Source organism: Thalia democratica, chromosome 4, assembly GCF_965202585.1.
Source record: "Thalia democratica chromosome 4, ktThaDemo2.hap1.1, whole genome shotgun sequence".
Taxonomy (NCBI): Eukaryota; Metazoa; Chordata; class Thaliacea; order Salpida; family Salpidae; genus Thalia; species Thalia democratica.
The window spans coordinates 60,404,364-60,476,452 of NC_139168.1; the positions used below are offsets into that span (position 1 = coordinate 60,404,364).

Sequence of the window (72,089 nt, forward strand, 5' to 3'; positions counted from 1 at the left end):
AAATAGTATAAAAAGTATATACAATCTCTTGACAGAATAAAATACCACCTGAACTACGGTTTGAATAGAATTTTTGTAACAATACCAATACAAGTCTTTTTAATACAACTTTATTTCATAATAATAGTACTAGATATTGTAAACTTACTTAAAAATTAATCAAGTAAATCAAAATAATTACTTTGTTTAATTTTAAACTCATGTAAACTATTTCTTAAAAAATGCTTGGTAAGTAAAAACTATTTCCTAGAACAGTGGAATTTATCAAAGTGTGTAATTGTGTTAGCGCAAAAAAGATAACAAAAATTAGCAGTAAAGTGTAAGCACAGATACTGTGCAAAATAGCATGCAAAGTTGTTCAGTAGTAAGTTTTTAAGTTTTGGCGCAATCAAAGAGCTTTAAATAAAGCCAGTAGACTGTTTATTAAAAAAAAGCTTTGACTATTTGAGAGCATGATTATGATTCACTTTAAGATGAGACTGATTTAAGTCGTAATGTTAATAATAAAGAGTTTGATGCTAGAAGTACACAGACGCAATTTGAAATCGACGGTTTTAGTTTGAAAGGAAAGAACACGTAGTTACTTTAGAGTGCAGATTTCACACTATGATTTGTTCGTTTTCTTCTATACTGACTTCTGAACTTGAACTCTTTTTTCCAGATTCAATGTCTTGCTGTTCATTAAATAAAAACTATAAGTTTTCATGGTCAAAAATATAAAGTAGGTATTTGTTTTATAAACTCTAAACTATTTTACTTATCAACATGTAGTTTAAAAATATAAGTTAATTTATTTATTTTTTATAAACAAAAATTAGCCCTAAAATATCATTTAATTAAGGTAAAAAAAACTTTTATTTACGACCAAGTTTTTTTTGTCTAATGAATTTCAAAAAAATAACTTTCTTAATCATTTTACTACAAAAAATAAAAAGTACTTTATTTTCATTAAAAAAATTGTTAGTGGTGGAAAAGTATCACATGTATAATTTATTATGTAAACATATACGATGCGTTATATTTATACATATACTAATTTCATTGTTGCCACAGATCAAGCTGAGAAAAATTTCCTGACTTTTTACCGAAATTTCCTGACTTTTCTAAATAAAACTCTTAAATTAAACTTGTTCTAAAATACATAATCTAACACTTGAAACTATATAAAGCTTTCAATTTAATTTTAATACAGTTTAAAAAAACAGTTTTTTGCTGAATTCAATCATCAAACTTCCAGTACATCACTTGAACCATCTGTGTATGAACGATGTATTTCTAATAAACAGCTCTATCAGCAAAATACTGGTATTATTACTTTATAAACACTGCTTGTCCGAAAAAAGACACCATTTTTTAGCATTTCCTAGCAGAAATGTATCTAAATAAACGAAACGACATACTATTATAAAGAACTTTTACAATTAAAACCTTAAAACAATAAAGAACTTAATCAAACACTGTTTTTTTTAAATATATGCACTATAATTATTTTCTCCGTTTTTTTATTAGCACTTCAACCTCTTCATCTAATGAAGTTTTGGTTTCCTTCCTCTGGTCTGCATCCCGCTTCATTTTCTTGGCAATTAAAATCATTTGCCTCATTTTAATATGTTAATAGAAAAATTTTGCAGTTTTATAAAAGATATTTTACTAATTTATACCAGATGAAAGCATTGGAAATTAAATAACTTTGTAAATTTTTAGGAAAATTTCGCAATTTATTTTGGACTTTTTTAATTTATTTTTAATTATTAATTTTTACCATTTGAAGGCTTTGGAAAATAAGGTATTTTGTAAATTAAAACTGACAAAATCTGACTTTTTTTTTTTTATTTTATCAAATTTCTTGACTTTTCCTGATGTTTTTTCAAAACCCCCTATTTTTTCCTGACTTTGGTCATTTTTTTTTAATTTTTCCTGACTTTTCCTGATTTCCTGACCATGTGGCAACCCTGTAATTTAGAGTAATTGTCAAATTTGCACGAGCGTAAACTGCACGAAGGGTCACTTTAGCACAAGCAGACAATTTTGCACGGTTTTATTTTTTTTAATTCTTTTATTATTTTTTTTTAATTTCACTATTAACCCTAACCCATACACTCGGTCGGTAGCTTTTTTCTTATTTTTTTTTATTAATTTAATCTTTTTTAATAATTCTTATTATTATTTTTTCACTATCACTGTTACCCCTAATACTTACCTTCGGTCGGTAGCTTTTTTCTTTTTTTTTAAATAATTTTTAATTCTTTTTTTTTTTTGAATATTTTTTTATTTGTACTACCACTGTTAAGCCTAATCCTTACCCTCGGTCAATAACTTAATTCTTGTTTTTTATTAATTTATCTTTTAGTTTTTTTTTTCTGTTTTTCTTTATATTTATTTTTTTTCTGTTTTTTTACTCTTGTGCAAAAATGTAACTCGTGCAAAGTATTTTCGTGCAATTTTTCCCCTCGTGCAAGTTTGTTTTCGTGCAATTTTGACCCGTTCCCGATAATTTACCATACTGCACATTTTAAACTTAAGCTGTGTTGTAGTAAACTTTCTTTAAAATAAAAATCAGTACAAATATCTGAATTTTTACTAAAAGCTAATCTTAGTTTGTAAATATCAATTATGATTTTGCATACTACTTATTTTATAAAATACATCAAGAACTTATAAATGTAGCAACTCGTTCTTTATTCAAAAATATTGATTCAATTTAACTGTTTTGGAAGAACTTAAATTTTACCATTTTTAAAAGAAAACTTTGATCTATAAGGTTAAAAAGGGTACGAAAATATTTGTACTTGATTAAAGTTTTGCATTATATCGTTCTTAAATAAAACAAAAAGCAATATATAGCTTTAGTCATGATAAAATTTGGGGGTATTTTGCAGAACTTTAAAATGTTCAAGTTTTTTAATTTGCAACTTCTAAAAAATATGCTAAACTTCTGAGCTTTGTTTTAATTACGCTTTATTTGTATAATCGCAGTAAAAAGCTTGTTCATTAGCCTAGTTTTAAGACCTCTTTCACAATTCATTATCTCGTTTGAACTAGTTTTGTAACTATTTTTAGCAATTTAGGCAATATATTTTAAAATGGTAATTTGTTTTAAATCAAACAATTCAAAGTTCTCGACTTAAACATCTTAAAGGTGATTTTTATCTATTATTTATTTTCACAGTTTATTATCAACGAAACAAGTTTTCACTCCTATATTAGCATATAGGAGATCATAAGTTGTAATATAAATCTGAAAAGAATTTTTGAACAAAATAAATAAAAGTTATGTAAAAATATTAAATAAAACAAAATTAAAAACAAAGTATTGGACTTTTGGTTTAACAACAAAAAATAAAACTTAATGGTGCTAAACTTATTTAAAAATTTAATGCTTATTTTACATTTTTAAGAATTTTATTGGTAATATAGACTAGAAAAAAAAATTATGATAATTAATAAGTTAATATAGTAATAAAACAGGACTCACATTGAAATTAGTTGCGAAAAAAATTGAAATATAGTAATAAACACAAAATTTGCAATTGATAAGGTTTTACATTGACTGTTGAAAATTAAAGCTCAAAATTTTTAACTTAAATTCATGACGTAACTATATTGTTGTATAAATTAGTGTACAAGTTGAAGTAATATGTTTTTGCTACAAATTTAGTTTTTTTTTTGTTAAATTGTATTGGATAAGGTATATATAATCAAATGTTTTAATTTGGGATTGTATATTAATGTAAAATATTTCCTATTGGCGATAAAAACTCCTTACAATTACAAATAGTTTAACTTACTAATTAACAGGTGCTAGTTAAAGTTTTAAAGATGAGTTTCTTAAAATATGGACAGATTGCAAACAGCTCGTACCTCTTATTTAAGTTGACTTTTTTGTTAGCATTGGCTATTTTTATTTTTTCTAAAAGACAAGTTTTGCAGGTGCTGTATATACTTTTAATTTCCCCAATATGGTGGAGGATGCTCTATATTATGTCGCAAATGATTTTGTTATGTTTCAAATGCCAAATGTATTTTGCTAGTTCTGTCCCGTTGTCTTTATAATTTTTGAAACTGTTATTGTGACTGTACCATCTACTTTTAAAAGTGTTTCCGGTAGAACCTATATAATATTTTATTTCCTGTGCAGATGTTATCGTAGCTTTGCAAATTACATTTTTTATTAAACAATTGTTATCCAGGGGGCATAAATTCTTTGATCGGCAGCTACAGGATGGGGTATTAGTGGTGATGATTTGTTCTTCGGTTTTGTTGGTTTTATTTAAAGTTTTCTTGATATATTTTTGTATTATTACCTTAATATTGTTCATATAACTGTAAGACAGTTTGAAGCTATTTTGTTAAATATTTTATTTAGAATATCGTTTTGTTTACAGTGTTGTTTAGTAATTTCGAAAAATGTTTTAGCCGATATTAGATTTTACGGACTGGCAGAAAGGGGTGTTAAAGTAGATGGTTTTCTTTGGTCTGTTTGTTGTCTTTTTAGTTTGAGTCTTTATATTTTTTATATATCTTAGCTTTTGTTTAAATTTGGGATTATCTAAAAAGTTTTGGTACGTGGCTGTTAAATATTTGTTCATTTTTGAAAAGTTTATTAATTCTCCTCTCAATCATCGCTGGGAGATTCCTGTTTATAACTATTGGATAGTTTGATTTGCTATTTATATATCTTACTTATAAATTTTCTTCACGGTATGGTTTGTATATATTGTTAGTCAGGTTTAAAGTTGTATCTAAGAAATTAAATACGGTTGTGCCAACGTCAATAGTTATTTTGAAGCCAATATCGTTAAATAATTAGATTGTTTTCTTTTAAATATTTATAGTGATTGATTGCTTTTCCGTTCTATAATTGCAAGGCCGTCATCTCTGTATAATCCGATCGTTATAAATAGACTTAAAGTGGTCTAAAACGTAGAGTCCCTGAAGGTCGCAGAGCTCAGCGCCGAAAAAAAGCCCATCGGTACATCGTATAACGCATTTTCATCCTTTTTGATCCAAATTTTGTTGTCATAGTTTAAAATTGGTTTGCACGTGTGTTCAATTAACTTCATGTCGTTATATTCTATATCTGTATACATTTTTGCAAAGTTTATGGCTTTTATTATGTGGTGATGTTTAATAGTCGGGTAGAAGTTAACAATGTCAAATGTTATAAAGCATTTTTTATTTTCATGTTCAATTTTTCAATCCATGTAATTACATCGTGAGATTTTTTCCATTGTATTAGGGGTTTTTTGTTGTTATATTTCTGACCGCTTTTTCTAGGATGATCTTACTAATGCAGCCTAGCTCATTTTTCCTGGGTTTAAAACTCTTCATTCAGTGTTAAAAGGGAAGTTTTCTTGTGGTCCTTAACCGTTATAAAAGCATCTGCAGCTGTAAACTTGGGTATTTTTTTATTTTTGTATTTATTTTCACGTATAATAAATAGATTGTGATTCTGAGTTTATTTGGTTGATAAGGTTTTCGTAAGATATTTTGTATGTTTTAGTTATATTATTGGTTATTAGCTTTTTATAATATTTTGGAGTTGTTTGGTTAAAACTTCTTGTCTTGTCGGCAAAGAGTATTATTTTATTTTAGATTAGCAGATTATTTAAGTCGTTTTTTTACTTTTTTTGACTTGTACGTGGTGAATTTTAAACTTTTTATTAAATTAAATAAGTCATTTTCAAATGCTTTTAGGTCGTCGTGGGCTGGTGCTGATTTCAGCTTTTAAATATATTTTCTTCTTTGTACTCATATGGGCTACTGGCTACTTGGTTATAAAAATGTAGTTTCCATCTTAATCAGTTTATAAACTTAGAGGTCGCATCATATAATTTTACCTGATAAAATTATATGATGCGACCTCTAAGTTTATAAACAAATTAAGATGAAAAATATTTTTTTAAATAGACCGCCTTAATTCTATTAAAACGCCAACGAGATCGGATTATACAGAGATGACGGCCTCGCAATTATAGAACAGAAAAGCAATCAATCACTTTATTACACACTATATCAAAAATTATAAAGACAACGGGACATAATACATTTGGCAATCGAAACATAACAAAATCATTTACCGACATGAAATGGAGCATCCTCCACCACTGCAAAACTTGTCTTTAAAAAAAAATAAAAAACAATGCTAACAAAAAAGTCAACTTAAATAAGAGGTACGAGCTGTTTGCAATCTGTTCATATTTTAAGAAACTCTTCTTTAAAACTTTAACTAGCACACGTTAATTAGTAAGTTAAACTATCTGTAATTGTAAGGAGTTTTTATCGCCAATAGGAAATATTTTACATTAATATACAATCCCAAATTAAAACTTTTGATTACATATACCTTATCCAAAATGACAACTTCACAAAAAAAATTAAATTTGTAGCAAAAACATATTACTTCAACTTGTACACTTATTTAAACAACAATATAGCTATGTCATAAATCTAAGTTGAAAATTTTGAGCTTTAATTTTCAACAGTCAATGTAAAACCTTATCAGTTGCAAATTTTGTGTTTATTACTATATTTCAACTTTTTTCGCAACTAATTTCAATGTGAGTCCTGTTTTATTACTATTTTAACTTAATAATTATCTTTTTTTTTCTAGTCTATATTACCAACAAAATCCTTAAAAATGTAACATAAGCATTAAATTTTTACTAAAGTTTAGCACCACAAAGTTTTATTTTTTGTTATTAAACCAAAAGTCCAATACTTTGTTTTTAATTTTGTTTTATTTAACATTTTTTCATAACTTCCATTTATTTATTTTTCCAAAAACTTTTTCAGATTTATATTACAACTGATGATCTCTTATACGCCAATATAGGAGTGAAACATTGTTTTGTTGACAATAAACTGTGAAAATAGATAATAGATACATTTTAAATTATCAATTAAAAATATGATTTTTATAACTTTTAAATTTCATACAACAAAAAGGGTATATAAAGATCATAGCTAAGTATTACGGGACACGTTCAAAATCCACCCAGTCAAATTCGAGGACCGCTTACCGATCGAGGGTAAGGGTTAGGGGTAACAGTGATAAATAATTGAATAAAAAAATGCAAAAATTATATAAAATAAATTAATAAAGAAAGAAAAAAAATTGGGTGGGTTTTGAACGCGGGTGGATTTTGATAGTATACCTTTACGGGATATTTATTTAATCTTTAATTTTTTTTAAGTATTACTTACTTTAAACTGAAAGTTTTTCTTTTAAAACCTTTAGTGTTTTTTTTTAAATCATGTTAATTCACTCTTAAAAGCTTGAACTTTTTTTCAAGCTTAAATTTAAAAACATAAAAACAAAAACCTCTACAGTATCGAAACTGGACACAGAAATGAGCCCGTCGGTTCCGTGGACGAAAATGTGATAGGCAATACCTATTGGGACGCACAACATGGACACGGAGGACATCAGCCACCCGATCATGGTGGCCCACCAGGGGTAAGTGTACCCGTTGACCGTCAGTTGGTGGCTGTTGACGCAGTGAAAAATGAAAATTGCCTGCAAAATTCGCTTGGTTACAACTTAGTTTATGTGTGGAACAAAATAAATAAGACAGAGAACAATTAAAATCAAGTATATTCAAATACTTGGTGGCGTTAATATAACAATTTAAACAGACACATTTGAAAAATGAAAAGGCACATCATCTCTAAACAATATTAAAGCATTTTAAAAATACTGTATAATGAGGTGATATAGGAAGAGTCGAATTTTTTTTTACGAAAAAACAAACGTTGGTCCTTATTGTAGAGCTTCAAAACTATAAGATACTTTTTATAGAAAACTAACTTTTATTTACTTTTAAGTAATAGTCTGTTTTGCCAGTATTTTCTGATAAAATTTATTAAAGGAATGCTATTTTATGCCAATTTTCATGTATATATTATATTCAAATTTACTTGACACGTCACATGAGTATTTTTGTGATTCTTTAAAAAAACTGCTGTTAACTTTATTGTTGTTCTGATAAACGCTTAATGCGTAGAAACTATAGTTCACAAATTGAACAGTATTTATGTTTTTTTAGTATTATCAATATATACATATACATATATATATATATATATATAATTTATTGAAATGGCGATTTTAAAAATTCTGGAACATATGTTTCATAAAGCTTTAATTTTTCATAAAGCTTTAATCATCAGCCAGTTAAATTCAAAAGCCCTTCAAGTGGGCTCAGTTGAAAGTGTTTAAGTTTAAACATTAACCTTATTTTATATATATATATATATATATATATATATTATTGTAAGGCAAGGTTTCCCAAATAGGCAATACCAGGGTAACCGGAGGCGTTAGTCAGGAGACGAAAAAATAAATGGGTAATTAAGGCCATAGGGGGTCCGACTTTTTTTTTACAAAAAATAACTTTGGCTTTTATATGAAAGCTTTAAATACAAACTAAAAGCCTGTTTTAATAGAATTCAAAAATATAATTTAACTTTTGAGATATTTTATTTTTTGTAAAAAGTTTCCGATACAAACGTATGGACCGCAAATTTTTCGGGGTCAATTTTCTCGGAAATTTAAAAATTCACTATAAACCTATCTCCTCCTTCATTTTTTGACCTAGAGACTTCAAATTTTCAGGAAATGTTCCTTTTAATATATTAAAGAATCTGAATGTTGGAATTTTTGAAATTTTGAAAAATAAAAATTTTATCCACAAAAAACTAAAAAAAGGGTAGTTTTTTGACAATAATTTTTTTTTTACTCAAAATTAAAAAAATTCCTACAATAGATCTCTTTAAAGTTTAATGATACACATTCTGTAAAAATTTGAGAAAGATTACTCAAAAAATGAAGGAGGAGATAGATTTTTAGTGAAATAGTCTTTTTTCGCATTTTTAGTTTTCGCCTTCCATAAGGAGCCTATTGAACGCCCTTTCTTTGATCGCTTATATCTCAAAAGTTACTTTGAGTGTTTTTAAGCGGTTAAAAGTGTCTGATAGCTCAGATTAAATTCTACAAAATAAGATCAAGTTGTAAAAAACAAAGTGGACCCCCCCTATGGCCTTAACTATTAATAGGGCATATCTAATATATAGAGCCGACCATTTTCAAATTTTTTCCCAAAGAGGCGTTTGTTTGGGAAACCATTTTCTAAGGCCAAAGGAGTTTCAAATAAATTTTACTAAAAAATAACATTGGCGTTTGTTTAAAAGCTCAAATTATATATTATAAAACAGTTTAAATAGAATATAAAGATTTACTTTTGAGAGCTAGTCAATTTAGTAAAAAGATTCCAATACAAACAAACTTATGGATATTTTTCATTTCCTACTTTTTTTCATTTCCTACTTTATTGCAATTGTGAAAAAATTTATAAACATCTCTCTTTTTATTTGTATATTAAACAATTAATTCAATATTCCAGGAAATGTTATTTGTATTTAAGAAAATCGTATTGTAACGCTGAAAAAAAAAATTATGTCCAGAACTTTAGAATAATTCTACAATGGGATTTTTTATAATTAAGTTAAAACTAAATTGAGAATGACTGCTTAAAAATTGAATAACATCAAATTTTAACAAAATTGTCTTTTTTGCACTTTTAATTTATGTTTTTCTTCCGTAAGGAGCCTATTAAACTTTTTAACTTTTTACCCTTATATCTCAAATCGTTATTAGAATTTTAAAAACGGTAGAAACAGGATTTCCACTGGTATTTGGCAAATTTTCAAAATTTCTCACAGGTTTTTGAAAGTACATGTTTTTGGGTCTATTTTTAGTTTAAAATTGAGTTTAAGGTAAAAATCTGTGCTAAATAGTTTAAAAACATTGAACAGATATTGTAAAGCTCCTTGAATTGTGTTTTTAAATAATAAAAAAATTGATGAAGACCAAAAAAAAAGTTTATATGATTGATTTTTTGTGTCAAACCAAAACTTTACTACGTAACACGTAAAAATTATTTAAAAATTCAGGTTTTCTTTTGTTAAAAATTCTAGTTTTTTTTGTTAAAAATTCTAGTTTTTTTTTTTTTGTGAATTTCGTTTAAAACTCAATTTTTATTTTTTTTTCAAATTTTCTCAAATTCTAGGTTTTGTTGTGACCCTGTAGAAAGTTATTGCTAGATAAACTTAAGATCTTTATAACAAAATTAACTAATGAAAAAGTGCCTTATCCCTTTTTGGCCTTAATGTTTATAGCTTTTCATGGTAAAGACCTCAAACATTCAGTAAATATTCTTAACAAGATTATAAAAAAATTATTATTTCTTTAGAAATTTTTTAACAGAACACGTTTTTACTAAAGATAAAACATCTACAATTAGACAGTTTATCCTATAACAAATGTTAGACTGAGCTTAATCCGCTATATCTCAAAATTTTACTTTCCAAAATTAATTTGAATTTTAAAAGCTGTAAAAGGCAACTTGTCGCTTTTTTAAAATGTTCAAGTTACAACCAAGTTGTAAAAAAAACTATCTTACCTTTGTACTGCCTTAATTACTATTTGAATGTAAGTTATATTATCATCAAAAAAAAAAACACTACATGTTGAAGGTATATTAAGATTATCTTAAAACTAAACAACTACTAATTGAGAAGAAGCATATTATAAATACACTTTTTCTTCATTATCGTTAAGTTTTCGATTCTATAATTATATAAAAAGTATTTGAGATAAAATTGTATTTAAACTGAAAATAATTTTGCATAATGACTTTTTTCACATATATATAATAGTATGTTTTTTTATTTTAAAAGTTTTATTTTTAAACCTCAAACTCTGATACTTTTTGTTGTAAATCTAACTTAAATAAACTAAAGTGAAAAACTAAAAACAAATATTTAAACTTGGAACTACATTAATTGATTATTACTTTATACACGATGATGAATACTATCTTTATTTTTAGAGTTAACAAATAATATTAATAACAAAATAATTTATAGGTAAAGTTATACTTTCGACAAACATTAAAATATTTAAAGAGAAAATGTTTATCAAGGATAAATAAACTTCTACCACAAACACTAAATTATTTATGCGCATTTAACGTAAAACATTATCTATAGAAACTATTTTCATTCAGTAAATACGGATATAAACAGATTAAAAAGCATAGCAAAATTTGACTTTTAGTTAAATACTTTTTAGTTGAAGAAAAACTTATATTAAATAAATATTTTAAACCAATTATTATTATAAAGTTTCTTACCGATACTTTTTTGTTTATTTCTACAGACCACTGTAAATATTTCTCCAAGTAATGACATTTTGACTAACTATATTTAGTGTTAAACAAATTTTTGACTAACTTATGACTATTTTTGACATACTTTGACTAACTTTTGAGTTTAAAAAAGTTTAAATAATTACTACCATTTTGTACTTAGTAAGTTAAACAAGGAAACTTTTATGGTATGTATAAATTTTCTTTTTACTTAAAAATCTGCAAATTTATATTATAGAAAACTTTAAGCTTAGTATTTTATGTGTACTTTCTTATGCAAAATTAAAATTGACTAAAACAAAAAAAATATGTTATATAATTTTAAGGTGATTGTAATGGTCTGAAAGTACACTTTAAAATGTTTAAATTACTTATAACATTTACTTAAACATATAACTGACAAAAAAAAAACAAGTTTTAACATATGTTAGTATGGGCAACCTACGGCCCGGATCGACTAAGCAACAATCTCTGGCCCTTCGATTGTTTTTTAGTTTGAAAAATAACCTTCTAAAAAATAAAGTTGGTAGTTTTTATAATAAATATTTTGAAGCATATAAGACTTTCATTACACCTAAACAGTAGTGTCTATTAGATTGTTATTTCTTTACAATTTCGCTTTAAAAAGTTTTTTATTAATACAGTGAATATTGAAATGAAGCGGGCGCAAAGGCTCATTTTTATGTGTCAGCTCACAAAAGAATTTTTCAGGTAAATCTGGAATACAAGAAAATCATCCACTCTCTTATTCTATGTAAACTTTAAGAAGTTTAATACATAATCAAACTAATAGTTTAATTAAAAACAAAAAATACTTTTACACAATAATTATTTTGGTTTATAAATATAAATTTATCAAGAGTACCATGAACTAGGCAAATATTTATCAAGCACAATAAACATAATGTAAAGCTATCAGTAAAAACACTGATGATATTCTGCATCAGAATGTTTCAATCTCATTAATTATTAAAAGTTAAATACTTGTTATGAATATTAAAACTAACGAAAGTAGAGATGGGGATTAGGTACTGGTAGCAGAGCCTGAAGTAGTTGTGGGGCGCGAAACCAAGCATGGAGCGCATGTCGTCATAGAAACGGTCAACCCCGTACACCCACCCGATAGCAATGCTCTCGCACAGGGCCATCCAGAGCAGGGTAACGCCACTGGCGGCGTAAGTGTTGTAGAGTTCGAACAAATAAATTCCCCCCTGTTATGTTTCAGGAAGACATTTTAAGTTTAGTCATTGGTCAAGTTATTTTATAGAAAATAATAATAAAAAACAACTTGTGATCTAATTCAAATAACATTTTTTTGAAGTTTTAAAAGTAAGTTAGACTAAAGTTTAAAATAAAAAGCTTGAAACCATACAACTACCTATACCAAATTGTTTAAAATAATTCAACTATACATTAAGTAACAAACTACATACTAATGTTAGAAACAACTAAAAATTAAGTCAATCTAGAACTAAAACACAGTTCATGAAAAATGTTTAAAACGATATAATGCTACAAAAATTATAATTTTTACAAATATCAAACAGGTGCTAAATGGGGCAGTTATAAATATACCTGGGACAACAGAGGCAAGCCAATAACCATAATCACAAAGCAGACCACCCCGGATAACAATTCCCTACCATATCTTCTCTTTCTGATCAGGTTCGGAAAGGTGTCGATGATGGTGGACACCAACGCTTCAATTCCTGAAAACTGTTTACAAAAAGAAGTGATGAAAAAATAAATATGAAAAAATCTTTTATTGTATTATTTTTTTTTATAATAATATAATTTACAGCCTAACATAACGGTTAAAATCAAGGTTTAGAAAAATTAACTACTACAGTTTAAAAATAAGCTTAGAGAAAAAAAATGCTTAAGTTCAAAAATAGTGGTTAATTTGGCAATAAAAAATCTACTTCGGGGAATTAAATTGATAAAAAATGATAATATTTTTATAAAGGAGTAAAATTTACGATAAAATAAAATTTCTCTTTTAAAACTTACGCTTGCTGACTTGACAGAAGTTATATAACAAAAAAAAATCACAAACTAATTTCTGATAAAAGTAGAACAAAAAAGCTTTTTATTGGGCTTTTGTTAATTGGTTTAATATTCTAAAATAAGTTATAAACATAAAATAAAACCTAAAAATAGCTTTTTAGTCATACAAATATCAAGAAAGTAGTATTAACTAAAACAAAAAACTTATGATTAAAAACTATTTTTATATAATACAGATGTTCACAACTTTTTAAGATCAATATCAGTATGTAAATAAAAACAAAATCAAAATATAATTTTGTTTAAAAATATAAAGTTTTAGTAACAAATATTCTATAACTAGTAAGCAATAAATATGGTTTTCAACAAAGTTTCAAAGCCTATTTTTAGCTCTATCGTTAACTAACCATCCAACCTAATGATAAACGATTACAAAATTTTCCAATAAAAGCTCATATTAAATCTTCAGGTTTTAAAAAACTCATTTTTGTTTAAAAACTAAAACAAAACCTTATTATTAAAAATTCAATTATAAAAAACGCAAAGCAAACAAAACTTTGCTTAATTTGCATACACTTCAATGCATTATTTTCAAGCTATCAACTTACAAGCTAAATAATTTAGTAAACGAACTATACACTACACAGACTCAAGCTCAATTTCGCAGTATAAAATTAGTCTATGTCAATTATATATTATATTTAAGAATCAAAGCTATGTGAAAATTTTAAATTTGAAAAAATATTTTTTAATTAACGACCCTGTATCTAAGTCAGAAAATAAAAACTATCTAAACAATAATAACTAACTTGGTATTGATAAAATATATCTTCACAAAAAAATAAATAGTTAAATTTTAGCTAATAACACTTGCTAAAAAAAAGACTTGTTTCTAAAAATTAAAACAATAAAATTAAAAATTAAAAACTTTGGGTCTACAATTCAAGAACAATAACATGTGCAGAGTTTTCGCAGGCAAAATGCAATATAAATTGAATTTTTTCAAACAATTTACAGTAAGTAAATATAGCAAAAATAAATTTTTCTTCTATATGCTACTAAAAAGTTAAACTTGAGCACTTGTAAGTAGTTTCATACCAATTTATCAACAAAAAACACTTAAGAAGCTGTTTGATCTTTGTTCAACAAAATAAAAACAAATCAATCGAAAAACTTAAGACTGTCAAAACAAAGCAAACAAAGCGAATTTTCAGAGAGTGTTAGTTTTTAAAAGTCCACAGAAAAGTAAACTCTGCCGTGCTGCCAATCTTTTAGTTTTTATTACTTTTCAATAAAAATCAAAAGCCGGCACACATTTTAATTTTTTAAGAGACTCACAACACACCTGAGTGTCAATGCCGACAAGCACCAGGGTGGCAAAGAACAAGAAGGACCACACTTTGGGTGCGGGCAGAAGGCTCAGTCCAACCGGGTACACGAAAAATGCCAAGCCGGGACCTTTTGAAAAAGTTGGTTATTTCGCGTTTTCCATTGGCAATCCTCAATCCATGTGACTTTTTTTTCGGCGGCGCGTTCAAAGCGGCCTTAATCGTTAAAATTCAAAAATGCGCTGTTAGCAAAAGCCGTCTTTTTTAGCGAAGTTTAGCTTAAAACATTTGGATTTTACTGTGGAAATTTTGAAATACTGCATTTTAAGTTGCAAGTTTCAACGTTTTATTTAAACTTTTTATTTTAATAATCTCATTTTATTTGTTCCCGGTGTTAACTTTCAGAAAGCGTTTTTTTTACGTTGGTTTTTGTTGAATAATAAAACTAATTTATTTTACCTTGTAAAAACATTTAAAAAGATTTTTTAAATAAGTTTTATGGTAACTGTAAGCTAAAAAACGTCTTAGAATTTTTTTAAACAAAATTCCGTTCACATGGTTCTCTATACCTGAATAATATATTGATTTAGAAATTTTGTGGTAAGGGCAATGCATCTTTTCCAATAAAAAATTATTTAAAAAGTAGCTTAATGAGTTAAGTTAAAAACATTGGTACTATCAAAGTAAATTGATAAATTTAACAATTGTAAAATAATCTTATGCGATTTGACAGTTTATATTAGAATAAAAAATAGAAAAATTTCTTTGGAAAAGCTTTATAAAATAGTTTACATGTATTTAGATAATTGATACTTTAAAATTAAGATTTTTCTTGTGTTAAAATCATCATTTGTACAGTGTTTTCAATACATTTTGTTTAATACTTTAGAGTTTTTAACTTGAAAAATAAAACTTTACACAATTTAATAACTTTAGAAATTTTAAATGTTAGTATCTTCACATTTATCTAGTATAAGATTTTTTAATTGAAATACTGTACAACTAATACATTTTAACTAACAGTACCAGAACTCTTTAAACTTAACTTCAGTTAAATTAGTTGAAAACATACTTATTGTTTTGCACGTGTTTTGAAAAACTAATAACTCAAAACTGCCTTTTTTTGTATTTTAACATATACACATATAACATATATAAAATTTACAGCTCGTTTTAGTTCGACTTTCTTAATGAACTTTTATAAAATACTTAAGTATTTGCATACAATTCCAAAATTTGTTCGTGTAATTTGATTGAGTAAAACATTTAAATACATCTAAAAATTAAACGTAGCGTAAACAAACGAAAACGAACTGTATACAAAAAGATGCAAAGCTCTCACCACACGAAGCAATGTACTGCATGGAAGGGTATTATTTAAAACTTTGATTTAACTGCATTAACAAAAAAAACTAATTCTAAAGAACTTTGGAGTAAAAATTAATCTTCTTAAATTAACTGAGATTGTATTGCAGTACATTACAAAATTTATTTAAATATTATTCTGAACTCTAGCTTAACCATTTCGACATGAAATCCAAGTACAAACTGTTTATTTTTAAGTATACAATCAGTATAGTTTGAAATAGTAGCTTTCGAATAAATTAATACTAGGAAGTTTTCTAATTGATAAAAGCTAACCTTTGAACAAGTTTTACAAAAAACTGTTATGTTTACTTTAAAAACTAAATTTAGTACAAAACTGGTAAAATTTTACTTGAAGTAAGTTAAATTTTACATATTTAAAAAAAGTGAGAAACGAACCTTGCGAAGCGACTTGGTCGATGGGCACTTGTTGGGAGTGGGCTAGGTGTCCGAGGATGCTGAAAATGACCAGGGACGCGAATATTGACGTGGCGCAACCGCACGCTACAAGCGTTATTGACTGCCTGTTGTGACGTCATAGTTACTAAGAGAAGCTAATTAGCTTGGCTTTTGCATTATTACATAAAAGCGCTGAGTGTAAAAGCTGCAGTTAAGAATGAGGAATTATGAAGTTAGACATTTTTTAACCAAAGCGAAAACTCTTAATTGATTTTATTTTATAAAATAATATATGTGAAAATGATATGTATCAATTTGTAAATTGTGGTTTTACAATTTTGAATTTATTTTTAGTAACAAAAAACTCTGCATTTTTTATTACCACAAAGAAAAATCAAACAGATAATATCTTATTTTCTGTAAATGTTGCTAAAAATGAACGATATTTTATAGACAAAGCAACAACCATTTAATTGAAAACTATTTTAAATAAATTTTCGAACTTGGTGCTTTATGCGTCAAGTTTTTCTAAGAATAAGTACATACAAGAAACAAATTAAAAATTAATTTAATAAGTATAAAAAAAAGATTTAAATGTGCTTATTTATAAGGTTTCACAATACTCGTTAATTTTCCAAAAACTTTCCATTCACGTTCTACAAAGTTTATAGAAGAACTGTTGGTTTACATAAAACATTATGCAGAAAGAAGCTTTAAACACTCAAGCAGCTTTAAACATAATTAGCTCTTAATTTTGTTCATATAGTGTGTCATACTGCAAACGCTACAATTTACTAAATCAGGTTATACAGCGTAAATAAAGTTAACTTTGTAAAAACTAATTGATTGAATTGATTTAATTTACTTAAGAATTTTATTTACTATTTACTTTAAAATTTAATTTTTTTAACTTATATTAATTGAGTAATTTAAAAACCTTGCTCTACAAAAACTACAAAGAAGTTTAAGTGGTTTAGATATTTAACTTACTAAAACTTTTTAGTTTAAAATTAACATAATTTAATGATGAAACGTTATAGTATTGACTAATAAGAACAATACGTATAAACTGTTTACAACGTATGTATGTGTTGAAAAACAGTAACTTTAAAGTACAAGTCAAAGTTTATAATTAGATTGACTTTTTGTATGAAAAGGTTACAGGATGCAGAAAAGAGAAAATAATTTTAAGTTAACAAAAGAAACCGTTACTATTCTGCTTCCTTTTGTAAGCACTTTTGTTTAGTAACCAATTTTAAAAGAACTTTCGTCCCTTTTTCAATATCCTTTTCAGAAGGTTTATAAAACAACTCAAAATCATTAACAGTGGGCAATTGACTTACTTGGTGACCAGAAAGTCAAACCAAGTATTCATATATAGTTAAATAAACCTTAACTTCTTGTTTACAAAACTATTTTTAATTCTTTTCAGTTTCAAGTATTTCAGTGGTTATTTTATATAAATTCAAATTAAATAAGCTTATGCTTTTTTTAAGCTACTGGAAATTCTTCATAGTTTTTGTGAAAAAATGACTTGCAAAAATTAAACTAAGTACTATTATATACACATACATAAATATTTATTAACTCTTTTTCAGAAATTATTTTCATTGTATATTAAGACAAGTTACTTGAATTAAATATTTGTTATATGTTTTGGTTTTAAGAAAACAAATAAAGAGATCTCAACTACTGGAAGAGAAGTAATGATGATTCTTGTAAGAATAAATTCATTAAATGTTTGTTTTAGTTTATTTAGTATTTTATACAAAAACATAAAAAGGGTTTTAAATATTTCTAAAAACATTTTTCTGTAAATTTATTTTAAGTTTCCCAACTATAAACGCCCTAGCCTTTAAAATAAAGATGATAATTTTTTACAGATATTTTAAGTAGTCTCAACTGTAAACTGCATTAAAACCATTAACAATTTTCCAAAATATAAAAAACTATTTTCAATTTTGAAAAAATATAAACATCCATTTTCTTAAGTTGTGGGAAAACTAAAGAAAATAGATGTACATGTTTTTTTGAAATTGAAAATAGTTTTTAATCTTTTGAAAAAGTGGTTTTAATACAGTTAACAGTTAGGCTACTTAAAATACCTAAAAAAAGTTATCATCTATTTACTTTAATTTTTTTACCACATTTTTTTATATGTTGTACAGTTCATAGAAAATAAGATAAGTTGTGGGAAAACTAATACAATTTTCTATAAACTCTACAACAAATAATAAATATGTGGTAAAAGAATTAAAGGATTATTATAGGTATTTCAAGTTCTTTTGTGTAATTTAGTCAGATCATGACTTTGATATAAAATTGAGAAACTATTTTTTTGTAATCTTTGATTAGAATAAACATAAAACTTGCTGTAACTGAACTTACCTAATTTAAATTACTTAAATCAAAAAAAATAAAAACAAAAAATTCAGCATTATTTCACTATGTATAGCAGTTAGTTTAATTTTCTGGTCACTTGCCACATACAGTTTAATTGTGAAAAATAAAAAAAACAAGTACAAATTGAAGCTTAATATAACTTTTTTATAACATAAGTTTACATACTTATAACAATTGTTAGATTTTGGATTGTAGCTACCAAAAGCAAACAAAACAGTAAAGCAAATTCCAAACGTGTAAAATATTTGACTTCCAGCGCTAATCCAAGTCTGCAAAAGTTAAAACTTGGAATTATAAAAAATCAGTTTTTATATATGGAATAAAACATTATATATTTTTAATCAATTCAATTTTACTTAAGTAAAGGATTGTAAAAAAAAGATATTACTTATAAAAAAGTATTAGGGTTTACAACAATAAAAAAATCCTAAAGTCATAAAAATCAGTTCTTGAATCAAAACAACGAAAATATCTATATACTTTAGTTATTCTTAGCGGTAATGACTTAATTCTAATTAGTTTAATTAATAACCTCAGACATAGCTAGTTTAGCAAAATCGGGTCTGAAAAGATAGGCAACTCCATCAAAAGCACCATCTAATGAAATTCCACGCACAAAAAGAACAAAAAGCATCAAGTAAGGAGCAGTGGCTGAAAAGTACACCACCTGAAACATTAATTTTGTCATAAAGTTGTTTGACATAGTTTTTTATAAAATTAAAGCGCAGATAACATTTCACTTTCACAAAATATTGTCACTTATGTGTGAATGAAGTTCATTAAAAAAAAACTTCAGTGAGCTTTTTAAAAAAAAAAGCTTATTTTAGTTTAAACAAGGTGTCGAAACTAAATTGACAACAATAAGCAGTATACTTCTAATCGGTAAGTCAAGAGACAAAACATAAATTGACTATCTTTTTAAAGTAATTAAAACACCCTTTCCAACCTTTCCGGAAGAAGTTACACCTTTGAAAATGCACAAGTAAATACAAATCCATGAAACGAGAAAGGCAACGAACATTGGCCAATTGTCGATTGCGCCCATTTCATGCAGTCCTGATGACTGCCTCAAAATGTAATACCTTAATACAAAAAATTACAACATTATAACACTAAAATAGTAGTTTCAAACTATTTTTAGAAACAATCTTTATGTTTTTTAGTACCATTCTATTGCCAGACGAAACACTTTTATCATTATTAGATTTAATGTAAGACTCAAGTTGTAATAAAATATTTTAATTTCTAATTTTAATTATTGCAAAATATTTTTTCAACAAGCATACTTCCAAAACTCAGCAGCTGACATAACTTCTTTTGCATCGATGATCACTTTTGTTGAAGAATTTGTGGAATTAGATACCAACCCAACAGCGGTCGTCGCAGCAGAAGCACCGACTTTCATTATGTTGTCAGTGCAATTGGGAGTATTCCACCAGTTATCTGAGTATTTGGCTTATTAATACTTTACGTCGGTCATTAGTTTATATTTATGGCAAGACTGTTATATTATATCAGAAGGTTGGCCGATTACATAAAGCAGGTACCAAACATGACTTGCCACGTGTGGCTGAATTACAGGCACTTGAAAAAGAAAGACTCAAGAAAGTCAACTTTGCCATTTTTTAAGGCCAAGATGTACTGTCACTACTCTTCATGCAAAGTTAAAATAATATGCAACTCATTTTCAAGTTAGTAAGAAAAACAATATTATATCGAGGTCATGGGAGGGTTAACAAGAAATTTTTACCGCTTTCTTTAATTCAAAATTACCTTATAAAAATATGTGATAACAAATTGAGAATTTTATAGGTTTCTTATCGAAGGCACAAACTAAAATAGCAAAAAACCACTATTTCAATAAAAATGTATCTCCTAGAACTTTTGACCAACTTTTTTTAAACTTACAGAGTGTAAAATTTAAAAGATTTACAAAATTATGTCAAATCAAATTTTAAACTTTTTTTTTGTTATAAATGATTAAAAAAGTCTTTTTTTAATTTTTGGTATTATAATTATTGCTTTTTAATTTTTGAAAATTTGTACTAACAGTATTGAAAGTAAAAATTCCTGTAAATTTAAATTTTTAGCTTAAAAAATTGTAAGTATATTTTAGGGAGTTTTTAAACTTTCAACGAATGTGACATTAAATAAATTGCATTTCGTAGATTTCTATCAATAAAATAAAAATTTGCAAATTAAATATTTTTAAGCACCATGTTTACTAAAACTAAAGTAAAATTAAAGTAATTAAAATATTACTATTTTATTATACTAAAAAAGGTTGTAATTTATTTGCCATCGAAACCTGGTAGTAAATAAATTATTTAATTTGCACATTTTTATTTAAATAAGCTCTTTACATTTCAGTAAATTGAGCACTCTTTTTAAGTTAAGACAAACAACTGTGTAGATTTGTATCCGAAACTTTTAAAATCTAAACTATATCTCAAAAACGTGTTAAATAACTTTCATACTCTATAAAATCGATAATAGTTTAAACTTTCATTTTTATAGCTAACAAAAATATTGGACCCACCTAATGCCATTAAAAATAGAAAAAGTTTGTCCACTTTATTTATTTATAACTAACCGTTTTTCTTAATTCAATAAACTTTTTACGTTCGGCTGAATTACAAAAAAAAATCAATTGTATCAAAACATATTGAAAAAGTTATGCTGTATAGCCATTTTGAGCTCAAAATAAAAAAACATGAACTTTCGTAAAATAAACTACAATAATAAAAAAGTTTTTTGCTAAAGGAGTTCGATTTTTCTCATAATTTACCAGTACTTTTCCATTACGCAGCTACTTCTCTTCACTCAAACATCATGCTGAATTCGAGTTGTGTGAAAATTACACATAATCTACATAAACACAATTGCAAGTTCGTTTATTCAAAAATATGCTGTTTGAAGTTTAAATAAGATAACTTTTAATATTGAAACTTATTTTAAAAGGTTTGAATTTTATTGCATCTTTTAAAATCTGAAATTTATGTTTTATATGTTTTTGAATTTCTATTATTATGCATAAATCTTACAAATGTTTATTCAAACAGTGTAACTTTACAGTTTTTTAATTCCCAACTATCTAAAATGGACATTTTAATAAAAGTACACCTGTTTCCTAAAACTAATTTGTTTATATAACTTATATATAATAGTAGTACAGGTTTTACAGAAAGTTATAGCACATAATAATTAAATTTTTGTTGTTGTTTAGTTATGTTTAAAAAAAAACAGTTAACTACAAAAAAATACATTAACACATACAAGATCACAATATTTGTACAAGAATTAATAAACCATAAGTATGAGATTGAGTAGAATATAAAAATCATCAACAAAAAAGCAAGGGAAAAAAACTTGCAAGTGTGTTTAATTATGTTTTCAAGCATACTTGAACAAGAAGTAAACTGCATTAAGAAAAGTATAAAATTAATGACCTCATACCAACACAGGACGTAGTACTTACTACATTTTTTTTATTACAAATTTGATCAAAATAAGTCAACAATATAATATTGATAAACATGACATTGCTTAAAACTTATTCATTCTTTATGGTAAATTTTAAGTATAACTAAAACTAAATTTGAGTAATAAGTAATTTGGAATTTTAATTTTTTTTTATCAAATTAAAAGTAAATTATGGTTATACTTCATTAAAAACCAATTATATCTTAAGGGCATAAGGGGGGGTCCACCTTGATTTTTACAAGTTGATCTTATTTTATAGAGTTTTAACTGAGCTATAAGACATTTTTAACCGCTTGATAAAATTCAAAGTAATTTTTGAGATATGAGCAATCAAAGTTGGTGATCTCAATAACGACCACTTCACTATAAATCTATCTCCTAGTTAATTTCTTAAGCTATCTTCTTTTAATTTTCACAGAAAGTGTAATATTAAATTTCAAAAAGATTTAATGCAGGAATCTTTTTTTTTTGAAAAAAGAAAATTATAAAAAAAACACCCTTTTTTTAATTTAAAATTTTTATTTATTAATACTTTTAAAATTCCAATATTCTAAGTCTTTTAAACTATAAAAGGAACGTTTCCTAAAAGTTTGAAGTCTCTAGCTCAAAAAATTAAGGAAAAGATAGATTTTTGTGATTTTTTAAATTTCAAAGAAAATTGACCCCAAAAAATTTGCAGTCTATACGTTTGTATTGGAAAATTATTACATAATTTACAACATCTCAAAAAGTTATATAATATTTTTTAATTCTATAAAAACTGGCTTGTAGTTTGTACTTCAAGCTTTTATTTAAGATCCAATGTTATTTTTAGTAAAAAAAAATGTTGGATCCCCTATGTCCTTAATTTAAAATAAATTAAGTGTTTGAAAAAATAAATAAGTTTGAAATGATCAAGTTTTAAATGATTAAATTTTAAATATTTTAGTTTAAAATGATTGCAAGATAGAAATAAATGGCATACATAACATATATGTAAGTTGTAGAACACTAAGTAATAATACTTTTCAACGAGAGTTTATTTAAACTAAAAGTATTTAAAAGAAGGTTAAGCATAAATTCTATAAATAAATACATAGGGAAATATTTAACAAAATAATTAAAATTTATAACTTAGTTGAATTATATATAACTTTAAAATTGATACTTAAACTATACTGTTAGTCTGTTAAAAACGTACCACAAGTAGTCCACGGCAAATCACCAGGTACACAGGAATGGTACAAGTAGAGAAAACTCCAAGCAAGAATTATGATGTAGTAAATTCCACAAAACGCATTGACACATGCACAGCCATACCCAACACCCTATTATGGTATTATCTAACTTAATAAGACTGTTAACAAAAACTTAAAAAAAAACTTTGTTGTTGAATTTTAGTTTCAACTAAACAAAATAGAAAATTACAGTGATAAAGTTTTTATATACATAATACATTCTTAGTAGCTCGTATACACACTTATTGTAATTTTATTAAAAACTGTATTTATATTCATAATAATTGTATTTAAGTTACACTGTTATTATTAATAAGATTTTTAAATATAATAAACAGACAGATGTTACTGTTTAGTTTTACCAGTCTTAATGTAAAATTATTCAAAAACACATATACTTCTTAAGCATATTTTTTTGTTATTGTGTTTATCATTAGTGTTTTTTATTATATTCTTAAACTGTACAGTTTTTATTTACAATTTTAGCTAGCTAGGATAAATACTATTTGTTATACATAAGTTATTAAATAAACACACTTTACAAATATAAAGTCTGTATTAATTAAAAAGTAATACTTAATGACCAGAAATTTGTTTTACAAAATTGTTTTTTAATATTATAGACATACATGTACTTCATAACTTTAAATGTAAAATCTGCTACAGTTTTTGTTATTATTCTGGTTATTCTTTTTGTTTTACAATATATTTGAGAGTTTTTAAACTTGTGTTAAACTAGTAACATTATTTAGTTCAAAAAAAATAAAGTAAACAATATTTCAAACCTTCATTACAGGTGCAATTTTCCACACTTGAATTGCACTTAGTTTAGTAAACTGTCCTAAGGAAATTTCAAGAAAAAACATTGGGATTCCAGCAATTATAACAAAAAAGAAGTATGGTATAAGAAAGGCACCTACACAAGAAATTAAAGGTAGTTTTTAATACTACTTTTTGAACAATAAAATACATTTGTGATAATACAGAACAATAATGAAAGATAATAAGTTAATTAATAATTTTTAATAGGTTTATAATAATTTTATTATTTTTTTAGATCAATCTTTAATTTACATAACTTTAAAGATAGTAATTGTAATAACAGTATGTTAAAGGCCATCAGGGCCCAGTGGGTCCCAACTAGAAAGAGAAACAAATTCTTTTTTTTTTGAAAGATTGTGATTAATTGTGATTATAAAGAAAAGATTCATTTAGTCTTTACAGCTTAATACCAAGTTAAAAATTAAGCTTACAAGAAAATTATGCCAGTTGTTGTGGGGCAATTAGAAAAGCTTTTGCTTGATCAGGTTTTGAATATAAATGTCTAACAGTTAATTAATATATAAATTCCACAGTTAAGATAAAACCATTAAAACAATACTTCCACATACAAATTTTTATTTATTTTTTCATAGTTTTAGTAACGTATTTAAAAGCTTTGTTTAATAAGTTCAATTAGTAGTTCAAGAAATTTTTCTTTACTATTTTAAGTTTCTATATGAAAAATAAAAAATAGACATTTTTGTGTATTTTATATGAGTCAGCTACAATACTAAAGTTTTTGAACTTTTTTTCATACATAATGTAAATCAGATTAGATATGATAGTTATACAGCAGTACATTTAAACAACTATCCTTAACCTATTTTAATAAAAAAATTAATTTGAACCATTATCCTTATCCAAAACATAATATACAAATAAAACAAAATATATTAAATAATTAAAACTTATATCTAAGAGTACTAAAATCTTAGTCAATCAGAAGCACATTAATTTTGCAGTTAACAGTTTTTAACTTTAAAGTGTTACCTATAAATTGAAACGTTTCACAAAAATGACTATATCTCAAAAGTTAATTTAAATTTTAAAATTCTATATAAACCAACTTATGCTTTTTTCTTTTAAGCTTTCGGATAAGACCAAACTTTAACTTTTTTTAATTGCACCTAACCCCTATGGCTCTTGCTCTTTTTTATTAAAAAATTCATATGGGTAAAAATTATAAAATAATATAAGTACCTCCTCCATATTTATAGCAAAGGTATGGAAATCTCCAAACATTTCCCAATCCTACAGCATACCCAAGTAAAACAAGCATAAAAGTCCTTGAACTTCCCCATTGGTCTCTGAAAAAGTTGTATTCATTAAACAATATCTAAAACAATCAGCAGGAAAAGATTTATTACTTACCTGCTTGCTTCAGTAGAAGATGATTTAGTTTCTAAAAAACTATCAGATTCTGAAATTTCTAACTTCTTTTTGTTTTCCATGTTTAATAATAACTAAATGAGCAAAGTATGTTTCCTTAAAACTACAAAAATTCATATACTAAATTAAAAGATAAAGTAATTTATTACCAAGTTGTATTTTAAGAAATTATAGTATATTAGTTAAGTATTTATTTATTTGGTTAGAACTTATCTTTGTTAATGTTTTTGATTATATTGATACTGACAAAGATTGTAATAATTGAATTGTTGGCTAAAAATACTATTTTCTAAAATAAAGTTAGTAGTAAGTAAATACCATTTGCAACTAAAAAGTGAAATAGTTATATTCATTGTTAGTTTGAAACTTTTTGCCTTATTTCCATAAAACTTTATCAAGAATGAAAGATGAATTAGTAATTAATTTTGCATAAGTTTGTAAAATATTATAAGTATTATAAATTACAAATATTTGCTAGATACTTTAAACTATTTTTAAGCTAAAATTAAAGATATACTTTCAGACAATGTTTATTTTTTTATTTTAACATTACAACATCATATTTTTATAAAAAAAATTATAAAATTATATCAAATAAATAAAATAAAAATTGTATATTTAGTCTAAAATTATATCCAAAAAATACATTGAAATTTTATAATTTCAGCTTGATATTGGCACGACATCATGCTAGGTAATTACTTTTTTAATATCTGTCAGCCATGGATTTTATTCTAGATACTTTCAAATTCATTATAAACACTTTTTCAATGCTTAAATTAAGAACTTGCTTTTAGGCCACCCAAATATAGTAATAATTTGTTTAAAATGTAGTTTTATAATTTTCATTCACATTGAATCAAGTACTTATTAAATTAAACTTCAGCTAAATAGTTGTGAGTTTTAATAAAAACTATTTCAAATTTTTCAATGTTTCAAATCTTAAGAATTTTGAATACATTTGTTCTAAATTCGAAGCTTATTTTTGTTAAAGAATAAATAAAATTTGTTTGATTAACCCAGCTAAATAAACAAGAATACATTATATTAAACTATCTGACAAAGGATAAGTGTTTCAAGTTATTAGGTAATATTCCTGTTCTTTTCCTCTTAATTTTTTCTATTCAGAACTTTTAAAATGAACCGGGTACGAAAATGGAACTATTATAACAAGTAGAAACATATTGTGCATTGGCTTCAGTTCTAAGGTCGATTCTGATTAGCTAATATTTTACTTATTTTTAAGTACCATTTGCAACTTAACAGTAAAATAGTTTTATGCGTTGTTAATTCGAAGCTTTTCGTCTTACTTCCATAAAACTTCATTAAGAATGGAAGATGAATTAGTAATTAATTTTGCATAAGTTTGTAACTTGTAACATTATAATGTAAACAATTAAGACGTAAACAATTAATATTAAGTCATAATATTTAAAGTTACAAGCTTATTGCAAATTTAATTAATAGTTCATCTTTAGTTCTAGATAAAGTTTTATGGAAGCAAGACAAAAAGCTTCGGATTAACAATGAATAAAACTACTTTACTTTTTAGCTGGTAATGGTACTTATTTACGACGAAAAACATTCCAACAATAATTACTTGATTTTAATTAAAGTTTTATTACATAACGTTTTGGCCAATTTTTTTATAAATTTGGGTAAAGTGGGTTAGGGATAAGGGTATAAATGTTCTTAATAATTTTCTGTACTATCACTTTACCTCATTAGCATAAATTTGCATAATGTTATGAATGAAAATATTTCCAAAAACAAACAACTGTAGCCGACCCACTAAACTGTGGCAAGGTTTTAAATTTATCTGGGTTATTCAAAAAATAATTTATTGGTATAATAAAAATAATGTTAAAACTTAAAACAAATGTATTCAAATTGTTAACATTTGAAACATTGAAAACTTTTATAGTTGTTCAAAAACAATTGATAAAATTAATTAAAAGTAGTAATCCTAGTCTCCTAGACAAGAAATTAAAGGGTATCCGTGGTGTGCGACTCGACAACCGTGAGGTTCTTTGTGCCAGAAGTCCGAAAACCAAATATTTTAAGCGCTTTTTTTTTTGTCGTTCAATAAACAAAAATAATAATTCTAGATATTAATTAAACTGTTCAAATATTTACTTTTAACTGTTTTTTTTTTTTTGTTTATTTAGAAACGCAAATGTTTTTAACATGCTCGCATCGCAACTAAGAACATGATAATCATTCACATTTCATACTAATCTTAGTGTTATTTAGTGAACTTTTTTGAACTAAATATTTTTGTTATAAATGCAATTTTTGTTCTAAAGTTTTCAGAGATAAAGGTTATTTTTTCTTAACAGCATACACACAGGCATGTTATTTTATAGTTCGGCAAAGTATTTCCCATTTCTAGTTTTGTTTTTATTAGTAGCTTTCAATTCTAATGCATGATACAATATGCATATCGACATGTTTAACACTTGAGTATTCGCTAAGTAACAAAGCTCTACAACCCTGCTTTATTTACCAAAATTTTACTTTTAAAAAATCAACAATAGATCAAACAAAACAAACATAAAATGCTTGTACATTAGCATTTTTGAAATATACGAACTAAAACTACAATTTCGTTTTTTTTTTCTTGAACTTGTAAAATTTCGCTAAACACACTTTTTATTGTTTTGATAAGTAATGCGAGTAACACCTAAAAAATTGTCAGCATTTAGCAACATCTAAAACAGCCGTATTTTATATCAAATATATTCAGCTGTTCAACACTTCAGTTGCATAGAAGCACTCTAACTTTAGACAATTTAAGAAACAGTACTAAAAAAAAAGTGTATATATATTATATATACCGTTTTTAAATATCATGATTGTTTTATCTAATAGATAACAAATACACATTTAATGCAGTTTTTATAAGCTTAAACTGTTTATAATTTGTGATGATAAAAATTTGTTATAAAGTTATGTTTTTTAATTAGTACAAATTAGCTATACAGTTAAAAAATTAAACATTAGAAAATTAAACAATATTTAAAAAAAAATAGTAAAAACCATTAGTTTTTCACTCTAATTTAAAAAACGATTAAATTTACTGTCAGCAAAGATTAGTATAATTTAACCAAACTGAATTTCTATAAACTTTTTTTTAGTGTTCCACACACGATAGTCAATAGTTATTGAAAAGTAAAAATATAAAGGTCATTATATTCTATAGCTTTGAAAAAAACTATTTTTGAATTTTATTCTTAAATAAGCGGCTTTAGACTGGTTCCTGAGCTAAACCTGAATTAAATGTAAATAATAAAAAAAAAAAAAGTAAATACTATATACTGAAAAGTTTTTGAGTCAAAATTTAAATGTGTTAGTAAAGTTTCTTGTTAATTTTTACTAACTTTAAATAACTAATGTTAAAATTCGATATATAAACATTAGATGAACTGTAGCTCAACTATATTTTGAACATTTTGTAAACAGCCGCAACTAGCTTTAAACTTAAACTCACTAAGAAGTGATACTAAACTTTAAATTAATGATAGCCTGTACAAATAATAAATTTTAGGATTGATTTAGTTAATGTTTAAACACACTGTTTTAAATGTAGCAAAAAAAAGTATATGCAGCTAATTTTTATTGATTTTCAAACTTGAGCATAAGAAAACTACGTTATATTAAAACAGTTTTCCTTTTACACCTTGCATAATATTAAATTTTCCTTTAATTCTGATTTCTATAGTTCTCCAAAAACAGACCATGCATTTTAAATTCTCAAAATATCATAGTCAAATTTTAAAGCTTTTCTAACCTTGACATTTGACTAAAGATCAATTTTGCTTTATGTTTTTAAATAAATTAATGTACTACTACCTATTATAAATTCATTAATTTTTATTAAGGTTTTAACTCGACTTTTATCAACTTTAAATGAACAAATTGAGTTAAAAATAAAACAGCTCATTAACTGAAAATATTCAAATGTATTGAAAATTAAAGCTTCAAGTTTAACTCACTTTTACATTGAAACTAATCATAAAATAAATGATCACCATAGTAGTATCTATAAATCGCTAATAATTAAAAAAAAGACATGATCATTTTTAAATAATTATAAGAGAAAGAAAACTAAAAAAAAATTAAATGTAGTATAGCAATTTTATTGGTGATAAAAAGTTTTCTTTTATAACAAAATATTTTGTATATGATTGATAATTTGATAATAGTTTAAACAATACTTAAATTAATTTGTTTATGTTGTAACAGTGAATAACATACAAAAAAGTGAATATTTTTAAAACTAAAAGCTGTTTTTATATAAAGTAATTAGTTGCTCTTTACAAAACAGGCAAAAACTGTACTACCATACCACTTGGTTTTTAAAGCTAGTGCTTAGTGAATTAAAATAAGTATAAAACGTGCAAAGGACGAAAAAATAAACTTTTCCCTTTCTTTTATTTACAATAAGTTCGCTAACATTAAACAATAATTTCAAAATTTGTTTTTTTTTTTTAAATAAAAACACAATACACTTTTACAGGGGCGTCGCGTGGGGTGGTGGTGCACTGCCGCAATTGCACCACCTTAAAATTTTGTAAAAAAAATTAAGTATCTCTTACATTTTTGTTAACTTTAAGAAAAAAATCTCTTATAAAACTCAAATTCAGACAACAAAATTTTACTTACTACACTGCCGCAAACTCTTAGCTGACTGTCGCAAATAAACTCTAAAATCCGTAAAATCAATATCAATACCTAAGAAAAATACCACACGACGCCACTGGTAGAGACTTAATTAAAAACTGTACTAGTTTTAAGGAGGAAGTTATGGAAAAAATTATGAATCAAAAGGAGAGAAGATAGAACTTTACTAACAAGGTGAAAAGTAAGCGTTTAAATATTTATATTTGTGAAGTTAGAACTTTATATTTAATTTTTTTGTTTGATTCCAGTAGTAAATTATTTTTTCTAAACCAAGAAAAGTAAGTTTTTCTTTTAAAAATTGTAGTTTTAGATAAAATTATCTTCATTTGTAGAGTTTTAAATTTACTTGCCTAGCCTCATTAGGTTTTTTTTTGTTTAGTTTAATATTAGTCAAAAAATAATAATCAGTTTGGTGTTTAATCCAATACTTTTTAATAACGTTGTAGCTAAAAGAAATATCGGTAAAGGAGCTATATTTTTTAATACAATGTAATTTTTCAATCTAAATTATAAGCTACTTTATTTTTAATATTAGAGCAGGGGTCGGCAAACTGCGGCCCGCGGGCCAATTGCGGCCCTTGAAGAGTATATCTGCGGCCCGCGAGCACGTTTATTTTTTGAATGGGATGCGGCCCGCGAAAGAAAATTATCACTAATATTATATGTTTAGACTTTAAAACATCTAGCCATAGTTAAATATAAAACTTTATGATCATTTTAAAAACTAATAATAAAAATACTGAACTGTCTTATTGTTATTAACAGTGTTAAGAAAACCTGATATAGGCAAAAATTTGAAAACTAGTATCAAAAACAATCAAATAGTGTTAGCTACTGATTTGTATAATTTATATACAGAAAAAATTCTACTTAATTAAAAATATTTTTTGTCGAGATATTAAGCTCTTACGCTTAATAAAGTATGTTTTATCTTAAATTGAAAATATATGAATTGCCAGGTTTTTTTTTTAAACAACTACTTTATTATTCTTACTCGTATATTTATTGAAAACGATAGTTTCACTAATCTACTATAACTTTTATTAAGTTTAATTACACTTAACAAAACTTTGGAAAAAATCATGAATCAACTATAATTTTTTGTAGTTTTAGAAAATTATTAAGCAAGTATTTTATCGTGGGATAGAACAATATTTAGAATTTATGTTTTTTTAATGTATTTTTTTTAAGTTCATATACAACATAAAAAAAGCCTAATTTTTTTTTGTTTATTTATTGAATAGATAAGTATACTTTTAATGAAACAAGTAAAAATTGAAACTAAACATACATTTTTAAAAGATATAAATAATATTCGAAACACATAACATACATAACTACAAAAAACTTATCTTTATTCATTAAATAAGAACTGAAAAGTATGATAAACAGCTTTGTTTAAATAAACAAATAACTTAAACATGCTTATCGTAAGAAAAAATAATAGTTAATGAACTTTTAATTTATAACTAAAAAGTGTTCACAGTATGTAGAATCATTTATAAAAATTTAAAACATAATATAAAGCTTCACAGCAATCAAACCAATAAGTTACACATAACTACTCTTTATAAAATTAGTTTTTAGAAAAGTTTCTAAATAGATGATTTTAGAAATTGATTTGTTAGATTTCGTTTTTTTCTTCTGATTCTTTGGATCTTCTCATTTCAGCTTTGAAAAACCTAGCGAAAATAATGGTGCTCAGTGTAACATAAATGCATATTGCTGATAGTGCTCCTGTAAAGTTATTATAAGTTATTATTAAAACTTCAACCTACAAAAATAATTTTTTACTAAATGAGATTGTCTTTTTTATTAAAATAAATTAATAACAAAAAAGGTATTTTTATAGTGTTTATCTGATAAATCTTACTAACAGTGTTTATGTTAAACTAGACAAAAATAAAGATTTTTAAATAAAATTTAATTGATTAAAGGAAAAATAATTAAACTCATATCATTTAGAAAATTGTTATTAGTTTTTTTATTATCTTGTAAAAAAATAGTTTCATAACTTTTTTTTTCATCGATACTTTTATCATCATAATTATTTTACTAGTAATATTAATCTTTTCTCTGAGCTTAAGTATTTCAAGTAGTTAAAATTGTTAGCATAAAGCTTAGTAAACTGTGAGCAGTTTTTGATTAATTTTGTTTTGTTATTTACAAACTTATTGACAACTTTATTTTACGAAATTTTCTAACTAGTAAGGTCCAATGTTGGATTTTTGAATTCATTGTGTTCAGTTCCTTTAAAAGTAGAGTTGTTAATACGGTTCAGAAGAGTGTTTAACAACGTTGAGTTTGCTTCCTGAACTGTTGTTGTGTTTAAAGCACTTTCGAGACCAGTCGTTTTGTTAACCACGTTATGCACAGTGATGAAACTGTTACCATGCTTTGCAGTGCACTTAGAACCCCACTCAAGCTCTTCTTCTCGGTTCAGGGGACGCCCAGTCATTGGAATGAAGTAAATAAGTAGCCCACCAATAACATTGCTAAATTTTGAAGTAAAGTGTTGGTTTTGATCACGCAAGCGTTTAAGGTGATTAAATGTAAATATCATGGTTTATGTAAAAGTTCTAACAAAAGTATGATTGAATTAAAAAAAAAGTATTTAGAAATTAAATTACTTCAAGAAGCTCTTTTTATATAAAATCTAAAAAAAATATTAATGGTCATAAATTCTAATTTAAAAGTTTAAAAGCTCTTCAAGGTAAAATATTTTACACAAATGCAGATAAAATAAAACTCGAAATTAAACGTAAAATTAAAGTAGTTTTATTTTTGTTTGAGAAACTATATAAATGAAACAAAAACTCAGATATTTGTTTGCATTGTTTGTTTAACTAACTAACCCGAACAATTGAAACACTCCTGAAACGGTTGAAGGGCTGATCGGGTAAACTGCTTCTATTGCAAGCTCAATTCCAAGAGGAAGAATCGCAACCGCCATGACTCCAAGTAGAGCGAAAATTGGAATGATCCAGTAGCCCAAATAATAACGGTAAATCTTTTTAATAAAGAAACATTTTAAAGTTTGGTTTACTATGTGATTCTACACTACTTGTTTTGATTTTAACCTACGTAAATTTTCAGCCAATTAATATAGAAAACACACCCAAAAGTTTAAAAAACTTACATTTGAGAAAATAATCAAGCCAAAGCAGACTGCAATAAAAGAGCTCTTAATAGCAAAACTGAGGTTGTTGGTTTTGCTGCAGTAAGCTCCAATACAGTAAGAGCCAAAAATTCCAGACAAAGTCAGTGTAGTGGTTGATAAACCTGATAAAACCTTGAAAATTGCTTTTTTTAACTAACTAGTTCTAATACTTTTTTAAGAAAAAAGAAAATGTTATTGAAGCTTTTTTTAAATATTGTACATTATAAATAAAACAAAATCATATAACTTCTGAGCATGTAAAGGATAAAACTTTCGATTAAGATTTATTAAGAAAAAAAATCATATAAATGACTTATGCTTAAATTTATTCAAAATTAAATATAACATTTTTTTACTTAAAAGATAACATATATTATTAGTTGAGTAGTTTTTTAAAAAAATAAAATGAAAAAAATCTATATATTTAAATTTCTGTGATTAATTACTTTATTACTAGTAGTTTATTTAAGCAATGTTTTTTCGTTTAAGTTAATAAAAGAACGGTAAAAACCTTTTTTATATTTACGTCTTGAAAAATCAATAACTGATGCTTTAAATTTATTATAGCGATTGTGAACCATTATCTAATTTTTTCAAGCTAAGTATGTCACATAAAAAATCATGCAAAATATATATTCCTTTTCATTTGTATTGTTTCCATAATTAGCAGATTAATTCTTTCAATTTGTAAACTTAATAACTTTAAAAATAATTATTATAAAAAAAGCTTTAATTGTATTTATTGCCTTGCTAACAAAATATGTAATACAAAAAACTAACATCTGAATACCCGATTGGGCATAATACTTGTTCTTGAATTGCAGCAAACATTGTTACTAGACCGAATCCAGATCCAACACAAATGATAAGTAGAATAGTATTTTTGTTTACAAACAGTTTCTGCTCAGGAAAAAGTTTTATTTAAAAACAAATTTGCTTACTGAAACTTAATTTTTCTTCATTATGATCAAAAACTACATTTAAAAAAACTACAACTAATTTAAATGTAAACTGAAAGTATAAAAAGTATAAACAAAAATTGGTTTGCTTATACTTAAACTAACTTTTTGTTAAAACTTTCTACTATACATTCAATTTTACTGACACTTAACCTTGGCTAAGTTAGAAAATTATCAGTAAAAAAAAAAAGAAAAACAAAGATTTTATTACTGTAATTAGAATTTTAAAAACTGACATAAACATCTTGTAGCACATCTTTTTTTTCTGCTGGTTCATTGTCCACAGAACCACCAGAGTATATTAGAAGGACAAAAGTACCAACAACTGACGTCACAATTGACCCACAAGTAATAAAAGAAAGCTGAAAAATTACAAAATACGAAAAATAATCTATTTGATGCAGATAGACATGTTAAGAATATGTAAAATGTTCGCAAACCGACACTAACTACTTCAAACTCTGACAAAGATTTATAGGCTTCAACTATTCTAAAAAATATTTAACTTGCTTCACACTAATACAATTGTTTTCAAAAAAAAAAAAATATTTAAACACTTTTGTATTATTTTATAACACTTAGTAGATATTTTAGTTGTACTAAAGTTTCTCTACGTTGTAAAGCTGTCTTTATTTCTAAACTAAAAAATGGGTAGGTGTCAGAAAAACACAGTGTCACTTTATCACGGTCGTCACTTTAGCACAGAGTGAAACTTAAGAACGTAATGACACTTTTGCACGGAGTGTCACTTTAGCACGGTGTGTAACTTTTGCATGTAGCTTCACTTAAGCACGATCGATATATTCAATTTAATTAATTTAATAATTATTAAGGTTTTATTAAACAAACTGGTTAAAGTTGATCTTAAAGAGACAGCATCCTATTGAGAACGCATTCTTAACACTTTAAAGTTTGAATTTAAGTGAAAATATACTTACCAAAAGTGTTTTTATTTAATTTATATTTAACCAGTAGTTATTACGGCCAACATCAACAGAGTTGAGATGTTTCGCGCCATCAATAAAAGTTAATGAACTTTACCGCAAGATCAACAACAACAGCATCCGAGACATCCTACGACCGGTTTCGTCCTAATTAGGACTCATCAGGTAGGCATAGTTGCAAGAAACCGCTGTTGTTATCGTAACCAAGCGGGCTTAAGTACGAAGTACTGAAGCGACCGTTTGTGGGCAAAGTTGAAAAAAGTTGACACAGCTAAATTGTTCACAGCCCAACGTCTCAGACATTTTCAGCTTATTGTGAGATTATAGTCTGCGCTCGTTTGATCAGTTTTAACCAGTAGTTATTATGGCCATCATCAACAGAGTTGAAATGTTTCGCCCCATCAATAATAATTAATGAACTTTACCGCAAGATCAACAACACAACAACGGCATCCGAGACATCCTACGTCCGGTTTCGTCCTAATTAGTACTCATCAGTCAGGCATAGTCGCGAGAAACCGCTGTTGTGATCTTAACCAAGCGGGCTTAAGTACAAAGTACTGACAATTTTGCCCACAAACGGTCGCTTCAGTACTTCTTTTCTATTTCTTCATTAATTATAAGTTATAACTAAGTAATGATTAAAATATAAAACAAAGCTCAGCAGCCTTCTTAAGTAAGTTACCATTTATAGTAAAATAAGTTACTCCTAGGTAGCCATAAGTTAAACTTTCTTCATTGGGTCTACTTTTAGATAAGAAATACACTTAATTTTTAAAATAAGTTATGTAAAGCAAGAAGTTGGTAAATTAAATGGTAATTATACAATTAAGTAATTAGTTATACTAATTGAAATATTAAAAAGGTAACTAAATTTTCTTAATTCAATAGCTTTTAAAAAATAAAGGTAAAATATTTATCACTTTTATTGATATTTTACTTCACACCTTTTACTTGAAATTTGTGCTTTAAATTTAACGTTGTTGAAATTAATTTAAGCTCATTAAATTAGTTTTTTTTGATAGACCTTGTATAGTCTGTAAGGTTTATAAAAAAGTATTATGTATTTATTATAGAAAAAATCAAATACCTTCGTTAAATTTTTATATCAAATTTGATTTAATAAAGTTTGTAAATTTACGTTTATACCATTAGTAAAAAGTTAAGGTTTGTAATAAAATAACTAGTACATAGTACAATTTAAAAACAAAATTTTAAATGAAGCTTAAACTTGTAACACATTTAAAACTTGCCAGCTTTTAGACTACATGTTGCACAGTAAGTTTTTAGATTTAAAAAAATAATAGTACAAATTTTATATAAGCATAAAAAAAGATTCGTACAAAATAACTCCCGTGCTAAAGTGTCAATCCGTGCTAAAGTGTCTACCTGTGCTAAAGTATCACTTCGTGCTTTTTTGACTGGTTCCCAAAAAAATATCTTGGAGTATTTCATAGTATTTTTACTCTATCTAAACGTACAGCAAACTTTTATTATTAATATTATTTAACAAAAAAATAGTTTTAAGCATTTTTACAGGATACCAAAATATTATTTCAAAACTATGACTAGGGCGTTCTATTTTCATATTTAGTTATACTTACTAGGAAGCCTGTAAGAAGTGTATCATTTGAAACGAATACGTTTGGTCCGAAAGTTGATGCTGCAACAATTCCTAATAAAGTAGCTGAAAAAAAAGAATGGCTTAAAATAACTAACACTTAAAAACTTTCAAATACCCACAACTTTAATTTCCATTTAACTTAAACACACAGTGCTTAAAAGTTGTTCATATTTTTAAAAGATACGCGATAAAAAAACTTCTTATCTAAAACATTTATAAATGTGTTTACTCTTATTTGTTTTAAAACAAACAGCTACGAAAATAGAATGAAACTATAACAACCTAAACCTTTTTTGTCACCATGTGGTTTATAAAAAAAACTCTTGTCATATAAAAAAAAGACTAAAGTATTTGTAAACAAAAATGTTTTCAAATTAGACATATATTTCTTACATATGCCTTATATTTCTTAAAAGATAGATATTGTAGATAATATAAGCGATTACTAAAAACTATAATTTTAGTTTAAGATTAATCTAACTACTTCATTAATGATCTAGAAATATACTTTTATAGGAACAGTTTCTTAAGTAAAACAAACATCGTTATAAAAAGCTCACCTGTGTTGGTCGTTTTACAGTTTAAGCAGAAAAAATATATTTTAAAATACTTTATTTATTACATTAAAAGCAATAAATTTAAACTACAAATTAGTTTTTATATAAAAACTTAAGTGTAAATTAAAATTAAGTGCTTATAAAGCTATTATCATTTTTAAAATTTCTATAATAAAATTTTAATATTTTATTCTATATAGGACGTGGACAAAAGACTTTAAGTAGCTGTGTTTAATGAAATATACAGTTTCTTTTCGTATCATTTATAATGAAAAAAAGTTTTCGAGCATTTCGTTTTAACAAATTCGATAAATAAAATAATAATGTAAACAGTTTTTATTTAAGAGGACAACCTAACTTTACTTATTTTGAAATAAAAACATGTTTCATATTGTTAACTTAAAAATATTTCAGTTATAATTAAAAAAATAATGCTTTAGGGTATGATTCAGATTTATTTTTATTCAAACTTTCTCAGACTTTAACTAAATTTATCTAAATAATATATTATTGATTATTGTGTGTACATACCAGTAGTTATGAACGTAGTTATCATTATTCTTTTGCTTTGTTCAAAGAAAGTAGCAGCTGTTGTTGCTGGTGCCACAAGGCTAAATGGACATGAAATTGCCACAATCAACTGTCCTAAGTACAACGTGGCTAAGCTACTTGAAGATCCCGGCTCGACCCAAGTGCTGTGCAACATGTCTTATCAAGTAAATTTGAAAATATATATTTGCAAGAAAAGTAAAAAAAAAACGAGTTTTAAAAGTTCTAGTTAATGTTGGATACTTAATCCTTTTAAATGTTTACAGAAAATTATAGAACAAATTAAAAAAAAAACTTATAAATTTCCTCACGGTGTACTAAAAATTAACTATGTTACTTTTACATTGTTATAATGGCCTCTGATTTTTGGATAGATTAATAATGGAAAATACATTAAACTGTATCTGTGAACTATGACTTAAAAATCAAAAGTTTTTTTGTACACCAAGCCCTTGGACCAAACTTTTTGAGCGCTAATTTTGTTTTTGTCGTTCAATAAACAAAAATGTTTGTACATAAGTAACTGCTAACGTTTTTCTTTGAATAATAAAAACTGCTCGCTAAATTTTTATAACAAAGGGTATAACTGATCTATTTTGTAAACTATTTAGCTTTTAAAATTTAAGTAAACTAATATAACAGACACAAACCAATAAACAAAACTATCAAAACCTTATAAGCCTGATGAAGCACCCGAGAGTGTTTCCCCACGAAGCCAGCAGCAAGCTAGATCGGAGCCCATAGCGAGTGATGTAAACCAGAGCAACCGGAGAGAACAGTGAGATGACGAGCATGAAGTATGACGACAACGAATTAATGACGTCTAAGTGGCATTTATAGTACGCAGCGGCTTTATACGCCACTGACGCGTACGTCATCCAGACCTGTAACGTAGTAACGTTTTAAAGGTTCAACAGAACTTATGTATAAAAAAAAACTTTAGCTTTAAGTTAACTGGGGCTTCAAAGCTCTATAATACCCAGGGTCTCATGTGAAAACAAACTTTATATTGAAAAATAAGAAATAACAATTTTCTTTGTATATTTATATTCTTTTTTAAATGATTTGTTTAAATATTTTTGAGAATTGTTGAGATTAAAGAAATTAAATAAAAATTATATTCTTGATTGAAAAAAATTAAACATCATAGATAATTAAAGACTTGAAACAAGTTTTTTTATTAGAAGAAATTGAAAATTTACCATGTTTAAAAATGGAGATATAAATAATTGCTTTATTAAAAGAAAAAAGCATAAATATTACACAATTATTGTTAAACAAATTTTTAATTTTTTTTACTTCATAAAATTAACTTTAAAAATGTATATAACTTATTTTATAGTAGATTTATAGTACAACGTAAAGGGTAAAAAGTGTCTATTATTTTTTAAATGTTGACAAACCAAGTTAAAATAAGCGTAACTTTTCGAAAGGGTTTAATATAAAACACAACTCTTTAATTTACTTTTTTTAAACTTGAAGGTCAGCAGCAGTATAATTTCTGGTTTGGTTTGAGTTATTTATAAATTAAATACTTTGAAAAAGTTTAAAGTGTCTTTCTTTTAACCAAGTAATAACCAAAAGGGAAACTTTATTGATGTAAGGAAACAAAAATAATCTCCAAAATTGAAATCAAACATAGCATTCAGTTAAGTTTTTTAATGTTTTGTTTTCATTTAAACCAGTTTTCAACATTTTATGCTAAAAAAAATATATAATATATTATGCTTAAAATGATTAAGTTTCAGATTTGCAGAAAACTTAGAAACAGTCTTTGCTTTATACTTATGTAACCATAATTTCTCTAAAATTCATCACCAAATGCATTGAGAGAATAAAGTAAATGTGCCTGTTAAAAATTTTAAATAGTTTTCACTGATTATGTTTTTAAATATTATTTAAATCAAATTAAACTTTGTGTATTTTATTATTATATACATAAATATAGTTTTTTTTAATATAATAAACTATCTAAACTCGATAACCGAAAGGTTTTTTTGTTCACCAGGTTTTAGGACAAAACAATTTGAGCGTTTTTTTTCGTTCATCAAAGTATATATATAAATATTTTTTTTACCTTTTGCTTGTACAATTAAGATAAGTAAACTAAATGAATTAAGTATAAAGTTCATTTTATTAAATAAGATATCAAAAAAAAGGTCATTGCTTTTGTTAACTATGTTTATTATCAGAACTAAAAACTTATATCCTTAAAAAAAAATAAAATTAGTATATATTCATGCTGTAATACTTAACAACAATTTTACTAACCCATGAAGCAAAGAAGTTAATGAAGAAATGAAATAAAACTACTGTGTAACTAGCTATATCCATAATTCTATTCAAAAAAGCTAAGAAAAAAATCTATGAAAAAAAGTTTCTTTAATACGTTTTTAAATATCTTTAGGTTATACAGAAATAAATTTAAAATAATTAAATCAAAATGTTTGTTTACAGTTTTCCTTGCCTAAATTAATTAAGTACTATGTTATTAAATTTGTATTTAATACTTAATCAAATTGAAACTTAAATAGCATTAAGACTTAGCTAATAAAATTTTACAGCATTTTAATATCAATAACATGATCCAGTTTTTTTCCTTATAAAAAATATAGTTACGTTTTCAGTTTTGTTGAACTTAAAACATTACAAGTGTATTTTAAAGTTTAAGTAACATGTTTTGTATTTACATTTTTTAACAAAGTGAAATATTTGATGCAGGTATTTTGTTTGTTTTATAAAAATACGAAGTTATATTTCAATGTTTCTGAATTATTTAAATTATGATATTTTTTGTTTTAACCTCAAGAGATTCTGTTTAAAGTTTCGTTTTAAAGCTATCGGATAGAAAAAAAAAATTTTTAAACAATAAAAAAAAAAAATTTAGGCATGTGTATATCTTGAATAAAATAAACTATAAACTTTGTTTATTAGTAATGCACTCGAAATTTTAGAAAATAAAATTGTAATGAGATTATTTATTTTATTAACTATATAATCAGAAAATAATTTTTATTTGTTAAGACACATAAAAATGTTTATAATAACAAAGTTTTAGACTACAAGTACTATTTATAAATAGTTAAAGAAAGAAACTTAACTTGAACTTGTTAGGAGCTATACTGCTATTTAAACTAGATTATAAATTAATTTTATTTTAAGCATGACTATAAAGTAATTAGCTAATTTTACAAGCAAATTAGCATAAGAAGAAATGTTTCTTGAAAGATAATTTATAATTTGTTATATTCTCAAACAATAAAAAAGTTTTATAATTTTAAAACATTACTTTGCTAAACATTTCTTACATAAAAAAACTTTAAATTTTGTTAAGTATGTCTTTTTCCTTGTTTAACATAACGCTCTAAACTTAATTCTTAAATAGTTTGCAGAGTTCTAACTAAGGTACTTATGTTTATTAGTTAACTATCATGTGCTTAAAATACACAAAAATCATGATATAGAATAGAGTACAAATAATGTTTATAAAACAGTGAACTCAAGATTCTAAAGTTTATTTTAAGTTTATTAAAGCTATTATAAAGTATAACTTTGCAGCTGTATTTTTAAAATCTCTAATTTATTTTTTAAAGAAAAGTGAACAATGATTTTAATTAAATAATGAAATCATATATTACATTGTGTTAAAGAAATAAAGAGCATATATAGCAATATAGCAATTTACTTTTTATAAACTTTTTTCAAACAGTTAAAGCTAACTATAAGTATCTTAAAAAAAATAAACCATTTAGAAATACTTTAAATGAACTTTATATATGTTATTTACGCATATTTGTATGCTTCTTAAAATAAACTTAGATTTTTTATTAATTTGATAACTTGATTAAGTAAACAGCTATTAGTCAATAAATCTTACTTAAAAATAAGCTTAATAATGTTTGATATATAATATATAGCATTTATTTAAGTAAAATATATGAGAGTTGATTTCAATATTTGATTTCAAGCGTAAAAATATAAATTGACTCTTTACTGCTTCACACGTAACAAACAGTGTTTAATGAAACGCGATTATATTTCTCTAAAAAAATCTATAGTACGACGTAAATACTGCAAGTTGAAATAAAAACAATTAGACAGCCTAAAATTGCTAACTATTTAAAAAAATTCAAACTAAAAATAATTTATTTGTCCAAACAGAAACAGTAAATGTTAATAATAATAGTCTTTTAAAATAGTTTGATAAATTTAGTACAATGCCTTATTATATTAACTAATTAAAAGTTTTGTTATAAATTTATCTGAATATTTCAGTTTGCTTTAATAACCTAATGTTATGATTATTTTTTTTTTTTTATAAAAAATCTTTTTAAGTTAAAACTTTAAAATAAGTGGAGCTAAACATAAAAACTTAAGTTACAAAAATTAAAACGTCTTTATTTCATATGAATTTACAAAATTTTAATGCATAAACATATGATATAAAGTAACTTATTTAGTATAAGTCATTATCAAGTCTAAAATTCTAACTTTTAACTAGATTTGATTTTAAGAATTTATTTATGTTGAAGACTTTTTCTTATTTTGATAACATTTAATTGATAATTAAAAATGTGTTAAACCCTAGATATTCAAACAAGCAAAGCTTGTCGGATAATCAAAATAATTTTTTGAGTAAGCAATTATTTTTAATAATTTTATTCCATGCATTCACGTATGGAAAATTTTTATAACTTTAAATTAGGGCTTGGTAAATATCGGCCACAGGGCCAAATTCAGCAAGCGAAGCAAAAATCTGCAGCTCTCGAGGTACTTTTTAGACAAAAGAAAGAATTTTTAATATAATTCAAACATAAATTCGAGATTATAAATAGTAATTAGACTTTTAATTTAATAATTACCCATTAAATATTTCTTTACCACATTTCTAACTAGTTGTTTAGATTGTTGTACTGATCACTACGGTTTTTTATAATAGCTGCGGGCTGCGGTTTTTTTTTTCTATATAGTGCGAACAACTTTTTTCTAGAATAACTTGTATAAATGGCTGTTGATTATTGCTTTAGGTTTTTGTTGCAAACTTTTGAATCAAAACTTAAAGTACAAGTATTTATCAGTTGCTTATACAAAAAATATAAACAGTTAATAAAATAAGTTTTATAACTGAAAATTTATCATGAACAACTTTCAACCAAAGCTCGTCAGTATAGTATCTATGTTTTTATAAACTACACTTTTATGGTAATATAAAAAAAAGCTTTCAAAGTATGTATCCGAAAAAGTTTCTAGCTCGAGTTAATATTTAAAATTCATTTGCCTGCTGCAAATCTAAGGTGCTTTTTATTGGCTAACATTTAACTTACTTTTATTTTCTATATATTTGGGTAAGGTGAGTTGGAGATAAGGGTGTATATTAATTTTTCTTATTAAAAATGGTAAGGGGTAGGTGTTTAGATCTAATTAATACATGCTATATTATAAATATATTCATTCGCATGATGTTATAGATGAAAAAAAATCAAAAACTTTAAAAAAACAATCTGCAGCCGACTCGAAAGTTCTTATTCTTAAAATTACTAATACAATGATGATTATCAATTAGTGTCGGCCAATCGCAAAAAATTGATTTTTTAAAATATTTTTAGACATGCCTTTAACTCAACTCAAATATTTTCGGCACATGCTGATCTACCCGTAAAAGAGACATTTGAGACGTCTTACCCAAATTATTATGTGTTAAAACTGTCTGTTCAAAGTTTATAAACTAGATACTAAAAAAAAGTTAAATGTTTAAACTAATTTGATGTCTGTAGAAAGTAAACTTTTAAAAGTTTTAAAGTTAAATATTAAAAAAACTCAATGTTCTACTTTTTTTTTAATTTTAAGTCATTTAAAAATTAGATAAAAACTCAATTAAGGTTATTTTCAGACAGTACAAGAAATAAAATTAACATCGATGAAAGCAGTCACAGGTAGAATTATACACCACTTCAATTTATTTTTAATTTTAAGCTAAACATCTTTCTTAAATAAGTTAGAAGAACATGAAAAAATTAATTATACACAAGTCTATTTGATAAGTTTGATAAAAGCTGTTTTCTAAGCTAAGCAATTTAGAAAATAGAAATTCGATTCGATGAAACTAATATATATATTTAAGTATTTAAATTTTCTATTTCAATATAAACTTTTTAATTTACATAGCTACAAGTAAAGAAATGATCTGATCCGACAACTAAGTCTTAAACCAGTTTTAATCAAACTAGATTTAAATATAAACTTAACACTTTTTTTAATTTATTTAAACTTAGGTGTTGACATTTAAAGTTCGCGTGATTTTATAACTAAAAGCCTAAAATTAATATACTTTTAATTTTTATCTGAGGATCAATTTATTTATGATCGAGCATTTTGATTTTGTGTATCAAAATTTGCTGCTAATACATCTTATATTTAATTGCCTATTTATTAAACTATGAAAAATAAACTTTTGTTGTTATTTTCAGCAGTATACAAAAGCAACTGTGTACGTCTATAAAGAATTGGTTTTCTTTAGGTTATTGTTAAATTGTTTATCAGTATTTTTTTTTCGTGTACAAAACTTAAATTGTTAAAAAAAAAAAGGATTACATTAACAACACATTAAAAATAAAACTTGTTGATTTGCAGCAAGTTTTGGTCATATCACTTCGATTATCAGATCAAAGCTCTCATTAGAATAAGACCTGGGTTTCTTTAATTAAACATCTGATGAAAGTTGTAGTATTCAATCTACAAACAGATAACATGTCTCACGGCAGATGAAAGTTTAAACTTTGGCTAGATGACTTTCGTCAATGTTTTATTTTTTTGCTTAGTGGTTTAGTTAGTAAGAATTATATTTTAATGAAAAAATTTTAACCCTTGATTTATAACAATTTAGATACCTTTTTAAATTCATTTTTTGATTACCTTTATTAAATTACTGTGATAGTGTTCTTACAAACTTACTTTTATTACATTTAAATTTAGTTTAATAAAGTATTGATCATTCTTAGCATGTATTTTAAACTTAAAATTCTGCTGGCTATAGTACTACAAGCAAAACGCATTGATAAAAATTAGTTATAGAAAGACTGTTTAATGTTTAGATATTTTAACCATAGAGTTGGCTTAATAAGTGGTTTGTAAAAAATTGTAATAAAACTAAAGATCTACCGGATCCAGATAAATTAAAATTTTAAGTAATTAACTTTGATTAGTTTAACTTTAAATGAATTTTTTTTTTTGTTCATATACAATTTATTCGGGTAATATTTTTAGTCAAAGAGTTAGATTCGCCAAAAGAGCCTATTCATAAAATAGTCTGACATATAAAAAAAAACATATCTTGGCGAGTAGCGTAATTTAAGCAGCATACTTTTTTTTTTCTTCATTAAACGTAAAATGTAGCGAGTTTTTTAAAACTAAAGACTTATTTAAACTTTGAGCCAAGTTAATAGTGCATTTAAAAGTATGTATCTTAAAAAAGCTTAATTTTAGTAAATTTGCACCACTTTTTTTAAGCTTTAAAATATGTCGCATACTATAGGTTTCTACTTGTTCTTAATCTATTAAACTATGTTCTAATTAGTATTAAAACAAAAATTGAAAATAAATTATTCTATAAAAAATACTGGTGCTTATTTCGTGGTAATACTTTTACAGATTTGAAAACATTTTTCAATTTAGTTTTACCATGGTAAAACTGCCTATAGAATATATGTGGAACAAAGCCGACTCGTTATATACAAAGACTGTATCATCTGGACCTACGACTAGAGAAGTTGTTGCACCTTACTTTGAATCAGAAAAAAATTTCAAAATGTATATGGTTTAGGAAAAAACCATTAAAATTTGTAACAGTGAAAAAAAATACTGTTGTATGATGAAAACAAAAAAAGAAAACTTAAAATGCTTTTATTGAAATATTTAAAGAAATTTCATACCAATAAAGTGGAAATAAAGAAAAAATTTTCGGACTATTTGTTAAAAAAGTATTTCAACTACTTAAACAACAATTTTTTTTTATAAATATGTAAACGCATTTAAAAATAAGAATTAGTTTATGCTGAATTTTTTACATGTGCCTATTCAGGAAATTCTTGTTTATAATTTGGTATGATTGATTCGAAATAAAAAAAATTGATTCAACAAAAAAAAAAGGGCCTGGATAAACAAAAAGACCTCTCAGTCATCAAATTATATATAGATTTAAATTAGATTTAAAGTATATTACATAATTAGCTTTATACTAATTTATTAGATTTAAATTATATTAGTTTAAATCAGTGTTTTCAAAACTTTTTTTCAAATGGCCCTCTTTTAAGAAATTAAAAAACCTATGGCCACCTTGTACCAAGATTACTCAAAAACTACCATAAAAACACCTGAGACCTTTTTTTTTTGCCCTTCATCAGCAACTCCAGAATATTTAGTGTAAGTTTCAAAACTACCATAAAAACACCTAAGACCTTTTTTTGCTCCTTATTTACACCTCAAAAGTGTCTAGTGTAAGTTTCAAATTATGACCTCATGGCCCATTTTGGGTAACCCTGGTTTGAATGCAAACCTATTTTTAATCTGAATCCGGCGGAATCTTAAGATTACTTGGATAACAAATTTGTTATGATAAAAGTTCTTTACGGTATTTATTTAGGAAATCAGTAGACATTTCTTAAAAACACATAATAATTTCTTTTTCATTAAAATTTTTGTAACTCATACATTTTTTAAGTACTGTAGAAAGTGTAAAAACTTTAAAGATGAAGTACAAAATTGCACATTTAGTTAAAACAATTTTAAATAAAAGTCATCAAGTAGCCTTTTCGTTAAGTAATAGTTCATAACAAAAAACATTATTTTCTCAAATCACTTTTTTTAAATTGAGTTTTAAAATTTATGACTACAAACTTTGTTAGGACTTTATTGTTGAAATTAAATTTTTAATGAAATATGTTACCTTATTTTTTAAGTCAAAAACTACTCATGATTGTAAATGTTAAATAAATAAAAAACAATTCAACTAATTTATTCAGAAGTTTTTTGAAGGCCATAACATTCTTTTAGATAAAATTAATTTTTCTAAATGTTTATTTTTATTGCTAATTGAGCTTAAGTTTATTTTATCGGTATACTATCAAATTCCAACCGCGTTCAAAATTCACCCGATTGTTTTTTATACTTTCTTTATATTATAGATTTTTTGTTTATTTTTCTTTATCACTGTTACCCCTAACCCTCGATCGGTAAGCGGTTCTCAAATTTGACTGGGTAGATTTTGAACGCAGGTGGATTATGAACGTGTCCCATTTTATCAATAATTTAAGTTAGCAATAGACACTACAAACGCAAAAAAAAAATTAAAGCTTATAACGATAATTACGAATCAAAATTTGAAATCAATTCATTTCTAAGTTTCATACATAAATTTTTTTGTTATAAACTTATGTTTTGACGTTTTTGAAAAATTAGCTTACTAAAATTACTTTTTAAGCAACTTTTGTTTAAATTATTTTTTTTAATTAATGTAATGATCGACATTTTATCATTTTAACTGTTTAAGATCCTATTTTATTTTTAATTTTACAGTTTTATCTATAACAGCATCTTTCAAACTTTTACCTATTAACTTAGTTCACTTTGTTAAAAGTCCTAGATTTATTTATTTACTTTGTTTTTAAACTGTTTTATTTTTATTAGTTTTCAATAATTTAGCATTTTTGAAATTGAATTGTTGACTTATAAGTTTAAAATACTAGTAAATTTAAAATCTAGATGTTTTGGAATCAAATAAATGTAAGCCATATAGAAGATAAAGTTAGGTTAATCTCTGAAAACAAAATTTTTATCAGTTTTATTCTTATTTAAAATTAATAGCTCTAATAGTATTTTGAATCATATGGGAACCGCTTAGCTCTAACCCGCGCACAATTCCCACCCGATCAAATCCAAGCACCGCTAATTGAGTAAGGGGTATCAATTGTTTAAAAACAATTAATAAAAAAACAAAAAAATGGGTTGGAATTGTGCGCGAGTGGGAATCGTAGGTATAATAGTTACTCAAAATCATGGCCCAAAACACCCACTTTTAAGATAAATAAACAAAAATAGTCCCTAGATAGAACTTACTTTTAGCTGAATATAATTAATTCAGCTTCAATTATTGTACAATTAGTTTATTATATATGATAGTAATAACTTTTTTGATAATTAATAAGCTTATACAAAGCACAATGTAAAGTGAATAAAATATTAAAAGGTGTTAGAATCCATCAAAAAGGACTAAAAAAGTTAACCTAATTTAAAACGGAAAAATACTACCCTATGTTTTATTAACATTTATTTTAAAGAAGATATTTGAACACTCACGTTTTAATTCAATCATTTAGATTTTTTTTAATATGACTTTTTTATTCTGTTTTGAATTTTATTTTAGATCAATTAAACTTTATGTGATTTATTCAATCATCTATAACAAAGTTGATTATAGTGACAATCAATAAAACTAAAATTATTTATAAAAGTTAATCCATTATTGGCATAAACATAATTTTAGTTAAGTAATAGATAAAAAATATATTCGGATTGAAACTTCCAGCCAGATCTTGATTAAAAAAATCACATCCGGGTAGATCAAAAGTTTTAATCAAATTAATTGCAAAAACAGAGCACCGACGTAGATAAAAATGTTGATTACAAAATAAATAAAAGGAAAGAAACCATAAAAAAATATTTCCTTTATTTATTTAAAAAAAAATACAAATAACTTTATAAAACCATTAATTTACTTTAAAGTAAGTGGGCAAGAAAATATTGAATTCTTAAACATAAATTAAAAATTATTAAGTAAAATATTATGATTTAATTTTTTATTAATTTTACTATAGAAAAGTATTTGAAGAAACTATTTTTAAAAAATTATAATTAAATTATTCATGTTAAAGCTTGCTTATTAATATACAGAATGCTTAGCAATAAAATATATGAAGTTAACAAGTCAATGTAAAACTTTTTTATGCTTTAGTGACTTCCTTTCCACACTTCTTAAGTATTTCAAACAGTTCATCTTGACTTTTATTTGACGTTATTGTCACAAGCTTGTTTTCCAAATCAACATCAAAACTACTCCCTGTGAATATAATTTAGAATCAATTTATTTACACTTTTGTGTGAAACCAAATTAAAAAAGAACAGTGTTCATTTAAAAAATTTAAATATATACTTAACCTAATTTTTTTTTTAGTTTTGAAATGACTAACTTTAGAAATAAAAGCTTGTCACTCTTTATAGAATTAATATAATCGAGTTGAAGTATCACAATTTAAACTAGTTAGCAGTAGAAGTTGTTGAGGAGTATAATTAATTAAGTTTAATTATTAGTTTAACATAGATAAATTAAACAATTTATCTTTCATTACCAAACTTCAAGAAACTATAAAATTTATGTCGTATAATAAAAGCTGAGTTTAGTAAAAAAAATTGTACTTTTTAATTGTCTTGAGTTTGAGAATACTTAGTGAGTGGCAATGATGAATATGAAAAAAACTTTGCTTTAAAAAACTTTAATATAATAAATTTATCAATAAATATGGTTCAAAAATATAAAAATGATTATAATTGGTATAATTAATTTAACGCAATTTCTACTTATACAAATTTAATATCAGTAATAATGCTTGGACAGGGATGTCTAACTAGGTGCTCTTCACCGTTTAACTACTTAAATTGAAAAACAATTCAATTTGCGTGTCGCAATCGAGGGTTCCATATGGGTAATGAGTATATTGTTATATTAGTCCCTAATAAAACTTTTTTTAGCAAAATGCAAATAATAATATTCATTATTTACACGACAAATGAAGACTAGAAATATCCAGACTAAAATTACAAATGATAAGAAAACAATTGAATACATACAATAACATAACTAACAAGACCTTATGACAACAAATTGGATACATTTTATTATTTAAAAGTTCCGATTTAAAACTACTTTAAATTGCTCACAACGCACCACATCCTGATCTTCAAAACGTTGTCTGTTTTATACAAAAAGCAAAAAATATTTCTCTGTTCTTACGTACAGACTTGTTTATTATTTTAACAATAAAGTATATCTGTTAACGAAACTATAAGACGCAATAAAAAGACGAAGACAAGATACTATACTTTTACCACCGTCTTAAATAGAATGCTCTTTTTTGTTACATAGTTCTGCTATTAAATTTGGGTTTTATTTATCTTTCCAATTCATAAACTAAACGGCGTTTTCGCTGTACTATGTCTATTTTTGCTTCTGATTTTCAAATAATATTTACAATTACATAATAAAATTAATAAATCTGTTTTATGTAATGTACCATTTTTTATACTTTAAATTAAATAATGAAGGTTTCGTTGCCTTTATACACAATATAAATTCCTTTTCAATGTTCTTCAGTAAATAAAACAGTTATAATATTTCTATTCTAACATTACATTCATATGCCGAAGAAAAAGAGCAACATTAAGTACTTAATGTACCAATATTTTTATAAAGGGTTGTATTTTTATAAACTAAACTACACCATTCAAAAACTTATGCACGACAGCTATTTTAAACTTTGGTTAAAGAAAACATGCTGATGTAAAAATGAAAAATATAACTAATAATAATTTAAATAACTAAGTGATTAAATAAATAATAGTTTAAAACTCTCTAACTGAATATAGATAGAACATAATGTTTAACTTTTTTTAGGTTAAGTTGTGATTTCATTACTTATAGTTTGGATATTCTCTTTTAAATCGTGTAGGCAACACATATTTTAATTAGTTTTGAAAGTTTTGACATTACTTCACAATTTTTAATTATATCTTTTTCTAGTGTTGATTGTAACTCAAGACATAATACAAAATGAATTTAACAACTTTAAAAAAATTAAAAAACATAAATAAGTGTAGATTTTGACGTGCTTTCAATAAGGGCATAGATTTTTTTTAACTTTTGAGAAAAATCTAAAAATAACTTTCAAAATTTTTAATAACAATATTAAGCTTAGTATACTAGCCAAGTAATGTTTTTATACTTATAATTATAACCTTGGTCGAACTTTTCAAACACATTTAATACACTATTGTTATTACAGGCTAAAGTTAACAAAGCTAAACTTTAAAAAATCTAAATTTATAAAATTCTAAACTCTGTAAACAGGTTTAGTTTACATCAACATTTTGAGGAATTTCAGTAATTCAAAGCTAATAGATTTTTTTTTAGTTAAAAATAAGATAAAAAACAGAAGTTAATTAATCATAAAAGTTTATTTTAAAAACAAAATTTTATTTAAAAAATATTAACTACAACTTTTACAGAATTAACAAAAAAAAGAACTATTAAATTTATAAAAAGTAAATAACAACATTCGATTCAAAACTTATATGTCTAAACTGTTTTTTAAATACTAAAAAGTGTTTTAGAAATAACAATTTTAAAATATTAATTAAAAATTAAATAAGTTTAAATTTACACTAGAATTACAATGGTAGTTCAATTTTTAAAGTTTTATATGACATTTTGGTAAATTTAACTTTGATCTAATTATAAGTATAAAAACTAAAAATAAAACATTTTTAGTTACGGCTAAATTTTTAGAAGTTTATAAAATGTAGTAATGTGATATAATAATAATATCAGTTTAATATTTCGTTTTGTTTAATTACAAAATTACCAAACCAATAAACCTTGCTTTTCTTTAATACCATAACATAACTTTATGTAGCAGTTATACAGAGGGGTAACATACTATTAATCTCATTACTTCAAAAATCTTAAACTCTAAATCCCTTATTCCCAAAGTTATGTTAAAGGCATAGAGGGGTTAAACAATTTTTACACGATTTGATCTTATTTTATAGCTTTTACTTTGCTACCAGAGGCGTTTTACAGATTTAAAAAATTCAAAATAGTTTTTGAGATATAGCCAGTCAAAGTTGAAGGCAACAATAGGTTCCTTATGGAAGGCGCAAACTAAAATGGCAATAATAGACTATTTCACTAAAAATCTATCTTCTACGTTTTTTGAGATAACTACTTCAAAATTTCTGGAAGTGTTTCTTGATATATTTAGAAAATTCTGTCAAAAAGATTTTTAAAGAAATTAAAAACAAAAATTTCATATAAAAAATAAACAAAAAAAAATAGTCATTTTTTTGTTTTTTTAAATTTTGTTTTTGCAGATATTTCAAAATATTGCAAGGAAAATTTCCTGAATATTTGAGGTAGTTATCTCAAAAAACGTAGGAGGAGATAAATTTTTAGTGATTTCCAGTTATTTGCCGTTTAAGTTAGTGCCTCCAACTTTGACCGGCTATATTGCAAAAACTATTTTGAATTTTTAAAATCTGTAAAAAGCCTCTTGTAGCTCAGTAAAAACTATAAAATAAGATCAAATTTCAAAAAAAAAGTGTTTTACCCTCCTTATGCCCTTAAATGATTCACATACTACCATCAGTTAAAAAGAATAACAAAACCAAATTTTATGTAGCTGTATTTCAAATGTAAATTTTTGTAAAAAAAATAAGCCTTTACCCCAATCCCTATACCCTTGACATAAATTTAAATCATGATAAATATTCATTTTAAATTTTAAACAAAACTACAATGTTATTTCTAAGAGTAGTTAAGAGCTAGCCGCAGAGCTAAAAAAGTAAATTAGCATTTCAAAATCAATAATTATTATGTTCTTGAACAAAACTGGTTATAAAAATAACAAAATATTGAAATTGGATCAACTAAATCTCATTCAAGATCTAAAAAATCTGCCCTGAGGTTTTAAAAAACTCTTAAAACTAACCTTATTTTTTTCAAAGATAACTAAACTATCCTGAGTCAGCCTGAGAAAAAACAAAACATGACATGATTCATCAGGATACTAAAAAAAGTATATTCTGAGTAAACTTGTTGAAAAACAGGTTTGAACCCGGTTTGGGAGAGATTTCTATTTAAAAAAAACTTAATAAATTTAATTTCAGTTGGATCCTAATTTAAATTAAATATCGGGATCTGGCCTAACTTATTTCAAAATTGAGCTTTGCAAAATCGAGAAGTTTAATCTTAATAGTGATCCAACTAGAACTAAATAAGGCTTTTTATTTTTGATTGAGATCTAATACTAACCTGATTAGAATCTTTTTACAAATCAAATTTTAGTTGAACCAAGATCTTGGCAAGCTAGGGCTAGATCTAGCATTTAAATCGATAGACCACTACTTGAAATGTATTTAACATCACCTAAACAAATTATCAAGAATTGAATAAACTTATTTTGATGTAAAAACATATTATTCAATTTACCCTTGCTCTAACATAAAACTCCTACATACTTTATTTTTAAATAATTGATCATTTTTATATTTTGTAATTAGTGATACCTTAATTATAAATATTACATCATACCTGGCTCAAGCTTTTTGTTAAGAATTCTTGTAACAGCACCTGAACATCCTTCACATGTCATTGCTACATTGAATTTGTAAGTCTGAAAATTGCATAAAAATATATAAACTTTAAAAAACAAAGAAAATAGATTGCACAAAATTATTATCTTTTATTGTAAGAAAAGTTAGAATAGTTGTGAACAATTTAAGCTTGTTGTTGAAAGCCTTGAAATATAATCTCTACTTACAAATTCAAAATGAAATATAAATACTTTCCTACTAATTTAGGGCTGGTACATTAACTTACTTCCATTTTTGAAGTTTATTATAGCTGTGAAACACTTAGAGACAAAAAACTTAACTAGTCTGTGAAAACAGTAATAAGTTAGAAATAATAAAAAAATAGTTATAATTTTTTTATAGAGCTATTTACACTGTTGTTTTCACTCTTTAAGTCAAAAAATTTCTGAGTTACGTTTAACTAGCTTGAGTTATTATGAGTTTCTTAAATCCTTAACTTTTTTTTACCTCATAATTACTTTTATTTTAAATAATAAAAAAGAAATCTTTGTATACATGCCTTCACATTCAATGTTTACTAAACTTAAAAATACTGTTTTAAAAGGTTCAGTCTATAAAGTTTTAATCAGTTAAGTGTTTTTATAAATAGGAGCATAATTTAACATAACAATGTAGTTGAACTTTTATATCTCTTGAGGGCATAGGGGGGTCCACCTTGATTTTCACAAGTTGATCTTATTTTAGAGAGTTTTATCTAAGCTATCAGACATTTTCAACAGCTTGAAAAAATTTTAAGTTATTTTTAAGATATGAGCAATCAAAATTGGTGACCTCAATAGGTTCCTAATGGAAGGCGCAAACTAAAAACAAGAAAATGATTTAATAAAAATCTATCTCTACTTAATTTTTTAAGGAATCATCTTAAATTTTTTTAATACTTTTAAAATTCCAACATTCAAAGTCTTTTAACTATAAAAGGAACGTTTCCTAAAAGTTTGAGGTATCTAGCTCAAAAAAATTTAGAAGATAGATTTTTAGTGATTTATGTTAAGAGTTAGCCACTACGTTAAAAAAATAAATATATTTTTCAAAATCTAGTTCTTAAATTATATTGTTTATAAAGTGTCTGAATAATTAAACTGGATCAACAAAATGTTTTTCAACATCTACAAAAATACTGGCCAGAGATTTTCATAAGCTTTTAAACCTATAGTGAACTTTATATATAAAAAACTAACTTGAGTTGTCTTAAGATGTTTTGAAATTTCAATCTATCCTGATTGTGTAGCAACACTTTATTAAGTTTTTTTTTTGAAAGATGAAAAAAAAAAAGATAAAAAAAAAATATTTTTCAACAATTGATAATGAAGTGTAATGAAGGTGCATTAAAATATCATATAACACTTTTTTTCAAAGTTATAATTTATTCATAAACAACTAAACTAATATAAACTTTTGCAAAATAATTTAATTCTTTATAAACTATAGTTTTTCACGGATATTTTTAATTGAGCTATAAAAATAAATCTATACTAAACTTATTTTATTTTGTATAGTATGAACTGTTTACAATTAGGATTTAAGAATAAATTATCTTAGTTAAAAAAAGTTTAGTATAAAATTTGTGTAGCTACATCCCAGGATTTATATTTTTTGTTTCAGGGCTGCCACCCTTGGAGTCAAAAAAAGTTACCTGAGTGACTTTAAACTGTCTTCAGTCATCCTGAACTTTTTAAAACTTTTATAACTTTTCAAACTAAGTGAAAATCTAGTTCATCAACAAAACTGGTAAATCAGTAAAACAACAAAATATTGAAACTAAATCTCATTTAAAATCTGGAAAAAAACCTGTCCTGGTACTATATAAAAAAAACATCTTGAGTTATTTAAGAAAAAACAAAACATGAGTCAGCCTGAGTTAAAAATAAAATTCAAAATAATCTTGTTTTTTTCTGAGATTTTCAAAAACTTCATAATAACCTGAGTTATTCTTAGTGTCCTAAGTACCCTTAATGTGAGGCAACCCTAATGTTTATACTAAAAATAAAACCACAAGCAATAATAACAATTTTTACCAAATGACAAAACAATAAAAATGCAATCAAAAATAATTTGGTCTAAGAACCTAGTGTACAAAAAAAAATATAGTAGATTTATATATACAAAATTAAGTAAAGATTTTAAAATATTATAAGTAATGTTATAAAAATTAAAAATAAACTACCAGAAAGACAAAAACATGACACTTAGACTAAAATTAATAATCATATTTATAATTAGTGATAAATTTAAGCAAAATGGTGGGTGGAAACTATGTAACCATAAAATATTAACTATAAACATTTAAACGCTTGGTTCTTTTTTTCAGTAACTTTTACTAATTTGCTTATTTAAAAACCAAATTATAAGATAATTTTTGAAAACTTACATTTTTATTAGCAAGCCTTTAGTTTAGGATAAATTGTAAACTAGTTAGTTAAAAAATAAACTTTATATAGAAGGTAAAGTTAACTTCAATAAGAGAACTAAATAGGGGAGGTTCTTTTTCTATAAGTAAAAGCCTATAGTCTTATTTCATGGCTGATAATAAAGTAAAACTTCTTATTCAAGCGTGAAACTATTGGTTAGTTGTTTTTTAAGGGTGGCTTGGCGTTTAGCATACAGATCTCTCGCTCTACTGGAAACGAAAAATAGCTTTTTTTAAGAGAGTTATACTGTTTTTACTAGTACTGTTTAACTGTTATCTAATATAAAAGTTCATTATTGTATATTATTATAGTTTTTAATTTTATAGTTTATTGAAGGAAAAAAGAAGAAGCTCAAGGTATTTGGTCATAGGACATGGTTATCGAGTCGCACACCACAGGTACCTTTTAATGTCTGTTCAGGAATATGTATACAAATGTATACAGTTAAACAGCGATGATAACTAATGTAGTTTGAGTAAATTAGTTGAAATATAATTATCCGTTTTAAACGGGCAGACTTCTAAAAATTTTTAGTCTTTTTACAATTTTTATTTTAGTATTTTGTACTTATAATATGTTTACTACTAGGTCCAAACTCCAAATACATAATTGTCATTTTACTTTTTATAATAACTACCAATTAAGAATATTAAACACCTTATTGAAAAGTTAAAAATATGTTCTTCTAATACTAAATTGACAATATAATTTAGTAAGAACGTAGTAACTTAAGAAACTTTAATAAAATTTTGTCAATAATTAGTCTATCAGTTAAAATAAACACGAAAAACCGTTTATACGTCCCTAGTAGAAGTGTAGAACCCTTTTGTACACAAATATAAATAATTGGTTAAGATATTGTTTTATAGGCAGTTTTAAAACAGAGTATGATAAAAAATGAACTTTTATAAGTTCAGTATACCAGTTAGTACACAAACTACTTAGTTATTTTAAATAGTCAGTTTAGAAGTTTTATTAAAAAAAAACTTACAACAAACTAGCTATTTAGTAAAAACAAACACTTTTACTATCTGTTATATACAGGGCTTTGGTACATAAAAAAATTGTTAAAAATGTTAGTTAAGCACATTAAGTGTAAATACTTACAATAAAATAATTTTTGGTAAACCAATTAAAAATTATTGTTACAAAAACAACTAAGTCCGTACTTAAGAAGGGATTTATTTTAATGGGGTCAATATTTAACAGAGATATAAGTTGTAAGGGGCAGACTTTTTAAACATTTTGTAAGTCTAAGTAACAATATTAAGCTTATATTTTAGCGAACAGCTCAAATCAAAGGAACTACTACTACTTAAATTGATATGGTCGGGAATAGAATTGCTACAATAATCTATTTTTTCAGTGGGGTTATCATTGAAAAATTATTACTAATTGATAAGCTCTAGCATATTATTTAACTCCACTTATATAAATAACTTTACACAAATTTAAAAATGTTATTTATTTAAGAAGTTAGTTAATGTATCAAATTAAATATTTCATTAAGAGGTATGTGAGGTTTAATTTTTATAACTAGAAAAAATAGATATAAGCAAAATGGTGGGTGATATCTATGTAATTTCTTATGGACTTTATCATTTAGAGTTACACCCCTTGGAATTAATGAATAAGTTTTAGTTCTCTTACTCAAAAGCTAATTAGCTCTTTACGCAGTTGCTACAAAGGATCAACAACTTTTGAAATTGAGCTAATTCTAATGTAACCTGAGTCCTAGTTTCTGAAAAGTCGTTCCATAATTAAAAAAAAAAACTTTAAATTATTTTTATATCACTTAATTGTTTTTTAACTGATCTTGAATGGATTGGAAATCTTAGTTAATTAGTTTTTAACTTTGAACTATTGTTAGTTTATTACAAAGTTCATTGATTTTACTTATATACATTATTGTCTTATCATTTTAGTCTCCACTTTTGGAATCTTAAGCTTTAAATTTTGTCTAAAACTGTCTAGTATAAAAAAAGTTTTTTATCTTATTTACTTACAATATTTTAATTTTTTTATTAATTTTATATTGTCTTTAGCCTAAAAAAAGATTACTTTACTTGCTTATTGAAACTATCATTCTCTTTTTGTATATAGTAGGTATTATGTAAACTACTTCGTAAAAATAAGTCTAACAATTTTAGTTTAAAGAACAATTTATTTACATTTATCGTTATAAGTTATTTGTCAGAAAGTTTGCAAAACTCACAGAACATAGTTTAGTTTTACAATAAATTACAACCAAATAAATGGTATATAAAGTTGTAAGTAGCTTTAAAACCTACAAACTTTGTACTACACAAATTTTCAAACTTCGCTTTAGTTTAAAGACAGAAAAAATGAAACAAAAAATTATCACTCTACTTAAAAAGTGGGGTTCAGTTCAATATAAAACTTAAAAAAATAATTTCAGCTAATCAAAAATACTATACAATGTTTTAAACAAAAACATAACTGTAAAAATTAAAAAAACATAATTGGCTCAGCATTCATACTGATCGAAAATTAATTAAATTTTAAGTTTGAAAATATTACTTGGTCATTTCAAATAACTAAATTAATTTGTTTCTTAAATCACTAATAAACATTTATTTAACGCGGAAACAATCTTGCGTCTAAAAACTGGTGACAAAAATATTTTTATTCAATTTAGAAAAAATTATACCACTAAATATTACTCAAGTCATTTAAGGTAAATAAATCCATAAAAGCGCTGACGATAAGAAAAATAAAACATGGAATTATTTTTAGTTAATTCTATATAAAATTTTCTAGTGCAATGCGCATATAGAAAAAAAAAAGATTAATAAAAAAATCATGATTAAAAAAAACATCAATTCAAATCACTTTTTTAAAACAAAAACTAGTTTAAATTTTGTTTAAAAATCTAAAATCTTCTAAAACAAACACAAAAAACTTTGGCAACCGCTAGTTAAAAGAACATAAAAAACTTCTTATTTGACATAAGAGTTACTTAATATTAAAAAATTTTAAACGTGCCTCATTTAAAAAATAAACTTTTTACTTCCTAATGAAAATTAAATGCATGCAGCTAATTTACTTAAAATTAAAAACTCATTAATAAATTGTTTCCTAAATTGATTAATTAATTATTTTGTTCCCCTAATTCTTCTTGCAAGTTGAATATCTTTGGGCATTATTGTCACTCTCTTGGCGTGAATACAGCACAAGTTGACGTCTTCAAAAAGTCCGACCGCATATGCTTCTGCTGCTTCCTACATTTATTCAAAAGTTCTATTTATCATGAAAAATAAACTAATATCACTAAGTTTGAACTATTAGTGCCAAACGCAACTACCTCTGCTTCATTTCAAATATCATTACAAAAGGTTATATAACATAAATATTCAAGGTTTCAAGCAAATCGTTTGTCAATAAAGATCTTAGCGAAGTAAGTTCGCTAGAATATATAATAAAAAGAATTTGCAAAGTGTTTATTCTTTATTGAAATAAGTTAAAACAGTTTGTTACTTTTGTTACATGACGACTCTGTAAAACTGTAAAGAAAAAGTACTTTAATATAAGGTCATTATCAAACAACTAACATTTGTATTTTTCAAGTTTATTTTAGATTTTTTTAAATGTTATATTGTTAACATTGTTTTACTTAAAAAGTTGTTATTGTTTACGGTATCAAATATACCAAACAAAAACGCTTTAGACTGCTTCCTATACATCAAATAAATATAATGACCATTTAAATAAATAAATTTCCTACACTAAACCATTAGCGAAATGCACACTATTACTTATAACAGTGTTGTCATTGTTTGAAGCAAAACTGACCTGAGATTATTAAATGACTGAGAAAATATGAATTAGTGTCAAAAACTGAACTAATATACTGTTATTCATGCTAAGGACACTATAAAAAAAATAAAAATTCTAAAACAATTTGATATTCAGTAAAAAAATGCTATAACAACAAGTCAGTTGGAAACAAGGGGTTGCCATTGCTTTTTGGAAAATTTTCTACAGGTTTTCAAAATTTCTTCAAATTTTTTAAAAGTATACAATTTTTTGAGTCTATTTTTAGTTTAAAATTTAGTTTAAGGTAATAAAATATGTTAAATAGTATAACAACACCAGAAAGATATTGTTAAGCTACTTAAATTATTGATCTACCGGATCCTAAGTTTTGAAAAATATCCCGATCCGGTAGATCCCTAATCCGGCTTTGTTTTCCGCGATAAGCTTCTTTCAGTTTTATATATTTAAAATATTGTGTATGGATTATTTAATATGTATAAAATTAGACAAGCGAAACAAAATAATTTAAGTTTAGTTAATTAAATCACTTGTTGTAAACATACAGGTACATTCATCCATTAGAGTAAAAATAGTCAATTGTTAATATAAATTTCTTGCAGAATTGATTCTTCTCTATAATTTAGTTCTAATTGATAGCTTTTTATTTATTTTTTTTATATATAAAAAACATATATAAATAAAAAAAGTCTTAACAACTTTTTATTCTCAATTAACTATATTAAATAATGTAAAAACTCTACATATAAAACTCATTTAATATTTGGTTATTATAACTTTAAGAGGCAGCAATTGTTCAACAAATGTTTTTATTTTCAATATTTAATTTTACTAATTAATTTTCTTTTTTAATTAAAAACCTAATAGTCCACCAGGCAAAAGTACTTCTACAAACTTGGCAGAAAATATTAAAGAAGCTTTAAAAAGGTTTTATACTACTAATAACAGCTCACGAATAAAACTTCATGATAACTTGTTTACTCATTTAGCTGTTGATCCACGGTATTGACTTGACTTTTTTCTCTGCTAATCTCAAACAGAAGGTTGTAAGGCTTTGGATTGGTGAAAACCAAACAAGAATAAATACACACTTCTTGCCAGGTTTGCAAGAAGGTATCTTTCGGCACCACCATATTCTGTTTATTTTGAAATGGAACTTTTTAAAGCTGGTAACTTGTACGAACAAAAGCAGAATCAATTGCTTCAAAAAATCGGCAAAAACTTTTATTTTTTCATCACAACTTGGAGAAATAAGAATAGGTTTCTCTGTAGCTTAATAGAGTAAATGTTATTTACTAATTACTTGCTTTTGTGTACGTTAGCAGTTGCTAAAGATATTATTGTAAGTAAGAGTCTGATATAAAGCTTATCATAAAAAAAAGTCCATTATTTTTTTAAAGCAATGTAACATAAAATTTATTTTTATTTTAGTCATAGAAAAACAAAAGTCATAATTATTCGTATAAGTAGCTTGAAATTTAACATTTTAACTAAGATTACGTATCGGTAATTTTTTTGTTTTTTTACAGTGTTCTTTTTCCTAGTGTTCAAATTAAGGCCATAGAGGGGGGGTCCAACATTTTTTTTTACTAAAATTAACTTTGGCTTTTATATGAAAGCTTAAAGTACAAACTTTAAGCCAGTTTTTATAGAATTCTAAAATATCATTTAACTTTTGAGATATTTTATTATTTGTAAAATTTTCCCAATATAAACGTATGGACCGCAAATTTTTTGGGGTCAATTTTCTCGGAAATTTTTGAATTCACTAAAAATCTATCTTCTCCTTCATTTTTCAAGCAATCTTCTTCAAATTTTCAGGATACGTTCCTTATAATAAAAGAAAAAAATGTTACTATAAAATTTAAGTAATTAAAAAAATTAAAATTTTTATCACAAAAATTTTAAAAAAAAGTGTTTTTTTTTCAAAAAAAACATATTTTTACAAAAATTTTTTTTTAATTCCAAAGTAACGTTTTTTTGTTATTATATAAAGATTAGACTGTAAAAGTTTGAAGAAAATTGCTTGAAAAATGTAGGAGGAGATAGATTTTAAATGAAATAGTCTTTTTTCGCTGTTTTTGTTTTCCCTTCCCATTATGCGCCCCGACTTTGACTGGTCAATTCTCAAAAAATAATTTTAATTTTTCTAAACAATAAAAAGCATCTTGAAGCTTAGAAAAAATTCTATAAAATAAGATCAACTTGTAAAAAACTACCCTTTTTTTAGTTTTTTGTGGATAAAATTTTTATTTTTCAAAATTTCAAAAATTCCAACATTCAGATTCTTCAAAATATTAAAAGGAACATTTCCTGAAAATTTGAAGTCTCTAGGTCAAAAAATGAAGGAGGAGATAGGTTTTTAGAGAATTTTAAAATTTCCGAGAAAATTGACCCCAAAAAGTTTGCGGTCCATACGTTTATATTGGAAAATTTTTACAAAAAATTAAATATCTCAAAAGATAAATGATATTTTTGAATTCTATAAAAACTGGCTTATAGTTTGTACTTTAAGTTTTCATATAAAAGCCAAAGTTAATTTTAGTAAAAAAAAATTTTGGACCCCCCCTTTGGCCTTAATTATTAATAATTTAAAATCTTTTAAAGTTTTAATTACTTGCACAATCAGAGTTAAAAATTATGTGTTCTGCAATAGCAGATTTTTTGTAGCACTTACTACTCTTTTAGATTTATTTTCTTTTTTAATCATTTTATAAAATTCATCAATACTTTTTCAAATGTTCTTTTATCCTTTTACTAAATCGCTGTGAAGTCCTACCGACATAACTATGATTTCAAGAAAAAATACGGATCCGGCTAGATCTTAATCTTAAATTAAATAAGATCCGGATGCGGTAAGATCCTAAATAGTTGATTCTGTAGATAACTACTTTAAATGTAATTTATAATAAAAAAATATTTTGATGATAAGAATTAACTTTTACCTATATGATAGATTTTTTGTGTCAAGTCGAAATTTCACTACTTTACGTGTAAAAATTGTTTAAAATTCTAGCTTTTTCCAGGATTCTAGGTTTTGTGGCGACCCTTACAAGTTTAAGACTTTAAAGAAATCCAAGCTAGATTAAGTTATGCAAAAAAAAAATTAACAAGTCGAAGTCAGCCTTAGTTTTTCAAAAATATTTCAAACTAGCCTGAGTGGGTGAAATCCTTATATGATTACTAGAGGCCGATAAAATCTATTTCTATGTCTATTACAAAACAGTTATTTAATTTAATTTAAGTTTTTAACTAAATAAATACTTTGCATCATCAAATTAATTTCAGTACACTTTGCATGTAATTATTAATAAGAACAAAATTTTCATATATACCTTTTACATTTTATAAACTTGTAAATAACCTTAAAACTTTTTTTATTAACTTGCAGTGCTTATCTACCCTTGCTATTCAGACAAAAACTTCTTTATATAGTACTTCATACATTTTAATGATGTAATTTTTAAGTGTTTTAACTTGTCCTGAAAATTGCACATATTGCTGCTGCAAATTATTCAATACTTATTATTTTATAAAGTTTTAACCTACTTTTTATAAAACTTTCTATAATCCCTACAATTTTTCAATTAATGTTTAACTTTAACCTAACCTAAAGAGCGCCTTAATCAGTAACTAGCTACATCAGATTTGATCCCAATTTCTTATCATACTTTTATTATGTTTATACTAAATCAACCTGGATTGCACCAATAGCAGCAAACTGTCACCCTAAATTAGATTCAGGTAATATTTTTACAAGTTGTATGACTGCATTTCTTGCATTTTTTAATAACATATTAATAAATTTTTACTTTATTTATGCTAATCCAACCTGAAGTGCACCAATGGCAGCAACTTGCCACCTCAAATTAGATCCAGGTCTGATTTCTTCAGCAATATCCCTTACTATCCTTTGAAATGGTAGCTTTTGTATTAACAAGTCGGTTGTTCTGAAAATTTGTTAAAATACCATTAATGTTGTACTGTAAATCCAAGTTAAATTGTTGATATCTTCAATGATAACTATTGTTAATGATCGAAATGATTGTAAAACACACGAAATTTTTTTTAAATGGAAAACTTTGTATAAACAAGATCTGAAAAAAATATCTATGCTAGTTTTTTTGTTAGTTTGGGCTTTTCAAAAATGGTTTGACTAGAAATTTGTGAAAACTTGAAGTTAAATTGGAAATGATTGTTAATGTAATAAAATTTTATAGCTTTTCGTATTCAGTTACCATTAGATTTTATTATTGATAAAACATATTAAAGCTTAAAAATAACTACAAACTGATGCTAGAATTAAACAAGATATAACTAGAAAAATGTGAAAATAATAGTTTGAAGATATGGAGTTTTATTACATTCCTTCAAGAATTTTTAATGCAAACTCAGTTTGAGATCTTTTTATTAGTTTTTTCAAAAATCAAAACATATAATAAAAATATTGAGTTTTCTAAAACTTATTATTTATTCAGAGTTCCTACAATTATACAATACATAGAGATTAACAATAGATCAACATGAAGCAAAAAACTAAGTTTTGTGTTACCCTGGGTTTTATAAACCTTAACTTTTATACAGTGTTTTAAAATTTTTTAAGTAAACTCAAGTTTTATTAGTTTTTTCAAGCCAGGCTTTTTATAACATCAGACCTTGGGAATAATTAAATAACTCAGAAACCCAAGCATTTTTGTTCATTAACTGTATTTACTTACATTTACACCTTCGTTTTTATACAAATATATATAAAAATAGATACAGGCTTAAGTGAAACATGAAAATTAAATACTATAATGTATAAAAGCTTTTATCTACCAAAATTATATTAGTTACCAGCTATCAAAAATTTATACTTAAAACCTGAATATGTTTCTCAAGTAATAAATTCTGATATCTCAAAGCTGCTGAAAAGGAGAATACTTATCTTCTTTTGAAAATCAAGCTTGTAATTTTTTAGAAAAGCACACTTTCAGTTTTTGGTACATAAATCTTAATTTATCATTAAAATTTTAAAATCTTAACAAAAAAGAAGTTGATCAGTATATCAAAGTTTTACTTATTAATAAAACATCAATTTATTACAAGTAGTACTAGTTAAAAACACTTATGTATTTTTAAAGTGCCACAGTACCTAGGTAAAAAGTAATAGCAGTTTTAAACATAACAAATTAGTATAACTAACAATAATGATTTTAGTTTTTATAAACAGTTTATATTTTTTACATAAAAATTTATCAGTTTCTGGTATCTCTTTATTTCTTTAAACGCAACTGTAACAGGTTAAAATTTATTTCTCACAACTTAATTTTAGTAACTATACAATATTTTAAGTTCAGTTTAAAACAACTAGTATAAAATTAAAAATTATACTAATGTTCACAAACTTCTGGTATCTTCTTATTTCTCTCAATGCCACCGTTCCAGGCTTGTACCTCCGGGCTTTTTTCACCCCTGGGCCGCTAAGAACCGGTCTGTTCTTCCTTGGTATTTTTTGTGGTCGCCTTTGTTTGGGCAGCTTCTTTGGCCCTGATTTGCGAGCCACCTGGATAGTTTTCTTAGCTGTCTGCAGCTGGGATGTTCCGGGACTATTTGTTTTCTGCAGCCTGTTGCTGTCTGCAGCCTGTTGTTGGACTGCTGTTCTTGTTTTTCTTGCAGTCTGGACCACTGGTACATCTGAAAGTTGTTGTTAGTACAACTATGAAGTTCTATTACATGCTTACTTATTAATATGTAAAAATAGATAATCACCCCTAGTAAAATGCTGGATTATATAAACTCTAACCCAAAGGCCCCATATTGTGCACCTGTGCTCATAGGTGTGAATAGAAAATTGTCTACTGTGTACCTTAAGTTGTTTTGTACTTTTTTACTAAAAAATGTTATGAAGTGAAGTTGTTTTGTTTTTTTCTAATAAAAAGTTTATTGTAACATAACTTGGCAGTTCTTAAAATAATATTAAGACTCTTAAAACATAAAAATAATAGTGTTAATTTAATTATTTATTATATAATTTGTCTAATGTGCACAGAATTTATTTTTTAGCATTTTAGTGTGTATAGATTTTGAAAACTACATAAAAATTTCTTTTTAAGCTTTTCAGTTCATAAGTTGTTTTTTTAAAGTTACACACATAACTTAAATCTAAATTCAAATTGACTATAAAACAGTTTGTGCAAAACAACCAATATTATGCTTTTATTAATAATAATTCACAAATATGCTACAATTTTGTTTGTAGTAAACAGAAGTTTTTGTTCATTATTTCAATTAAACTTTGCTTTGGACAGCTCTATATACTGTCATAATAATTTTTCAGTATAATGTTCTATTTTTCTGACAAATCTGGAAAACACTTATAAAATAATGCTGACCCCTGTATAAGGCTAAGGTCAGGGTTGACACTCTTTGAGTCAAAAGACTGTCTTGAGTCACCTTGAGTTTTTTTCAAGTCCTTAATTATTTTTGCTTCTGGCACAATCTACTTATACCTCAAGCTTATTTTTCTTTTTAGTAGTTAAAAGGAAGATTGTATGTGTATGCTTCTGCATTAGATGTCCACTTCAACTTATGTGAAATACTGTTTTAGAAGAATAGACAACACTATTCTAATTTATTTTTTTTTAAGTTTTTTTACTGAAAATATGTATATAACAACGTTATAAGTTATCAAAAAATATTATAAATGAATTAAGGATTTATAAAACAATATAACTTTACTATTATAGGAAGGTCCTTAAACGCAATTGCAAACACTATCAAACTCTGACATAGTTCATAACTTCAAAGTTTTGAAACGATGTAAACAAAGCAAATTCTACAGCCTGGAATCAATATTGAGGAAGAGCAACTTAAGTTAAATACGCAAATAGCATTAAATGGGAAAACAAAATTATTATTAATTTATTAATAAACATATCTTTATTTTAGTTTAACTTGCTAAATCTCTTAAGTTTGTATTTATTTAAATTTATTCATACGTAATAATTTAAACTTATTTTGTAAACTGTTTACTAACCAAAGTTTTTTCAACTTCATTCATTTATCACTTGAAAATGAAACAAGTATAGTTTTGAAAAGCTTTGTGAAATAAAATATAAAATTAAATGAGTAATCTGTTAATAATAAGTTGCAAATGGTATATAAATATAGTTTTAACCTAAGTGTACAAGTAACAACTAAAAATATAATTTAAAACTTTTTAATGCATACTTAAATTTTTACATCTTTTAACTGTTTCTATTTAATATAACCTCGAATCATGATGAATTTCAATTTCAGATTTAAAACAAAAACTACAATGCTGTTTTAAGAGTAGTGGAGAGCTAGCCACAAGGCTAAAAAAATACAAATAAGCATTTCACAATCAATTATAATCATGTTCTTAAATGAAATAAAGTATATAAAATAATAAAATACTGAAACTAGATCAACTATATCTCGTTCTAGATCTATAAAAAATCTGCACTGAAATTTTAAAAAAATCTTAAAACTATTCTGAGGTTTTTATTTAAATCAAAACTGCCTTGAGTGGTAATGAGCTTAAAAATATAAGTCAAAAGATCCTGAGTCTCCCTGAGATTATCAATAGTTTCAAAATATCCAGAGTTTCCCTGTGGCAACCCTGTATAGTGTAAACACTTTTTAATTATATTTTTGTACATAGGGATTTTTGAGCACATAAATGAATTTTTTAAAATATTGCAAGTATACATTTATTGTATGCAATTAACTAAAAAGATTCTTTTTTTTTTAATTGAGAGTTTGATATCCAACTCAACGACCGAGAGGTCTTTTTGTGTATCCAGGTCCTTGAACCAAAAAAAGATTTTGAGCAATTTTTTGGTTTTGTTCAATAAACCTTATATATCAAATTTTTGCATCAATCAACTATTGTTTTAGTTAAAAAATAAATCTTGGGATTATTTAAAGTTTAGAAAACTAATGCAGTAACCTCTCACTTTAATTGATCATTGTTAAACTTGTTTTCAATACTGTTAGCTTTAAACAAAAGAAGATAGTAAAACTTAAAAAAAATTAAAGTAAAATTTAAAAGTTCAAGCTTGTTTCCAAGGTAAGATAATATACAGTTACAACTTACTGCTACTTTTTCCAATCAAGACTGATTTTAAAAGCAAATTTAAAATTTAAACCAATTAAAACTACTTGAGCATATACTGTAAATTATTTAATTAATATATATGAGTTTTTATTTTTTTATAAATAAAATACATTTACATACTAGTGTAATAAATTGCTGGAAACTTGAGAAACTTTACTTTATGAATTAAATAAGTAATTCCTACTTATTTTTATTGGAGGTTTTAGCCTTAGATTAAACTTGGTTTTTACAATCTAAATATTTTCTTTAATAATGCAAAAAGGTAGTTTTTAACTGCAGCAAAAAATGGAATATTTTTATTTTTTATTATAACCACAGGGTTGCCACTCTTTGAGTCAAAAAATCTTCCTTAAGTGACCAGAAAATTCCCTGAGTACCCTCAAATTTTCCTAAGTTTTCCTGAGTTTTTTTAAAACCTTAAAAATATTTTTTTTTATTACAATGTTAATTCTAATAATATTAAAGAACTAGCCGCAGGGCTACAAAATAAGCTTTTAGAATAAACGAAATTAACTTTTTTGAACAAAATATTGAAACTAGTTTAACTTAATCTCATTCTAGATCTAGAAAAAATTTCTCTATTTCCCTGAATGTTAAAAAAAGAATCAAAATTCCCTGAGTTTCCTGAGTGTGTGGCAACCCTGTAACTATATTAAATTTATTACTGTAAACATAAGTAATATTAATAAGTAATAAGTTTAAGTAATAATAAATCTATTACTATAAAAATTTAATAAATATACATAAGGAAAAAATAACTATATCTAAATTATTGAACATTTTTTTAATGTATATTGAATAAAAAACAACCAACCACTACTATCAATAGATGTACTTGAAGAAGCACTGGTAAAAGTGACTGGTGGAGATCTTTTGGAGGTTTGCTTTACTTTCATTTTTACAAATTAATAAATATATGCCAGGTTTATATTTATCTAGCAATGTTCTATCTAAATAAGTTTAATTACTTTATATGAAAATAAAATTATTTTATTTATGGACCCTACCTCCGAGTTTTTCCATTAAATTAGTATAATCAACTTGTTCAGCTAATCAAAAAACTTGCTTAAAACAAAAACAGTATACAACTTAAAAATTTTAATTTTTAAGGACGTAGAAAGCAGGGCCGACAAGTTAAAATAATTTTGTTTACAAAAAAAAAGTAGTACAACAGTTATAGATTATGTAACATAAATATGAATTAAAAAACTTGAAATTTTTCAACAGTTTTTAGTCATCAACCGCGATATACAAAAGTATATTTAAAGTCATCATAGCGGTAATAGTATGTGATAGAGCAATTTTTAGTATTAAAATTCATTGAAGTACGGTATTAATTTAATATAAATAAACTAGTATTGTGCACATTTCTATCTATTTATGTAAGATGGACTTAAAAAATAGGTTTATTTAAGCTAATTAACAAAAGCTAGTTATCACAGTTAACGTAGTAAAACGTAAAACCCTAAAATTCCAGAAAATAAGTTATTAAATCTGTTTCGAAGATTTATGAAAAACTGCTTAAGTGAACAAGCATCTTAGATTGGTCTAAAAGAGTATTTGCTAAATTAATGTTTTAATATTTTAACAATGGTTGTTTTAAAAACTATGATTAAAAAAAATGGTCCGTTTACTTAGGTAAAATGCTATAACTTATGTATCTCTATTACGTCAAACTTTTAATTGTACTTATCTAGTAAGTACCCAGCGTTAAATTAAATTATTTAACTTTGTAAAAGAATTTTATGTACAGTGTATATTTTGTATAAAGTCGAAAGGAATCACGTTTTTAGCAAGCAACATTACTGACTAAAAATATATTTTTCTTAGCAACGCAACTTGCGTTAAATGTAACGTTTCTACACTAAATTACACTTTGATCCGAATATAATATTTTTACAAGGTTATAGTATGGAAAAAACTGTAATAATATTTTTGTTTTCAAAATTAATTCGTATATATTGTAAAAGTCTGCCTTAAATTTAAAAAGTTTTGTAATGTTTTTTTGTACAATGTTTACTTAACTAGTTCTATTTAATATGAGCTTAGCTAGTTCTATATAATAAAAGCATAGTGGTGATTAAAAATAATTTTAAAATTTTAACTAAAGTTAGCTAACAACCTTGTTTTAAAATGTCATAAAAATATAATTTGTTTTTGTTTTGAATACTAAAAATACTTTTAATCTAATGCAATTAAAAAAGTATAATATTTCTAATCATTTCTTAAGCTTGTGAGTAATTAATAAAGTATCAGATTTTAATGAACAAGTTGAAGATATTCTGAGCAAATTTTTTTATTATCTGTTTTAATGAAATTAACCTACACTAAAGTCAATGTTTTTACTTTAAACGCAGAAAAAGCTGTTTAAATGAATATAAATTATTAGTAATTAACAAAAGTTTGTCTATCTCTTTTTAGATATGATTCAGAGCAGAGTTTTCTAAGCTCATTTTCATGATCGCCCACTCTTAAGAAAAAAAATCACACCTTCATTCAGGGATCAGCAGGCATTTAATGGTCGCGGGCTAAACTTTAAAAATAAAAATCTTAGCGGGGCGCAGTTCTAGTTTTAGTTACAACATGACCTTTTTTACTCTTCATTACAAATCAATCCCAGAGTATCTAGTGTCACTTAACTACCCATATCATTTTTGCCCCCTGACTAACTAGTCATCGTCCACTTTGGAGAAACCCTATCCTTAGCATCTAAAACCTGCAACTAATTTGCAATTAAAAAATAACCAACATTCCCCATTACCATACCTCTTACATGTTAAAAATAATCAAAACTTGAGAATTGTAAATCTTCATTTTGTTCTTCTTAGTATTGTTTTATTGAATCCAAATTAGATGCAGGTGTTTGATTGCTCTCAAACAAGAAGGATTACAAACCTCAGACTTCATTCATTCTCTCTTTATAAAAAAAAAATAATAAACTAGACAATTGCCAATAAATACAATTGGAACTAGATATTTTGTTTATTTAGGTTTTTTGAAAAGTTTAAAGCAAACCTTTAAACCAGTTTAAAATTTATTACCATACACAGAAAAAAAAGTTATAAAATAATTAAAATTGTTTGATACTTTTGTTTGAAAATTTTAAAATTCGTTAATAACAAATATCTAGGTCCTATTTCAATTATTTAAAATTGTATTATTTACCCATATATCTATATAAAAAAATATTATACAACTGAAAATTTAACCGGGAAATAGAATCCGTCTCCCAAAAGACTTGTTTTTTTTTAATGTTTAAATTAAGAAAATTCTAATTTTTTGTTTAAATCTACTTAAGAGTCAAATACTATATAGCAAAACAAAACTAGTAATTTAGCAAGCTAAAAAGTAAAAGCTCTATAACTGCCTAAAATTTCAAAAATGCTCCCCCCCCCCCTTTTCGTAGTTATCGACGATCGGCCTACTAAAATCGACAAAATCACCGCCCCTCTAGATAAAGCTAATTTACAGCTAGAAGTTGTAACAAAATGATATTTGGAAAGTATAATAAAAATAAACTAATAAATTTTTTTTTTTTTTTAAATAGAACTTTTATTACTTTATAACTTTTTGTACAAAAAACAATTTAGTTTTTAAAACTTTTAAAATGTTTTTTTTTTTTTTATATTTAGTTTTACACTAAAAAAACTCTTTTTGTTGATTTTATTATCTTTTATTGTAATAATTTTCATTAGTTTTCCACTTACAAATATATTTTTGTAAATATTAATCTTCTTCAATGTCTCCTTATTTTCCTATTACCTAGAGTTAAAAATGTTTTTTCGAGATTTTTTGAGTAGATTTGTAAATATAAACACTTTTAATCTAATATTCTATCCAATTTCTTCTAAAAGAAATAGAACAGTGTTTTCGCGATTGCTTTATTTCTTTCCATCGCTCTGTTTTTCGGTGCTGAAAAATTTATTGGAGCTAATATATTAAAAGAAGTTTAAAAAGAATTAACTAATATTGAATAAATTTTTTAACAAAGCTTTTAAAATATTTTCTCATTAAAACACTAACTGTTTGTTGGATGGAAAGTGTGGTACAGTTCATGAGAAACTTTGTTCTGAAAAAACGTTCATTAATATGATTTGTTATTCTAAAACAAAACAATTTTTTTTAAGTACAGTTCAGAATGTATAAAAAAACGTAGATATATACTTTAAAAAACTATTTGTAAGCACT

General features: G+C 25.1%; 2 protein-coding genes and 1 pseudogene across 3 annotated transcripts; all 3 read right to left on the reverse strand.

The window, feature by feature from the left end:
* Positions 1-229: 229 nt before the first annotated feature.
* LOC145833996 (sodium- and chloride-dependent creatine transporter 1-like) lies at positions 230-25,727 on the reverse strand. The gene is made up of 14 exons (XM_082941298.1): positions 25,606-25,727; positions 25,435-25,541; positions 24,198-24,328; positions 23,376-23,502; positions 19,999-20,155; positions 19,659-19,794; positions 19,245-19,379; positions 18,878-18,981; positions 16,310-16,434; positions 14,563-14,675; positions 12,786-12,926; positions 12,218-12,421; positions 7,325-7,519; positions 230-674 (listed from the first exon to the last, which is right to left on the reverse strand). The coding sequence occupies exons 1-14, from the start codon at positions 25,683-25,685 to the stop codon at positions 600-602; spliced, it is 1,830 nt and encodes a 609-aa protein (XP_082797424.1). The 5' UTR covers positions 25,686-25,727; the 3' UTR covers positions 230-599.
* Positions 25,728-31,930: 6,203 nt separating this feature from the next.
* On the reverse strand, positions 31,931-47,390 carry LOC145833481 (solute carrier family 49 member A3-like; annotated as a pseudogene).
* A 1,275-nt stretch (positions 47,391-48,665) lies between these two features.
* Positions 48,666-56,105, reverse strand: LOC145834670 (copper transport protein ATOX1-like). 2 transcript variants are annotated; one of them, XM_082942157.1, is made up of 3 exons: positions 55,945-56,105; positions 53,515-53,596; positions 48,666-49,209 (listed from the first exon to the last, which is right to left on the reverse strand). In XM_082942157.1, the coding sequence occupies exons 2-3, from the start codon at positions 53,573-53,575 to the stop codon at positions 49,094-49,096; spliced, it is 177 nt and encodes a 58-aa protein (XP_082798283.1). In that variant the 5' UTR covers positions 53,576-53,596; positions 55,945-56,105; the 3' UTR covers positions 48,666-49,093. The 2 variants fall into 2 exon arrangements, with proteins under 2 accessions (XP_082798283.1, XP_082798282.1); XM_082942156.1 differs by lacking the exon at positions 55,945-56,105 and adding an exon at positions 53,803-53,863.
* Positions 56,106-72,089: the final 15,984 nt, after the last annotated feature.

Coding starts and splice junctions, on each gene's coding strand:
- LOC145834670 (XM_082942156.1), bottom strand. Junction 49,210..53,514: donor TAACAAAAAGCTTGAGCCAG/GTATGATGTAAT, acceptor TTATATTCACAG/GGAGTAGTTTTGATGTTGAT.
- LOC145833996 (XM_082941298.1), bottom strand. CDS start 25,685: ATGGAAAACAAAAAGAAGTTAGAAATTTCAGAATCTGATAGTTTTTTA. Junction 25,542..25,605: donor TCTTCTACTGAAGCAAGCAG/GTAAGTAATAAA, acceptor CAACTTTTTCAG/AGACCAATGGGGAAGTTCAA. Junction 24,329..25,434: donor TTGCTATAAATATGGAGGAG/GTACTTATATTA, acceptor TTTCTTGTGTAG/GTGCCTTTCTTATACCATAC.